At 44.6% G+C, this 72,089-nt stretch overlaps 1 protein-coding gene across 1 annotated transcript; it reads right to left on the bottom strand.

The window, feature by feature from the left end:
* Positions 1-16,621: 16,621 nt before the first annotated feature.
* Positions 16,622-53,856, bottom strand: LOC147136016 (uncharacterized). Its single transcript, XM_086052587.1, has 3 exons — positions 53,752-53,856; positions 53,044-53,604; positions 16,622-18,560 (listed from the first exon to the last, which is right to left on the bottom strand). The coding sequence occupies exons 2-3, from the start codon at positions 53,156-53,158 to the stop codon at positions 17,113-17,115; spliced, it is 1,563 nt and encodes a 520-aa protein (XP_085908713.1). The 5' UTR covers positions 53,159-53,604; positions 53,752-53,856; the 3' UTR covers positions 16,622-17,112.
* Positions 53,857-72,089: the final 18,233 nt, after the last annotated feature.

Genomic DNA, 72,089 nt, shown 5'->3' with positions numbered 1-72,089 from the left:
GGGGTCGCTGATCCTGCTCGGGCCGGGCCGGCTGGCTCATTCGGCCGACGCCGAGCCATAGAATGATGCGTTGCGGCTCATGATCCAAAGTCATTAAGTACGTCTAATGGCAACATTGAACCTCAAGTTCAAAACTCAAATGCACATATCCAGCTAATATTTAGTTTATAGCATAGCAGCTGCAGCATATACAGAACCACTGTACATACATATGCATCATATGTTTACATAGACTGCTTAGATTAGATAGACTTCCTTGCTTGCCCATAAAATGCAGCGTTGTGTTTGTCATATATATTTTCTTTCTAAAGCAAGATAAGGTTAGCCAAGTGTTCAGTAGTATGTTTTCAGTAACAGCTGCATTATTGTATTGTCTTGAACTTCTCAAAAATAAAGCTCTTGTGAAAAATAATACTAGATAAAAATGCAAAAAAATGCATGTAAAAAATGTAATTTATTTTAATAAATACTGGTTAGAAACAGCCCTTTGAGTAATCCATGGTAAGGTTCACAAATAGTAAAAAGTTCATGAAATTGAAGAACAGAGAAGTTCATGTGATTTGTCCAAAAATAAATCCTTCTATTTTTTTTTAAGAATCGGAATTCTGAATCGTTAGGAACCAGAATCGAATCAAAACATCGGAACCGGAATCGTCTAAATTTAAACGATGCCCAACCCTACCTGCTACTGTTCTGAATTGCCTATAACTGAAAGTATTTTAATTTATGTTATTTTTTTATTATTACTATTATTATTATCTGTGACTTGTTGTTAAAAGATAAACATGTGGGTCTAGATACTCAGACAACTTGCAGATTTTGTTGTCAATTTATGTTACTGTAAGTGGTGGGTGTTATTCTTTTTCACTACCTCAAACAACTTGAAAATGATGTGCCATTGATGTTGCACAGTATGGTTATTTCTTTGCACTAGTTCAGACAATTTACAGATTATTAATTGTTTTTTTTGTGTGTTTTGTTCTTTGCACTACTTCTTCCTTTGTTTTGCACTACCCCAGGCTCAGACAATTTAAGATGTGCCATTGGTTCCAGGCATTGACGGTACAGAGGGTTGTCGAAGTTAAATACTGAGTTGTACTATTTTTTTGCACTACCTCTTAAAAAACTATTGTATTAATGATAATTTAAGTTTTTGGCGATAAAAATGTTTTACAGTAAAAAAAAAAAAAAAAAAAGCCTGTGCTTTAATTTGTTCCGTGTGGTATCGAAATGGTATCTTGGGTATCGGTATCGAAGTTGAAATTCTAGTATGGTGACAAGCCGAGTAAACAGAGAGCTATTGGTTACGCATCGTGGTACATCGTACCTATAGTCAAGATGCATCTTTCATTGATGGAAAAGAAAGCCCTGGCCATGCTCATTCAGGAGGAGGAGGAGAAAGAGGAGGAGGAAACGACGAGCAGCAAGGAAAAAAAAAGGAATTGAGTTCATCTACTGCTTATGGCTCGGCGGCAACCGAGCAGTCTCGTTTGTGAGCTGAAGTTCTTCGATGACAGATTCAAAGTATATTTCAGACTGAGCAGAGAGCAGTTTGAAAGTCTCCTGCAGAGAGTTGGCCCAAGCATCGGAAAGCAAACTACCAACTTTAGGCAGCGAATTACGCCCGTCGAACCTGGCTACTTGTCTCATCACACATCAAATGCAAATCATGAGAAACATTTTTGGGGCACGCACAATGTTGGAGTGGGTTTCCCTCTCCATCACACTTGTTTCCAAAAATAAATATAAATAAATAAAAATATATATTGTAGTACCTCCAAATGGTCCTTTTTTCAGCCTCTGAACCGCTCCTCTTTTCTTTTATACCTCTCCTCTTTCATGTAGCGGTCACGAAGTTTTTTTTTTTTTACCTCCTCTTTATGTCTTCCACTGTTGCAAGTGAAATGGGAGGGAAATGGTTGCAAGTAATCTGGATTTTGTAATAACATACCAGATGTAGTTATGTGTACTGTAAATGTATATAATGGCCACATATACTGTATGTTACGTATACCAATTACATTTGTTTGTTTGTTTAGAAACTTTAAGTCACAATGTTGCCTCAATCCATTTTCAAGCAACTGGGCACATCCAGCGTTTTGGCCATCTCCGTCCATCGCTGTGTCTTCTTGAAAATGTCTCGGTAGGATTGTTTGGTTGTGTCCCAAAGCTCTGGAAATTGAGCCACGGCATTTATCATGGTTCCTTCTATTGTCTTCGTTCAATTACCTGTGTGAGTCCGCAAACATAGCGCGAGATTACCCCGCCAGCCCCCCTCCTATTGGAGGCGCTTGTCTGACGTCACGGCGATGCCGCTTTCAAATAGAACATTATTCTATTCGGAGATCGGCTCAAGATGGCGACCCATGTAGTTGCACTTGTTGAGCTCGTGAATATTGTATGTCGTACCAGTTGTTTAAAACTGTTTTTTAGGACTCTGAAGTATGTAATTCTGAAGGATACCTGTTTCAACTCTTCTTTTTTGTCCACGAGACATTGACTTGTGCTGCTAAAGGACTGTTAAAAGACTGTTTTGAAGCCTGTCTCTGGAAGTTGCTAAAGGTTAGCAGCCTAATTAGCAATTCCTGCTTTGTCATGTCGGGTGGAAATAAAACCAAAAGAGACGACCAAAAGCAGAGAGATTTCGAAACCAAGGGGGCTTATGTTTGACATGGATGTTACTGATTTTTCCAACTTATGTACACCTCTACCGCAAACGCCAAGTCCTAACCTCAAGAAGTCTTGCACTGTTTCGGTCTCAAAGAAGGAGGATGTGGTGTCCAACGCCGACATTCTGAAAGCTATCAACAACTTAAATGACCGCTTCACCGAGTTCCAAGATATGGTGACAAAGAATACAAAGGATATTGCTGACATACAAGAACATCTGAAAGGTCTAGAGATCGAACGGCAAGGCAGAGAAGTTGAGGTGAAGGCACTAAAAATCAAAGTGGCTGAAATGGAGGAAAGACATGAACAACAAGAATGGTACGGTAGACGATGGAATCTTCGCCTCTTGAATCTTGAGAAACACAGCAATGAAGATATAAGAAAAGAAGTGCTTGAAATTATAGCACAAATCGTACCAGAGGAGAAGACCAGGCTGGGATTCTTGGTGGACACTGTACATTGAGTGGGTCGTGCACGAGAGGATGAAAGTGCACGCCCTATTATCATGCAATTTATATTGCGCACTTTCAGACAAAAAACTGTGGAAATCGTCTCTCAATGCTGATGTGTTGAAACAGAGGAAATTGAAAATGGCAGAAGATCTCCCTTATCAGGAGCGTGACTACAGAACAAACTTTGGCCCCTTGTCAAGAAAGCACGGGAGGCTGGGAAGAAGACCAAATGGATGGGTGGGGAGGTCATCATAGACGGAGAGAAATTCACTGTACAAGATGGACAGCCAACGTGTGTTCCGAAGAACAACCGAGTCCGACGAATTAAGGATTGACAATTATCATCTAATATGTTGAATACCGGTCCGTTTGTGTAGACGGATGGTTGGTGAGTCTGAATACTATACTATACTATGCTAATACTGCTATGTAATTTATAGGAAAATAAATAATCCAGTATTGAATACCTCAGTTTATTTTTTTTGTAACGTCTGTTAACAAGTAATTCATATGTCCTAAGGCTCACTAAGGTACTAAATGTTCAGAGTTCTATTTAAAGAGTATCTACCGCTTCTAAGTTAGTGTGTATTTTACTTAGTATTTTATAGTTATTACAGACACTCAGTTTTCTTTTCTTATACACTTTTTAAATGACAGACTCTAACCTTAGTTCTTTGAAATTGATATCTCTCAATTTTAGAGGTATTGGTGATAATACAAAGAGAAAATCCATTTTCATGTTTTGTAGACGGAAGAGTTCACACTTAATTTTTTTGCAAGAGACTCACTCAGAAAGTGGTGATGTGAAATTTTGGAAAGCTCAGTGAGGAGACCAATGTTACTTCAGCCATAGCTCAACTCAGTCAGCAGGTGTCAGTATTTTATTTAATAAGTTCAGAGGTGGCACAATTGAATCTTTTCTTTCATTAGATGGTTGGTGGATTATTTTGGTAATTAAAATAGACAACTCTTTCTTTATAACCTGTAATCTTTATAGTCACAACACTGTTGCTCAATCAAGAAGAATGTTTCCACATATTTGTAAGAAACTTACCGGTCTTAAAACCAAATATAATGAAGCACATATAATAATTGGAGACGACCTTAATGATCCCCTTGATGATTTAGTGGATAGAGTACCTCCGAGGTTAAATCAACACTCAAGTTTCAAAAACACTTCCTTTACTTGCCAACAATTGTCAGTAATTGATATATGGAGGTTTTTATACCCCGATAAAGAGTTCACTTGGTGTAGTGCAAGCAGATCTGCTCAATCCAGAATTGACCTTTGGCTGACATCTCCATCATGTTTACATTTTGTTTCAGATTGCTCACACAGTTATGCTCCTTTATCTGATCATCAATTAATTTCTATCCAAATGGCAGGCAATAAACAACAACAAAATAATTTACGAGGCTATTGGAAATTCATGTCATGTCATGTCATCTTCCAAACCGCTTATCCTATACAGGGTCGCGGGGAGTTGCTGGAGCCTATCCCAGCCGTCAATGGGCGAAGGCAGACTACACCCCGAACTGGTTGCCAGCCAGTTGCAGGGCACACATAGACACTGTCACTGAGCAGGAATCGATCCCACGCTGCCCGCACACAACTCAGGCGTGTGTACCACTACACTATCAGGGACCTATTGGAAATTCAATAACACTCTATTAAAAGATAACATTTTTTGTGAATTGGTCAAAGGCATGGCGAGAGAAATATTTAATGACATCCATTTGAGCAATACATTAAAGTGGGAATTCTTCAAGTTCAAAATAAGAGGACTAGCTATTAAACGTAGTAAAGAAATAAAGAAGAAGAATATCAATAAAGAGTTGAGTATTATGAACGAATTAAATGTCTTAATAGGCAAAGACAATCTTTCAAATGAAGAAAAAAATTGAATTTAACAGATTAAAAGAGGAAATTGATCATTTATATATTGATTTAGCCAAAGGAGCTTTGTAAGGTCTCAAGCCAAATGGTTGGAGATGGGAGAGAAAAATTCAAATTATTCTTTTGCCTAATAGCAAAAGGAACAATATTTCTTCCCTAGAAATAAATTATATTGTAATTTCGGACTCGTTAGATATTTCTAGACATGTTTATTCCTTTTTTAGGAATATATATCAATCAGAAATTTGCAGAAGTTATTCAAATTCATTTATGGCTCAGAACAATTTAAGATAGATTGTGAAAAGGCTATTACAAAACCGAGATTTCAGAAGCGCTCCACTCAATGAAAAGAGGCAGATTCCCAGGCATCGACGGGATCTCTGTGGGGTTCTATATTCATTTTTGGGAGAATATAGAAAGCCAATTATTTGAAATGTTTAAGAAATGCATAATGCCCGCGAACCATGTGAGGACAAGCGGTATAGATAATGGATGGATGGAAGAAATGCATAGAAGGAAGAGAAATGTCCACAACCATGGAACAGGGTTTAATTACTTTAATACCCAAACCAAATGAAGATCATTTGTTGATAGAAAACTGGAGACCAATTACATTATCAAACGTAGATTATAAAATTATTTCTTTAGTTTTTGCTAATCGTTTAAAAAAATATTGAAATCATAGGAGAAACTCAAACTGGTTTTATGTCTAATCGACATATATATCTAATATAAGACTAATCCTTGACCTGATGGATTTCTCTGAACATCTTGAATCAGAGGCTTTTATATTATTTTTAGACTTTTATAAAGCATTTGATGCTGTAGAACATCACTTTTTATTTGATTTGATTTGATTTGACACTTCATAGCTTTGGTTTTGGTCAAAATTTCATTTCGGTTATTCAAATACTTTATAAAAATATTGATAGCTGTGTGATGCTCTATCCCAATACAACTAAAAGGTTTCCTGTTTTAAGGTCAGTTCGTCAAGGATGCCCAATCTCTCCTTTTTTGTTTTTGATTGTCGCAGAGTTGCTATCAATACACCTTTTGAATAATCCAACTCTTAAAGGGATATTTATTTTTGATAAAGAAATTAAAGTTACTCAACTAGCAGATGACACAGTTATTTTTTTACGAGATAAACATCAGGTTGATAATGCTTTGTCAACAATTTTTTTTGACATAATATTCAACAATTTTCTAAGGATTAAAATTAAATAAATCAAAATGTGACATTTTGGCTATAACTCAGATCAAGGAATCAAGTCTATGTAATATTTCTGTAAAGAAAGAAGTTAAATATCTTGGTATTCATATTTGTAAGAATGTTAAAGAACGCCAACATAATTTTTCTCCAAAACTGAAAAAGACTATTTTGGATTTATGGCTTCAAAGGGATATTTCAATATTGGGTAGAGTGCTCTTAAGCAAAACTGAAGGGGTGTCACAGTTTGTTTATCCTGCTCTATCTCTTGATGTGCAAGACTCTACAGCTAAAGATATTGATGGCATGTTGACAAACTTTGTGTGGAAGAACAAGCACCACCGCTTGAAAAAGCTCTAGAGCTGAAGGTGGACTTGAATTATCTTTCATGGAATCGAACCGTATGTTTAAAGTGAATTGGCTGAAGAAATGTTTAAAAGCACAGGTGACTGGTAGTGTAGTAGTACACACGCCTGAGTTGTGTGCGGGCAGTGCGGAATCGATTCCCGCTCATTGATGGTGTCTGTGTGTACCCTGCGACTGGCTGGCGACCAGTTCGGTGTGTAGTCTGCCTTCGCCCGTTGATGGCTGGGATAGGCTCCAGCACCTCCCCTAGACCCCTGTATAGGATAAGCGAGATATATATATATATATATATATATATATATATATATATATATATATATATATATATATATATATATATATATATATATATATATATATATATATATATATATATATATATATATATATATATATATATATATATATATATATATATATATATATATATATATATATATATATATATATATATATATATATATATATACATATATATTTATTTATTTTTTCATTTATTGTTCATTGTTAAATTGACAAAGAAAATGTTATGGAATTGTTAAATTGAATATTATGTCAAAAAAATTTGTTCTATTCGAGCCACCTTGGCGTCGTGGCAGAAGTCCTCTTGCAACACCGCGCCGCCCAGCACCGCAATGTTCCGTGGTCCCCGCCCCTCACCACGCACACAATGAATGGGTTTGACGACGGCCCTGCTCAATGCGATGTGAAAAGAACAAAAAAAAAGTGTTTCACCACGCCAAATTCCAACCGAGCCACTCGCCAAAGGCTGTTCCCATTCTCTTTTCTGCTGATCTGTCTGTCTACTTCTTCCTCTTCCTTTAATGAGCATGGATAGGGCGTTCTTCTGCAACAGTGATAAATACATCTTGTGGAGATGCGGTTCACTTATCATCTGAACCAGTGACAAGCATCTCGGTGTTTACTTCATAGCAGGCTGCTACTTTAGCACTTCCTAATATGGGCATGCTGGCCACTCAGGTGCCGTCGTCGGTCCCGGCAGCGCGGCACTTTCATACTGGGCGAGTGCAGTGAAAAGGGCTTTAAGCAGCAAAAGCCACCTGTTTTTATTCATCTCAGGTAGCTGCCATTTTGTTACTTGCTGTCAACTGAAAATGGCATCACAGTAACAACCAATCACGGCTCACCTTTTTTTTTTTTTTTAAGATGAGCTGTGATTGGTTGTTACCTGAGCCCTGAGCATTTAGACGAGCGAGGGCACATACAACATACTATTGTAAAGAAAAATCTGGGGTTGACTTCCTTCTTTAAAGGAGACTCCGTGGCAACACAGTGATTCTCTTGGAGCCAACCAGCACAGACTCCAGTCACCATCGGGTCGCCAACTCGTCTCCAGGCCTGCCAGACGTTCAAAAACCATTGAGAGATGCTGGAACTACTTGCTTTTCTCTTTCTTGTTCTTCTTATAATTCACCTTCGCCAGGTGAGCAAAGTGGAACAAGTGATTTTATTGATGATTGTGGAAAAAGGCTGCGATTTCATAAGCAGTTTCTTCTCACTCCTTTTCCATTAAAAACACAATCAAAAAGCATAATGTTCACAAATGTTACAAGCAAAGACAATGACATCTGATTTCATATACATATTTGATATAAACACTTTAAAAAAAACTTACAATCACTAAGACACAATGGTTCTTCTGGCTGATAAAAGTGGCTTCGTGTCTTCAATTCAATATATCACATTTCATTAAAAAAAAAAATCATTTACACTTTTACACAGTCAGTTCATTCAGTTTCTTTTTTTTTTAAACTTCAAATATCGCTGCTTTTCTCACCAGCACACTTGTGTTTCTCAACATGCTGTTTAGTGGAGAATCTTGTAGCACACACACTGAACGGTCTCTTCCCAGTGTGTGTTCTTGAGTGCTTTATTAAAGCTGATGTATCAGAGAAACTTCTTCCACAATCTAAGCAGGAAAAACGTTTTTTCTCCACTGTGTGTTCTTGTGTAAAATGTGACTTTTGAGAGACGTTTTTGTCACAATCTAAGTAGGAAAAGTTTTTTTTCTCCACTTTGTCCTCTTGTGTGCTGAGTTAAAGTTGTTATTTATTTTGAGAATCTTTTGCCACAAATTGAGCAAAAAGGTTTTTCACCACTGTGTGTTCTTGTGTGTTGTGTTAAATGTGACTTTTGAGAGAAGCTTTTGTCACGGTCTAAGCAGGAAAATGTTTTTTCTCCACTGTGTGTTATTGTGTGTTGTGCTAAATTTGACTTTACAGAGAAGCCTTTGCCATAAACTGAGCAGGAAAAAGGTTTTTCTCCAGCGTGTGTTCTTGTGTACTTCATTAAATCAGATTTATGAGAGGTGCTTTTCCCACAAACTGAGCAGGAAAATGGTTTTTCTCCACTGTGTGTTCTTGTGTGTTTTGCTAAACTTGACTTTACAGAGAAACTTTTGCCACAAACTAAGCAGGAAAAGGGGTTTTCCCCACTGTGTATTCTTGTGTGCTTTATTAGAGACGCTTTTGCCACAAACTGAGCAGGAAACATGTTTTTCTCCACTATGTGTTCTTGTGTGTCCTTTTAAATGTGACTTTTGAGAGAAGCTTTGGCCACAAACTGAGCAGGAAAACGTTTTTTCTCCACTGTGTGTTATCGTGTGTACGTTTAAAGACCACTTTGAATTTAATGTTTTTCCACATTGAGAACATTCCCAACATTTGTTGTCAGTTTTACATGCCCTATCACCTTTCGCTTGTTCATCATCATCTACATCAGGAGAGTGTGATGTGTCATCACTCTGTGCTTGTGATGGTCCCCAGTGTTCTGCATCACCTTCTGTTGTCATGTATTGACTTGAGCTGCTGCTTGGAGGCTCCGCCCCTCTGTCCTCCTCACCCTTGTCTTCATTTTCACTCTTTAAAGGGACAAAGGTCAGTGGTGATTTGATCTCCTCCTCCTTTTTAATGTGAAAGGGCTTTTCCTCCTCCTCCTCCTTTTTAATGTGTTGCCCAGGGCGAAAATATTTTTCACTGACGTCTGCAGGACACAAATAGAAAAACCCAGGCTTGAATTAACTTTTTTCTTTGATGGGCAATTTTTCCAATCAATGACTTCATTTGAGGAGCACATTATGAATTTGAAGGAGCAATTTTTCCTAGTTAATCCCAGGGACCTGAAGCAAGGGTTTTATTAACCAATTAAAGCCCGAAGCCCCTCATGAGACATCTCTCTAAAGGCCTAGATAGACCAAGCCAACATTGGCTAACAGTGACAGACGCTCACCCCGTGGCGTCGGGCAAACTGTCGGCACGTCATGCTGGAAAAATACTAGGGGTGTAACGGTACGCTAAATCACATTTCGGTTCGTTTTTTTGTAAACTTCGGTTCGGTAGATTTTCGGCACAAAAAAAACAAACTGTTTTTATTTTTTTAATTTTTTTTTTAAATATGTATTTTTGAAAAGATGACAAGTAAATGGTACATTTTTTAGAAAAAATCAGTAATAGCGAACCATTTGGGTGATATTCTAAGAAATTACACCAGAATAAAAAATACACTAACAATATAGATCTCTTAATTTTGTAAATTAAGACAATGAAATCTTTAAACACTCAGCAGCAATAGCCTATGACACACTTAATTCAAGTTAAACACAAGTTGTCATTACAGTAGCTGTATACACTTTTTGTGATTAAAAAAAATGCATACAATAACAGTTACAATTGTTGCTAACTATATTAAAATTCTTTTTATAATGAAAAAATACAGTAACTTTAAAACGTTTTTATGAAATTGTATAAACTTTTTAGGCATTGAAATCTTGTGTTGTTCAACAGCATATTGCAACGAATTGGGTTATCTGTGTTGTGGTCGGATTTGTGTGTTGCTGAGTTGTGATGTTTCCGAGGTTCATGAATGCACCGTACGGCAAGCGAGTGGGGCAGGGGGGAAAGAAGAGCGCGAGCAGTTGTACTTGGATTAATAAAAACGTGATTATTAAACTACGTCAGACGGCGTGTTCTTGGAAGATGCTACAATATGATAAATCTCGCCGTTTAAGTTTGACGTTTTTGCTCCCTCGTCTAAGAAACATTCACAGTCGGATGATGCCGTGCATGTTAGACGTGCTACAGTATCTGCAACAGAGCCGCCAATCTCATGTAGCAATGTCGGCACCCAACTTTGCGACTCCTCCACGTACCTTTTCCCATCGGCGATTTTAACAGGAAAGCCAGAATGTTCCAAAACAGAAGACCGCAGTGTACGCAGGGACCTTTGAGCTCTAGCTCTTTTCTGGCTATCTCTTTTGTGCCGCCACTCTCGTCTCCCGCACGCAACAGTCAGCGTCCGTGCGTAAGGTTGCGCTAATAAGTCGACCGAACCGAACGCAAGTGGACTGAACCGAACATGCCATACCGAAACGTATTAATACACACGAGTGTACCGTTACAGCCCTAAAAAAATACACCACAACGACAGACAGACCATTAAAGTACCTTCTGCGCGTGCATGCGATATAATACCCTTCCATACCATCGGCGGCGGTAGTCATTATTTGTCGTTGTTAGAAAAATTCAACCGGAAAGCTATTGGCCGGGGCGGATTATAAAAACGTAAATAAGGCATGCAGCTATATTCTTTGCTCACGAACTCCCATGCGAAGTAAACCGTCACGTTCTTGACATGGTATTTTGAAATCCCAGCTGTCTTTGGGCAGTAGGCAGGGGACACCCTGAATTGGTTGCCAGCCAATCGCAGGGCACATAGACACAAACATCCGCACTCACAATCACACATAGGGGCAATTTAGAGAGTCCAATCAACTTACCATGCATGTTTTTGGAATGTGGGAGGAAACCGGAGTACCTGGAGAAAACCCACGCAGGCACGGGGAGAACATGCAAACTCCACACAGGGAGGCCGGAGCCGGGATCGAACCCACGACCTCTGAACTGTGAGGCGGACGTGCTAACCAGTCGACCACCGTGCTGCCAAATATGTCATCTTTCAAACCGCTTATCCTGTACAGGGTCGCGGGGAGTTGCTGGAGCCTATCCCAGCTGACAATGGGCGAAAGGCAGACTACACCCCGAACTGGTCGCCAGCCAGTCGCAAGGGACACACACAGACATTGAGCGGGAACCGATCCCACGCTGCCCGCACACAACTCAGGCGTGTGTTCGCACCAGCCATAAAATGCAAAATAAAGAAGAAAAAACACAAGTCGCACTGGAGTATAAGTCGCATTTTTGGAGGAAATTTATTTGATAAAATCCAACACCAAGAACAGACATGTCATTTAAAATTAAAATGATGAACAATTTAAAATAAAAATAGAATAGAGGCAACAACAGGCTGAATGGTATGCTTACGTTACATTACAAACCCCGCCCCGCACATCCCCTGGAAGCCAAGTTGTCTCTGTCGCGTAACGCTAATGAATGTGTCCATATAAATCAAAATAATAAAATCGTGCGTTTAGTACACATAATTTCCACCGAGCTACGATGGTGACATTCAGCTAGCATTCACACATGTAGAATTCCAAGAAGGTTACGGTAATGTTGTGGAGAGTTAGGACTGTATGTGAATTTGTGGGGATTCACCGGAGCGCCTCATCCAAACAGTCACTCGAATCAAATAGTGTGACCGGACACAGTGACAGGGAACAACGTGGCTTTAATAGCACTCCAATCCATCCCACAGAGCTCAACAACTCGCTCAATCCCGGGGTGTACACGACGACGAAAACGGCGCGCATCTGCCGCTAATGGCTAACAGACTCGAAACGTCTTTCGTTAGGACCCCTTAGATGTCCAACAATATGCCCAACATAAATCAACGTAAAAAAAGGACCCATTAGCTGCCCGAAAACATGCCTGGTGTAAAACACACAAATTCAACAGTAAACTAATGCCTGTATAAACAAAGCACTGAGTAATTTACAACAGGTAAAATAACTTTAAACTCACCAAAACGGTCGTAGATCAATTGAATAAGTATTTTATTTATCGCCGACCATGTAGAATGTTTCCAAGTCTCCAAAGGTATTTATGTATTCGGTCGTAATTATATCTTTGTTCGTCTCCTCCCTCTCTGTGTGACCACAGCCAGGCACGGCGTCTTAAAGGAAGAGTACACTATTTTGTATAGATAAATTGATAGACAGTCAAATTGTCTTTTAATACTATTTTAATTACTTATTTAACTAAATATGAGATTTAACTGTTTAAATTATTCATGCATTTTAATAGCTTTAAGGATTTCTTTATATTTCTTTATGTGGGTTACAATAACATGTGAAATGATATAAAGGTAATAATGTGTTGATTTCACATAATTTCACAAGTCGCTCCAGAGTATAAGTCGCACCCCAAACAAAACTATGACAAAAAAAAACGTGACTTATAGTTCAGAAAATACGGTACTTAAATTGTCATCCCTCGCTCTTGCACTTGAAAAGGCCTAGATAGACCAAACTGATGTCGTAGTTCGTGAAGCGTCGTAGCGTCCTAATGCGCCGTCTGATTGGTGTTGTGACCAATAGTGTAGTGTCGTGACTCCTCTCTAAGCATCTGGGGGGCGTTTATGCATGTTGAATAGGTGTCGTGAGTCGTGACATTTGGTCACCTGATTGGCTGTTAGCTAGCAAATTAACACTCTGAGCACCAACAGGAAGTGACAAATGCGGATAAACAGTGAGTACTTGGCTAAGTACATGAGCGAGGGCTGACAATTTAAGTATTTCACAATACTGTGTCAAGAACGCGAGGGTTTACTTCGAGTGGGTGTTCATCGTGAGCGAAGAATATAGCTGTATACATTGTTTAGGTTTTCATAATCCATCCCCCGGCCAATAGCCTGCCAGTTGGATTTTTCTACCAATAAGAAATAGTGACTACCGCTGCCGCTGGTATGGAAGGGTATTCATCTCACGAATGCGCAGAAGGTACTTTAATGATCAGCGTCGCTGTCTGTGGTTGCGATGTATTTTTTTAGCCTGACGTGCCGACAGCCGGCCGGACACCACAGGGGGTAAGCGTCAAACGGCAGACGACACATTCTGAATTGTATTTAGTGATTATACTGCTGTCTACCAACGATCTAATCATATTTTAATGACAGTTATGCATTGTAAAGGGGGTTCTAGAGTGCTCAAGAAAAGTTTTCAATGTTTGCACCCTGACCTTTAAGGCTGAAAGGAATCCCACGCCTGCACACGCCACAACTGACGCTGCGTCATCAGTAGGTAAATGACTCAGTGGGAAACGCTTTGAGTAGAGAAGCGCGATACAAGAAACAGCCCATTTACCATTCCCCCCCCCACTGTCTGTTATTCTTTGGCACACATTTTATAAACTGATTTCATTTGGCATGAACAATTGATCAAAAGACCTGCATGTAGAAGCAATGAATAAAAATAAAAGGCGCATTTTCCCCTAACAACTTTATCTGACATCATTATCATACACCAGTAAAGAGATGACAATGAAAAACAATTACATGTGACGTGCATATTTTTAACGATAGAAAGTCGTTCTTTACCGAGCAAATGAGAGTAAGAAGTGTACAAACCTGCTCCGTCTATCACAACACGAGGCTGCTTGCAAACTTCAGCCGGCAGTTGAAGATGTAGCTCGTTCTCTTCTTTTATTCCACAGAGTTCCTCCTCGTACTTTGATGTCGTCGTTTCACACATGTGCACACAACCATCCCACCAAATTCGCACTTCTTGGTCGCTGTTTGCCGATGAGTCGTGTGCTTCTCTTTGTTATCAGCTAGCGGGCTAAGCTAAGCTAAAATAAGATACCAAGGCGGAGAAGCGTCAACGCCCTGTTGCCACTCAGCATCCATTGCAGCCTGGTCATCCTGGAAGGGGGATCTCCCCTATTTGTGGCCTCTTCTCAAGGTTTCTCAATTTTTCTCAATTGTGTTTGGAGTTTTTTCTTGACCTCCTGGGGGTTAAGATGAGGGGATGTCCTCGTGGTCTTTTTAAAGCCCCGTGACTTTTTATATTGAATAAATTTGACCTCACTAAACTTTTTGAATGTGTCTTTTCGAACAGTCAATTGTACACAGAGTTGAGTACAAACAGAATTCAGTTATTGTAATCATTAATCATGGCAAATGATGTTGAACCTATAAGGTAAAGTATCAAAGACAAGAACAGACTATCTTAAACTAATGATTGTGTCCATCTCATCTTTCATATTCAGTTATTTCATTAATGCGCAGCATAATGTAGGAAGTAGCGGTTCAGTCTTGTGTCAGTGATAATTACATTATAAGACACATAAGACAAGCGCCGCAGTGCAAAATGCATCTAGCAGACGGTTGACTCATACATTCCGATTTTATATGCAATGGTTTTTATCTTTTATGTAGCAGCCACTATTGATTGATTGTCTTTATTTCGTACATTAATAAAATAATGTCATGTCTCAAATTAAAATTGAAATACAAATACACATTTTTCTATAGGTCAAAAAAAGAAGAAAAAAATTCAAATATGGCAGGGCAAATCAGACTATACTTGCTCAAAAGGAGGTATGAGGAGGTTAGTTTATACTTATAAACTAATATCTAGTCCTACCCCCTACATAAGATCCTAATTTTCCTCTGATATTCTGTACAGTATTGAAAATATACATAAATAGAAAGAAATAAACTATGATTACTACAATTATACAATACTTTCTAAATATGTAGATATTGAACAACTATAACATGAATATTACAAACAGCTACTGGTCATAACATTCTGATACAGGTATATAAATATTATAGGACATTTTATATAAATATTATTACGAGTTTCTTCTTATAATGCAACATCATGACATGACAAGTGGAAATATTGAGTATTATAAGTAGAAACAGTACAATGTGCACACGTCGATGTTGCAAAGGCTTTTCTAAATTTCTATACTATAGTTAAAAATAGCATACATAAACGTGATTATGTTGGATTGTTTTGTATTGTATATGGTTATATACAATACAAAACAATACAACATAATCACGTTACTGTCACGCTTATACGCTGCCTGATCTTCTCATAAGGGTGGGGGGGGGGGGGGGCTGTTGCCAATAGTAAGCGGCATTAATGCGCGTTTTAGTTGTTGTGAAAATGTAATCTTTTTTATTTTCATCACTTTATTTTCAAATCTTTATTACCATCACTTCATGTTGAAAATGTAAACGCTTTATTTGCAAAATTTAAAAGCTTTTATTTGCCAATCTTTACGACCACAAATCTTTACCACCACTACCACTTCCTTTCTGAGAATACCCTTTCCGGTCTGACAATACCCCTGTCTGAGATTACCCCTCCTCCGGCCAGATCCCCTTGCAAAAATCAGTGAATGATGTGATGTAGGGTGGACTCATCGTTAAAATGTATTTGAAAGTTCATGCTCATATTTTCCTTTGAAGTGGAATAAAATAATGGATGATATTTGCTTATTTGGTTTAATCATTGAATATTTAATTGAATATAATGTAAACTAGAAACATATGTTCAATTTCCTTAACTTTTCCAGGATGACTGGACAAGCCCTGATTTCACAATCACTGTCCAGTGAGAAATGATCACGTAAAAACCAGAAGATAAATAGCCTTTGACTAACAAAATGTATTAATGCATTTAAACTAAAAAAATGATCATATAGAACACACACATCCCTAAAACAACATTTATCAAGAAAACAATTTAGAAGAACAAACATATATGAAAAGAGAAACAATATAAAATGAACTCTGGTTACTCTGATTAGCTTCAACAAACCTCCAACGTCAACATAAACAGCCTATTTCATTGATTAAAAAAACAAAGACTCAGTTTGATTTTTTTTGTATTGAATGCAGAATTGTATGGACACTTCCCCACCTTCCTATCAAAAGTCAAAGTTTCTTCACAGTCCATGTGATCAATCAAGAAGTTACTTTTTTTTAAAAATATATAAATTAGTTGTTGTTTTGTCTATGTTACAGGATGCCGCCCATATTGATTGGATGCAAGATTCCAGTTCCTTTTAGAGATGTTTATTCGTCAGCAAAACACACCGTAGAATTAAAAGTTTAGACATACAACATAAAACAACATATTACATTTATGACAAAGATAGCTTTGCTTAGTGTCAAAGCTAATCATGATCGACAATGCAAAATAGTACTGACCACCTGCTTTCAACCAACAGCAGTCTTCTCCCAGAGATAATCATTAATGTCAAAAATGTGATGCTTCAACGAACTTGTTATATCAATTTGGTATATTTTCTCGGTTTTGGGAAAACAACGAGGAAAAAGTAAGCAACACGCATGGTGAATGCCGCTAAGTCTCTGCGTAAAGCGGACGGAGATTCTGTAAGATGCAACTTCCGGTATGACATTTTCAAAATAAAGGCATCATATTTCAAAATACAGATGGCTGCCATTACAAATGTCATGCGATCTACCAATATTACCTTTGCGATCGACGGGTAGATCGTGAACAACGTATTGAGCACCTCTGCTTTAGCTGTTAAATATTAACATTTTCATGTTCATGTTCATGTCGTCTGATTATTGCGGTTGCCACCAGCACACTTGTGTCTCTTGACAGAAACCTTCCATGAGAAGCGTTGGCCACAAACTGAGCAGGCAAAAGGTTTCTCACCAGTGTGGGTTCTGGTGTGACCTATTAAGTTTCCCTTCAAAGAGAATCTTTGGCCACAAACTGAACAGGCAAAAGGTTTCTCACCAGTGTGGGTTCTGGTATGACCTATCAAGCTTCCCTTCTGAGAAAATGTTTGGCCACAAACTGAACAGGCAAAAGGTTTCTCACCAGTGTGGGTTCTGGTGTGACCTATTAAGTGTCCCTTCTGAGAGAATCTTTGGCCACAAACTGAGCAGACAAAAGGTTTCTCATTAGTGTGTGTTCTTCTGTGATAAGTTAAGCTTCCCTTCTGAGAGAATCTTTGGCCACAAACTGAGCAGACAAAAGGTTTCTCATTAGTGTGTGTTCTGGTGTGACTTACTAAGCTTCCCTTCAGAGAGAATCTTTGGCCACAAACTGAACAGGCAAAAGGTTTCTCATCAGTGTGGGTTTTTCTGTGATAAGTTAAGCTTCCCTTCTGAGAGAACCTTTGACCACAAACTGAGCAGGCAAAAGGTTTCTCACCGGTGTGTGTTCTGGTGTGACTTATTAAGTGTTCCTTCTGAGAGAATCTTTGGCTACAAACTGAGCATGCAAAAGGTTTCTCACCAGTGTGGGTTCTGGTGTGACTTATTAAGTTTTCCTTCCGAGAGAATCTTTGGCCACAAACTGAACAGCCAAAAGGTTTCTCACCAGTGTGTGTTCTGGTGTGACCTATTAAGCTTCCCTTCTGAGAAAATGTTTGGCCACAAACTGAACAGGCAAAAGGTTTCTCACCAGTGTGTGTTCTGGTGTGACCTCTTAAGATTTCCTTCCGAGAGAATCTTTTGCCACAAACTGAGCAGGAAAAAGGTTTCTCTTCAGAGTGTATTCTCATGTGTGCTAAACGTCTCTTGAAAGCGTAAGTTTTCCCACACTTAGAACATTTCGAGCATTTGTTGTCATTGTTCCATGGCATATCACCTCCACATTCTTCTTCATCATCATCATCACCATCACCATTTGATGACATCTCATCACTATCAGATAGTGGAGGACGGAGGCCGTCTCCTTGTGATCCTCCCCAGTAGTCCCCATCACCACATGAACTGCTGCTTGGAGACTCGGCCCCTCTGTCCACCTCACTTTGACCTTCATCTTTACTCTTCAAAGATACATGAGTCGATGGCAACTTGCAGATATCCTGGTCCTCCTCGTCTTTGATGTAGGGGGGATCTTCTCCCTCCTCTTTTATGCAGGGGCACACTTGTTCATCCTCCTGTTTAACATAAGGGGACAGCTGCTGCTCTTCCTCTTTAAATTGGGGGATCTCTTCGTCCTCCTCTTCCTCTTTAATGTGAGGAGGAACATATTCACTGATGTCTGCAAGACACCAAAAGACATGGCATTATAGTTCATATTTATAATGAAGGTTATTATGAGAGCCAGATAAGTTAAGATTACTACTTACTGTTCAGCATTTGCAAATTCACTTCCTGATGCATTTTTGTGACGTTGCACCTTTTTGAGCGGTGACAAAAGCGGCACATGAGCCCCTTGAAGAAATGATTAGCACGACTGCATCTATGAGCATTTGTTAACCTAACCAACAGGTGCACACGTCGATGTAACATTTGTTAACACTAACCTCACTAACATTTAAGCACTGCAAAAGCAAAAGTTAACATGAAAGCTTCAAAGAATACGGCACCCAATCATCCATTTTCTGAACCGTTAAGGCACAAACGCCTTCTAAATAATACATGAACATCAAAGCCTTATTTTGAAGCCCTTGCAGGCAGGGCTGCCCTCACGCACTCATAAGCCCCGGAGCTAACCAGCAAATATTTATTGATTTAAATGTCACTAGTAGACAATGTGCACAGAGGTGTATAGAGCCATTCGTGTGACATCTACTGTAATGCAGTATTGAGCAGGTTATGTTAATTTTCATGGCCAGATATGCAGCTGGTTAACCTCGATGCTTGGACACAGAATTAGCCAGTTCAGATTTTAATTAAGAACAGTTTTTTTAAAATAATGAGATCAATGTCTGCATGTTTGTATAAGCATCATGTATGTCAATGTATGTACATACTTATTCGCGATACGTTTTTACATCACATGCCATATTCTTGACCTATTTGACTGCATTTCATGTCATCCATTGTTGATATTGACAATACATTTGCACCGTTACGGTCAAGCAAATATGTTCATTTAATTGATAATGACTCAACGTAATGTTGCTTGTGGGTGTGTACATGCGGGTGCGTCTACTCTTCTCTAATCCGCTCCCAGCTAGTTGAATGTCTCGTGAAATTGTGACCAAATAATTCTCACCCTACTTATTTTTGAGGTATTAGGAATGCATCGCAACCTGTCGCTGTGGTATAACTCTCTGGACGCCGGTCAGCGAGGTGCTCAGCCAGATTGGACGAGTTCCCACCTCGAGCCACGGTAGTTTGAAAACAAGCCTTATGTACTGTCATGTCGGTCGGCTTGCCATGGCTGTTGGCGAACAAAAAAGCTCCACTCCGCGCGTCATACTTTTCGATGAGGAGCGCAGGTGCAGCCAGCGCTTCAATGCTTTGAGGCCATCTTCACATGCGGGAGGCGTGCCACTTTAAGGCATTTCACACACGTTGGTAGACTGGTGGCTATGCGCGTATGTATACTTGCCTTTTAGACAGTGTTGGTGAGCTACGTGTGCTTTTTATTTTTTAAATACCGGTACTAAAAAAAAAAAAAAAAATGCTAACAAGCCTTTGTCGAAATTGATATGTATTGAATTGTTGTTGGTTCTTTTTTGTCCTTTTCTTTTTTAACTATTGAACCTAGGCGGAAAAAACATTGAATTTAGGTAATTTTATTTTAGCAAAATAGTATTTAAAAAGTAATACCTAAACTAGAGAAATGTACATCAAAGTGAGATGTGAATTCACTTGGACAGAACGTTGACAGAAAAACGCTAATTTTATCACTGCTCTCCATTGTAGATCATTCGCCCAACCTGCCTGCATGAGTGCGTAAACAAACACGCTGGGATCAGTGAGGGGACGTCCGGAGCTCTCTAATGAGAACTTTCTCGATGTCGGAATTGGTTGAAAATTGTCACAGTCTATCATACAAGTGTGTGATTTGTTTGTGGATCCCCCAATAATTGACTGATAAATGAACAAATAGCAGAACAATGTGGAATTGCCTTCGGCATTAAGCTAGGCCGCCTAGAGCGGACTTCTTCATGAATTGATGCAGCAGCAAAGTGACTGAAAGTTCCATAAGTGGCAGAATAATATGAAACTATTAAGGCTTCTGATAGGCCCTCTCTTGGCAGACACTACCATTTCGGCCACGGCTCTACATAGAATCGCCTGCGGGTTGGTCAACTCGAATTTAAAGTCATTGACAGAAAAATCAAGAGCGCTCGCCCTTCACCACACAAGTACAAATCCCTTTTTGCACCATATTTCACAAGATATTTAGCACACAACTCACATGTGTCCACACGGTACCACTACAATTAAAGCTGCAAGTGTGCCATGTATTGATGGGGAAAAAAAAAAAAAAGGTGAGAAATTTACTTTTCTGGTGGCATATATCCATCCATCCATCAATTGTTACATCAATAGAATTTAAATTAACAAAATGTCTTGAATGTTTGGGCTAAAATAGCCCCTAAATACACAAAGTATTTGCATTGTAAACTTTGAATTCATCCATCCATACCGCTTCTCCTCACAAGTGTAGCGGAGAGTGTTGGAGCCTATCCAATCTGTCTTCGGGCAGTAGGCGGGGGACACCCCGAATTGGTTGCCAGCCAATCAGAGGGGCCACAGAGACAAACAAACATCTGCACTCACAATCACAGCTAGGGGCAATTTAGAGTGTCCAATTATGGTGGCATATATCCATCCATCCATTATCTCCCGCTTATCTGAAGTCGGGTCGCGGAGGCAGCAGCTTCAGGAGGGAAGCCCAGACTTGCCTCTCCCCAGCAACATCTTCCAGCTCTTCCGGAGGGATCCCAAGGCGTTCCCAGGCAAGCCGGGAGACATAGTCTCTCCAGCGTGTTCTGGGTTGTCCTCGGGGTCCCCTGCCGGTGGGACATGCCCGGAACACCTCACCAGGGAGGCGTCCAGGAGGCATCCTAATCAGATGCCACGAGCCACCTCAACTGGCTCCTCTCAACGCGGAGGAGCCGCGGCTCGACTCTGAGTCCCTCCCGGATGGCCGAACTTCTCACCCTATCTCTAAGGGAGAGCCCGGACACTCTGCAAAGGAAACCGATTTCGGCTGCTCGTATCCGACATCTTGTTCTTTCAGTCATGACCCACAGCTCATGACCATAGGTGAGAGTAGGAACGTAGATTGACCGGTAAATTCAGAGCTTCGCCTTTCGGCTGAACTCCTTCTTCACCACGACAGACCGATACAGGGTCCGCATCACAGCAGACGCTGCACCGATCCGCCTGTCGATCTCCCGTTCCATCCTCCGCCGGCTTCAGCCTCACTCGTGAACAAGACCCCAAGATATTTGAACTCCTCCACTTGGGGCAGAATCCCATCCCCGACCTGGAGAGGGCACGCCACCCTTTTCCGACTGAGGACCATGGTCTCATATTTGGAGGTGCTGATTTTCATTCCGACCGCTTCACACTTGGCTGTGAACCGCTCCAGCGAGAGTTTGAGATCGCGGCTTGAAGAAGCCAACAGTACCACGTCATCTGCAAAAAGCAGGCAAAATACTGAGGCCACCTAACCGGACCTCCTCCACATCTCGGCTGTGCCTAGAAATTCTGTCCATAAAAGTGATGAACAGAATCGTGACTTGGCGGAGTCCAACCCTCACTGGAAACAAATCCGACTTACTGCCGGAAATGCGGACCAAACTCTGACATCGGTGGTACAGCCCTTATCAGGGGGCTCAGCACCCCGTACTACCGAAGCACCCCCCACAGAACTCCCAGAGGGACATGGTCGAACGCCAAGTCTAACTCCAAGTCCACAAAACACATGTAGACTGGTTGGGCGAACTCCCATACACCCTCGAGAACCATGCTGAGGTCCATATGGTGGCATATATTCATTCATTCATTCATTATCCATACCGCTTATCCTCAAAAGGGTCGCGGGCATGCTGGAGCCTATCCCAGCTGTCTTTGGGCAGTAGGCGGGGGACACCCTGAACTGGTTGCCAGCCAATCGCAGGGCACACAGAGACAAACATCCGCACTCACAATCACACCTAGGGGCAATTTAGACAGTCCAATCAACTTACCATGCATGTTTTTGGAATGTGGGAGGAAACTGGAGTACCCGGAGGAAACCCACACAGGCACGGGGAGAACATGCAAACTCCACACAGGGAGGCCGGAGCCGGGATCGAGCCCACGACCTCTGAACTGTGAGGCGGACGTGCTAACCAGTCGACCACCGTGCCGCTGGTGGCATGTAATTTTGCCTAAATTAAGTGATATTGATATCGTCTTCATTTTATTGCTTTTCGTCTTTAGTTTTTTTGCAGCGCATAACGTCCAGACAACGGTCACTGGCCCAATTAAACCTTTTGCAATTGGTACTTTTCATATTATTTTGACATTTTTGGAGTATTACTTTGACTATTTAAAAAAAATAAAAAAGATTTATTACTGCCCTTGGTGCAAAACATGTACAGATATGAGATCAAGTCACACATGACTGGCCTTCTAATGTTAATAATGTCATATTCATACACTGCTCGGATAAAAGTCTCACCATTAAAAGTTAACAGAAGTGACAAAATGGCTGCCTCCACAGATGTTTAAAAATGAGTGATTTTTGCTGCTTAACTCAAACGCAATATTAATCAGAATGCCATGTGTGCCGGAGCTTAGAGGACTGTATGTGAGAATTTCACCTTTGGGGTTTGGCGGATGCCTTAACTACTTGCCTAACTAACCAAAATAAATTAAATTCAACTGAGGTGTAGAGAAAGCTAGAGGGAACCAAATCAACAGTTAGAATTTATTGCACTTAAACAATTACAGTTACTGGCCTAGGGAAACCTGAAACATAATCAAAGTAAATGCTCCCATCATCCTCCCACTCCTAAGCAGGCCAGTGTGCACAAAAACGATATCTTTTAGTGGTTTATTGGTATGACTTCAGAGGTAGAAATATGCCAACACAACAAACAAAATAAATCTAAGGACCCTAACTCTGTCTCCAAAATAAAACAAATCAAAGACAAGCTCTTAACCTAACTCCTACTAATAAACATGAGAAAACTCACCTGTCACGTCACGCCCCCAATCCAAGATGGCTGCCAGCATAGTCTTTGTTTGTCTTCTTGTCAGTGTGCCCTGAATTCACGTCTGTTTTATAGAGTTTCTTATTTGTTTCAAACTAAAAGGTTGGCGAAGGAAGGCTTACTCTCACATCTTTTCCATAAGGAGCATTGATGGTTGTTTGATGGACTTTTATGGACTTCAAAACCTACATGCTATCTCATCTGCTACAGCCAGTGCCTCTGCTGGCCTTAGCCTGGCTAGCCACCTGTCACAGCCTAGATCACTACTAGCTTCAGCCAGGTCATCTAACCACTACAGCCTGGGCCTTTGCTTGCTTTAGCCTGCTAGCTTTAGCCTGGCCCTCCACCTGCAACAGCCCTGGCCTCTGCTAGCCTCACAGCCCAGTTTTGAATTTACTACAGCCTGGTCTTCTGCTAGCTTTAGCCGGCCTTCCACCCGCTTGCTACTTCTTGGACCTGTGCTAGCCTCACCCTGGCCCTCTGCTAGCTTCAGCCTGGACACATGCTAGCTTCAGCCTGCCTGGCCTTCCACCTGCTACAGCCTGGCCCTCTGCTAGCTTCAGCCTGGCCTTCTGATAGTTTCAGCCTGGCCTTCTGATAGTTTCAGCCTGGCCTTCCATCTGCTTCATCCTGGACCTCTGCCAACTTCAGCCTGGTCCTCTACCGGCTTCAGCCTGGACCTCTGCCGGCTTCAGCCTGGACCTGTGCTAGCCTCAGCCTGGACCTTCGCTAGCTTCAGCCTGGACCTTTGCTAGCTTCAGCCTGGACCTGTGCTAGCCTCAGCCTGGACCTCTGCTTGCTTCAGCCTGGCCTTCCGCCTGCTACAGCCTGGCCCTCTGTTAGCTTCAGCCTGGCCTTCTAGCTGATACAGCCTGGACCTCTGCCAGCTTCATCCTCGACCTCTGCCGGCTGCAGCCTGGACCTCTGCCGGCTTCAGCCTGGACCTCTGCCGGCTTCAGCCTGGACCTCTGCCGGCTTCAGCCTGGACCTCTGCCGGCTTCAGCCTGGACCTCTGCCGGCTTCAGCCTGGACCTCTGCCGGCTTCTGCCTGGACCTCTGCCGGCTTCAGCCTGGACCTCTGCGGGCTTCAGCCTGGACCTCTGCGGGCTTCAGCCTGGACCTCTGCCGGCTTCAGCCTGGACCTCTGCTAGCTTCAGCCTAGCCTTCCACCTGCTACAGCCTAGCCTTCTGATACCTTCAGCCTGGCCTTCCATCTGCTTCATCCTGGACCTCCGCCGGCTTCAGCCTGGACCTCTGCCGGCTTCAGCCTGGACCTCTGCCGGCTTCAGCCTGGACCTCTGCTAGCTTCAGCCTGGCCTTCTATCTGCTACAGCCTGGACCTCTGACTGCTTCATTCTGGACCTCTGACAGCGTCAGCCTGGACCTCTGCCAGCTTCAGCCTGGACCTCTGCCAGCTTCAACCTGGACCTGTGCTAGCCTCAGCCAGTGCCTCTCCTAGCCTTAGCCTGGCCAGCCACCTGTCACAGCCTGGATCACTACTAGCTTCAGCCAGGCCATCTAACCACTACAGCCTGGGCCTTTGCTTGCTTGAGCCTGCTAGCTTTAGCCTGGCCTCTGATAGCCTCAGCCCAGTTATGAATTTACTACAGCCTGGTCTTCTGCTAGCTTTAGCCGGCCTTCCACATACCTGCTACAGCTTGGTCCTGTGCTAGCCTCAACCTGGCCCTCTGCTAGCTTCAGCCTGGACGTATGCTAGCCTCACCCTTGCCCTCTGCTAGCTTCAGCCTGGATCCATGGTAACTGCAGCCTGGCCTTCCACCTGCTACAGCCTGGCCCTCTGCTAGCTTCAGCCTAGCCTTCCACCTGCTATAGTCTGGCCTTCTGATAGCTTCAACCTGGCCTTCCATCTGCTTCATCCTGGACCTCTGACAACTTCATCCTGGACCTCTAGCGGCTTCAGCCTGGACCTCTAGCGGCTTCAGCCTGGACCTCTAGCGGCTTCAGCCTGGACCTCTGCCGGCTTCAGCCTGGATCTCTGCCGGCTTCAGCCTGGACCTCTGCCGGCTTCAGCCTGGACCTCTGCCGGCTTCAGCCTGGACCTTCGCTAGCTTCAGCCTGGACCTTTGCTAGCTTCAGCCTGGACCTGTGCTAGCCTCAGCCTGGACCTCTGCTTGCTTCAGCCTGGCCTTCCGCCTGCTACAGCCTGGCCCTCTGTTAGCTTCAGCCTGGCCTTCTAGCTGATACAGCCTGGACCTCTGCCAGCTTCAGCCTGGACCTCTGCCGGCTTCAGCCTGGACCTCTGCCGGCTTCAGCCTGGACCTCTGCCGGCTTCAGCCTGGACCTCTGCCGGCTTCAGCCTGGACCTCTGCCGGCTTCAGCCTGGACCTCTGCCGGCTTCAGCCTGGACCTCTGCGGGCTTCAGCCTGGACCTCTGCGGGCTTCAGCCTGGACCTCTGCCGGCTTCAGCCTGGACCTCTGCTAGCTTCAGCCTAGCCTTCCACCTGCTACAGCCTAGCCTTCTGATACCTTCAGCCTGGCCTTCCATCTGCTTCATCCTGGACCTCCGCCGGCTTCAGCCTGGACCTCTGCCGGCTTCAGCCTGGACCTCTGCTAGCTTCAGCCTGGCCTTCTATCTGCTACAGCCTGGACCTCTGACTGCTTCATTCTGGACCTCTGACAGCGTCAGCCTGGATCTCTGCCAGCTTCAGCCTGGACCTGTGCTAGCCTCAGCCAGTGCCTCTCCTAGCCTTAGCCTGGCCAGCCACCTGTCACAGCCTGGATCACTACTAGCTTCAGCCAGGCCATCTAACCACTACAGCCTGGGCCTTTGCTTGCTTGAGCCTGCTAGCTTTAGCCTGGCCTCTGATAGCCTCAGCCCAGTTATGAATTTACTACAGCCTGGTCTTCTGCTAGCTTTAGCCGGCCTTCCACATACCTGCTACAGCTTGGTCCTGTGCTAGCCTCAACCTGGCCCTCTGCTAGCTTCAGCCTGGACGTATGCTAGCCTCACCCTTGCCCTCTGCTAGCTTCAGCCTGGATCCATGGTAACTTCAGCCTGGCCTTCCACCTGCTACAGCCTGGCCCTCTGCTAGCTTCAGCCTAGCCTTCCACCTGCTATAGTCTGGCCTTCTGATAGCTTCAGCCTGGCCTTCCATCTGCTTCATCCTGGACCTCTGACAACTTCATCCTGGACCTCTGACAACTTCATCCTGGACCTCTACCGGCTTCATCTTGGACCTCTAGCGGCTTCAGCCTGGACCTCTAGCGGCTTCAGCCTGGACCTCTAGCGGCTTCAGCCTGGACCTCTGCCGGCTTCAGCCTGGATCTCTGCCGGCTTCAGCCTGGACCTCTGCCGGCTTCAGCCTGGACCTCTGCCGGCTTCAGCCTGGACCTTCGCTAGCTTCAGCCTGGACCTTTGCTAGCTTCAGCCTGGACCTGTGCTAGCCTCAGCCTGGACCTCTGCTTGCTTCAGCCTGGCCTTCCGCCTGCTACAGCCTGGCCCTCTGTTAGCTTCAGCCTGGCCTTCTAGCTGATACAGCCTGGACCTCTGCCAGCTTCATCCTCGACCTCTGCCAGCTTCAGCCTGGACCTCTGCCGGCTTCAGCCTGGACCTCTGCGGGCTTCAGCCTGGACCTCTGCCGGCTTCAGCCTGGACCTCTGCCAGCTTCAGCCTGGACCTTTGCTAGCTTCAGCCTGGACCTGTGCTAGCCTCAGCCTGGACCTCTGCTTGCTTCAGCCTGGCCTTCCGCCTGCTACAGCCTGGCCCTCTACTAGCTTGAGCCTGGCCCCCTGTGCTAGCCTCAGCCTGGCCCTTATAGGCTTCAGCCTGGACCTCTGCTAGCTTCAGCCTGGCCTTCCACCTGCTACAGCCTGGCCCTCTGTTAGCTTCAGCCTGGCCTTCCACCTGCTACAGCCTGGCCCTCTGCTAGCTTCAGCCTGGACCTGTGCTAGCCTCAGCCTGGACCTCTGCTTGCTTCAGCCTGGCCTTCCGCCTGCTACAGCCTGGCCCTCTACTAGCTTGAGCCTGGCCCCCTGTGCTAGCCTCAGCCTGGCCCTTATAGGCTTCAGCCTGGACCTCTGATAGCTTCAGCCTGGCCTTCCACCTGCTACAGCCTGGCCCTTTGCTAGCTTCAGCCTGGACCTGTGCTAGCTTAGCCTGGCCTTCCACCTGCTACAGCCTGGCCTTCCACCTGCTACAGCCTTGCCCTCTGCTAGCTTCAGCCTGGACCTGTGCTAGCCTCAGCCTGACCCTCTGCCAGCCTTAGCCTGGCCCTCCACCTGCTACCGCCTGGCTCTCTGCTAACGTCAGCCTGACTTTTTACTTGCCACAGGCTGGACTGGTAAAACAATCTTAGTAATTTTGTTAACACTTGTACTGTCCCTGGTTGTCTTGCTTACCCATGGTCCAGTTTTCCCCGTAAGATGCTTTACGCTTACTGAAATCAGACTTATCGACAATATGAGCCACATCGGCAATGTACAACCTAATCCAGGCCCCGCTTTAAATAACATTTCTACTCCTGGTGAATTTAGAGCCAGGTTTGGCCTGTGATTAATTCATATAAATATTAGGAGTCTGCTCCCCAAATTTGATTTTGCCAAAATCTGGATTCAAGCAACCAATGCTGATATCCTTATTTTATCAGAAACATGGCTAAGTAAATCAGTGTCTGACAAGGACGTCACTATAGATGGGTATAATATCTTTCGGTGTGATCGCCCTCGGAAAGGTGGAAGAGTGGCTACATATATAAAACACTAATTTCCGGTTAACATGCTAGCTTTACTTTCCATCACTAAACAATTTGAACTCCTCGCCCTGAAGCTTGATTTCTCCGATGGCCAGTCCCTTACACTCAGAGTGCTATAGACCTCCTTCTGCCTCCCCTGAAGCCCTCACCTCTCTTGCATCTTATGTGAGTGGTTTAAATTTCAGTGAGCTTATTTTGGCTGGTGACTTAAATCTTGACTAGTTGGCTAAAGCCCCATTCACACCGCATTGAGCAGGGCGCAGCGCGCCGTCGTCAAATCAATTCATTGTGTATGTGGTGAGGGGCAGGGACCACGGAATGCTGCGGTGCCGGGCGGCGCGGTGCTGCGCGGCAAGAGTACTCCTGCCGCGGCGGCAAGGTGCCTTGTATTGATGTTCTACTCGAGAGCGTCGTCACCGTGACGCCAGACAAACACCTCCAATAGGAGAAGCTGTCAGAATAATCTAATGAGTTCTTGGCGGACTCACACAGAAAACGTTTCCAAATACCTTCCAAATATTAAAATATGCCTTGTAAAATTCAATCTATACACAAATACTTCGAAATTAACAAATAATAATATTATGTGTATGTTGAAATATCCTATTCAGTTATCACACTGAATAAATTTCGCCCGTCGAACGCCTGGCTATTTGTCTCTCATCACACATCAAATGCGAACCATGAGTAACATTTTGGGGGTACGCACAATATTGGAGCGGGTTTCCCTCTCCATCACTCTTGTTTCCAAAAATAAATATGAATAAAAATATATATTATAGTACCTCCAAATTGTCCTTTTTTCAGCCTCTGAACCGCTCCTCTTTTCTTCTGTACCTCTCCTCTCTTTTATGTAGCGGTCACGACATGTAGCGGTCACGAAGGTTTTTTTTCCTTTACCTCTTCTTTATGTCTTCCACTGTTGCATGCACAGTGAAGGTGGGGGGGGGGGGCGTGGGGTTGCAAGTACTTTGGATTTTGTAATAACATACCAGATATGTGTACTGTAAATTAATGGCCACATGTACTGTATGTATAGACATATACCAATTACGTTTGTTTGTTTGTTTATCAACTTTGAGTCACATTTTGCCTCGATCCATTTTCAAGCAACCTGGCACATCCAGCATTTTGGCCACCTCCATCCATCGCTGTGTCTTCTGGAAAATGTCACGGTAGGATTGTTTGGTTGTGTCCCAAAGCTCGAAAAATTGAGCCACGGCATTTATCAAGGTTCCTTCCATTGTCTTCGTTCAATTACCTATGTGAGTCCGCAAACATAGCGCGAGATTACTCCGCCAGCCCCTCTCCTATTGGAGGCGCTTGTCTGACGTCATGGCGATGCCGCTTTCAAATAGAACATTGTTCTATTCAAGGCACCTTGCCGTCGCGGCAGAAGTCCTCTTGCAATACCGCGCCGCCTAGCACCGCAAGGTTCCGTGGTCCCCGCCCCTCACCACGTACACAATGATTGGGTTTGACGACGGCGCGCTGCGCCCTGCTCAATGTGATGTGAGAAGAGCTAAAAAAAGTGTTTCACCACGCCAAATTCCAACCGAGCCACTCGCCAAAGGATGCTCCCATTCTCTTTTCTGCTGATCTGTCTACTTCTTCCACTTCTTGTAATGAGCATGGATAGGGCATTCTTCTGCAACAGTGATATATACATCTTGGGGAGATGCGGTTTACTTATCATCTGAACCGTTTACTTCCTAGCAGGCTGCTACTCCAGCACTTCCTAATATGGGCATGCTGGCCACTTCGGTGCCGTCGTCGCTCCGTCCGGCAGCGCGGCCCTTTCATACTGGCCGAGTGCAGTGTGAAAAGGGCTTGACTATTCTGATCATTTCAAAATTGTCTGTAACTCTCTTAATTCAACTCAACTATCAATTCCCCAACCCGCCCAAATACTAAAAACACTTCAAAATCTTACTTGATCTCATTCTAACAAATGCTCCCCACGAGTACACTGATACAGGTGTGTTCGCAGATGACCTGAGCGATCATTGTACCATTGCAGCTATAAGGAACTCCAAGCTTCCAAAGTCAAAGCCCAAGATTATATGCAAACGAGATGTTAAAAACTTTTGCATCCCAGGTTTTATGCATGATGTAGCTGCCATTGAGTGGAGTAAACTTGCTCTATTTGGTGATGTAGACTTAGCTCTGGATTACTTTTCTGATGAATTCCACTGTATTGTTAATAAGCATGCTCCTTTTCGGAAGTTTAGGGTGAAGGGGCGAAATAATTCTTGGTTTACACTGGAAATTGGAAACCTTCTCAAAGAGCGAGACATCGCTTGGGCTGCGGCTCGGAAAACAAAGACAGAATTGGACTGGCTCAGCTTTCGTCATCTTAGAAATAAATGTACTTCCCTTATTAAGAGAGCTAAATCTGACTTTTTTTTAACGTATCCATAAAAAATATAAACAATCCACAAATAATTCTGGCATAAAATCTTCAGGTAAAGTGATGACCACTAGATTTACCAAGTTTCTTAATCACTCGGTCTGGTATACTGTCTGACAAGACAGCTATATTAAACTGTTTTAATGATCATCTTATTTCTGATGGGTCATTGTTTAAGTCATTAAATCCTGAAGTGAAAAATGATGAACTGACCAGTGTTAACCCAACTTTGACACAGGGAGTAGACCAATCACTTGTCCATTTGAGTTTGAGCCTGTATCTGTCTCTGAGGTTAATAATGTACTGAAGAGGCTGGACACAAGTAAAGCGGCAGGGCCTGATAAAATTGAACCATTTTTCTTAAAGTTAGCTGCCGATTTTATTGCTGAGCCTCTCTCACATGTTTATAACCTGAGTCTCAGTAGCAACAAAATCCCTAAAATCTGGAAGTCATCATTTGTTCTCCCCATGTTAAAAATGGGATGAACCCACAAATGTCAATAACTATGGACCAATCTCTAAATTGTATATTTTAGCGAAAGTGTTTGAAAGGATTGTTAGTGATCAAAATCATCAAATCATTACAAGGATAGATCTAAAAATTGAGTTTCTCTAGCTTTAGGGTAGTGTTATAAATTCCTCATTACTGCTTTGTTTGCACATGCATTGTTTGCTGTTTAGTTTGTGTGCTTAGCACCAGGCACGTTTTCGGGCAGCTAATGGGTCCTCTTTGTTTACATTAATTTAGGTCGGGCATATTGTTGGACAGCTAAAGGGTCCTATCGAGTCTGTGGTCTGTTAGCCGTTAGCGATTAGCGGCAGATTGGCGCGTTTTTTTGCGGTCATGTGTATGCGCCGCGATGAGCGAGCTGTTGTGTTCTGTGAAATGGATTGAAGTGCGATTAAAGCCAATTGTTCACCGACAGTCCTAGCTCTCCGCAACATTGGTCCTTCGAGCTGGATTGCCTCACCCATATCAGCAAAATGGACGCGATGAGAACAACAGTGACTGATGACAAAGCAACAGTAAGGCCACGGCAGCTACCATCTTATCTTCAGGATTATCAGGTCAGCCTTCCTCATTCTCTTATTCCTCATACTGCTTCTCTACATGACAATATAAATGCCAGTGCACAGCGGCTGCAGTCACTCAGCCTTCAGACCAGGTCTGTTAGTCAAGATGGCCAGCTATTCCCAGCACTCGGGCGCCCATTTTGTCATTCTCCAACAGCAGCCAATAAGATGAATGAGTGGAATACAGCTCCACAAGTTAGCACACCTCCTAACTTGCCGACGATGTATGCAAGGCCCCCCATCTCCTGCTCAAAGTGAATGCGACCTGCAAAGTCACTGCTTCACAGATTACTCTCTCGGTGAGTCCGACTTTCACGCTTCACAGCGACTAGGACAAGTTCACTCAAGCCGTTTCCGTGACCAAATTACCATGCTGACTCAGTCCCTTCCAGAAACATTAACATCCACAATGCAAGTTAGTGCAGCTCCCAAGCAGCCACTTCCCACAATAACAAGCATATTACAGCCACCAGTGTCTACGTTATACCAACCCACCTATCAAATAATGTATCCAACGGTGACAGCCGCAAGCATCCAGTATAGCAGCCCAGCTCCACAGATATCAATTCAATACCAGCCTAGGCAGGCAGTCCCCACCTATCCAGTATATCAGCCGTCTTCAGCTGTGATAACGCCAACTTGTCGACCCCTGGCTCTATCTGCACCATACTACCAGATTTCACACCCCCCTCCTGTACTGCCACAACCTCTGTACCAGTCTTCACCAGCTGTAACTGTGCAGCCGGCGTTCCAGCAGCAAAGTCACCAGTCAGGTCCACCTCTACAACCTGTCTACCACCCGATGCACATTATGGCCAATCCAGCTCCGCAAGTGCACAATGCCTCTCTGCCACAGCACACCAAGCCGCAATCCTCAAGCAGTTTCTTCCTGCCGAAGCAGCCTGTTCCTGTACCCGAATTGCCAAAGTTGGTTCATGACAGCGAGAGGGAGTTAACCGAACTCAAGATGGCGCTAGATCACCTCCTTGAGCCCCATACAGAGCTTTCAGAGCACTACAAGTACCGTGTACTAATGGAGCACTTGGTCCTGGATGAAGCCAAGCTAATAGCTCAGTCCTGCCGGCATTATGCCCAACCTTACACTGCTGCGATGGAGGCATTACAGCGTCAGTATGGACAACCTCATCAACTCGCATCGTGAGATTGCTGCAATTTTAAATTCCCCTGTTGTTAAATCAGGAGATGTAACGGGCTTCCAAAACTTGTCCCTCAGTGTTAACTTGCTAGTCGGAATGCTGACATCATTGGAGGGACCGGATGGGACAGAAACAAAATCGACTGGTCATGTTGACAGACTGCTTAGTAAGCTGCCAAAACACATGAGAGACAGTTTTGTAGAGCACCTCCAATCACAAGGCCGTCTCAACACAAACCAACTCGACCCTTACAACCTCAGGGACCTCGCTAACTGGCTGAAAGTCAAGGCAGAAGCGCAAAGGCCCTCGGCTAAAATGGCACAGCGCCACCGTCCCGGAGAGCCCGGTGCATCCAAAAAGGAAAGACAAGATCCCGCTTCCAAGCATCGAGTAAAATCTGTGCTTGTGTACCATGGCTCCGATACCACCAAACCTGATGACAGTCATCCTACAGAGGCAAACCGTTCTGCTACCAGTTCACCAAAGTCCAAGAAGTTTTGCCTCTTCTGCAAGAGTACTGAACACTATTTGTCACAGTGCACAGACATCGTACAGTGCCCAAGAGTTGGCTCGAACATAGTAAGCGCTGTTTTAAGTGTGGAAGGACTAATCATCTACCTGAAGCTTGTACCTTGAAGAAACCATGTAGAGAGTGCCAAGAGATTCATCTAAGTGTTCTTCACGATGTGGCCAAGTCGGACTCACGTGTTGACCTCATTTCTCCACGCGGCCAAGCAGCATTCGGCGACGGCAAGCAGGGAAGGAAGGTGTACCTTAAGGTGGTCCCCATCACAATAAGTAATGGACGCAGATCGGTGCGGACCCATGCCATTCTGGATGATGGGGCTGAACAAACGAGAATCCTACAGGCTGCTGCTCAGAGGGTAGGCCTCAAGGGTCAAACAGAGACCCTCACTTTAAGGACAGTTCGCCAAGACGTCGTCCACCTTACTGGTGAGTCTGTCTCGTTCCATGTAGCCCCACTACCACATTCAAAAGAGCGCTACCTCATTGAAGATGCCTATACAGCAGGCCAATTAGCTTTAGCAGATCAGTCCTATCCCAAAGTTCTTCTACAGAAACGGTACCGCCATCTTCGTGGTCTCCCCCTCCCAGACTTTAGCGGGCCGCAACCACTGCTACTGATTGGTGCGGACTATACACATTTGATCACCGCTAAAGAGCCGGTGAGATTTGGTCCAAAGGGCAGCCCGACAGCAATCCATACTGCCCTCGGGTGGGCACTACAAGGTCCGGACACTCTGGCGTCTACTAATGTTGCTTCGTGGTATCTCACCTCGCTCATGCCAGCATCAGATGACCTCTACCAACATGTTGAACGCCTTTGGCAGCTAACGTCCTCCCATTCTTGTCTTGTCTTGACTGTGATGTCTTGACTGCAGCAGTGAGCAGGCTACAAACACAGCACCTAAATGCCCTGGTACTCATCTCTGGTGACTTCAATCATGCCTCCCCTTCCTCCTCTCTGCCTTCATTCACACAGTATGTCACCTGCCACACCAGAGACAATAAAACACTGGACCTTTTCTATGCCAACACCAAGGAGGCATACACATCACTGCCCCTCCCCCCGCTGGGCAAAGCTGATCACAACCTGGTGGCTCTCCAGTCTGTGTACAAACCTCTGGTCCGCAGGCAGCCAGCTGTGACCCGCACGGTTCAGAGATGGTCTGGAGAGGCCGAGGAGGCCTTAAAGGACTGCTTCAGCACAACTGTGTGGGAAGTATTCAGCGATGCTCACGGGGAAGACATTAGTAGTCTAACGGACACTGTTACAGACTATATAAATTTCTGCATGGAGAACACCATACCCATCAGGACAGTAAGGTGTTTCTCCAACAACAAACCCTGGATCACACCAGACATAAAAGCTCTCCTGAAGGAGAAGAGGAGGGCTTTTGCGTCAGGCAACATAGAGGAGCGGAGGACTGTGCAGCGCCAGCTGAGGAGGAGGATCAGAGAAGGGAAAAGGTCCTACAGGAAGAGGATGGAGGAGCAGCTGCTGCAGAATAACGCCAGGGGAATCTGGAGGGGCCTGAAGACCATCTCAGGCCACGGACAACCCAAGACCCGGACTGAGGGGGACCTGCAGTGGGCAAATGAGCTGAATCTCTTTTTCAATAGGTTCGATCAGATGCCTGCCTCCACTCAGTCTCTCCTGCTGCAGTCTCCACCTACTCCTCCTGCTGGGCGTGTCACCCCCTCCCCTCTTTTCTCCACAGACTCCAGCTCCCAGCTACACCAGATAGCCACCACTCCTTCCTGTCCAGCCTTGGCCTTCACAACATCTCAGGTGAGGAACCAGCTGAAGAAGATGAAGGCGAGGAAGGCAGCGGGTCCAGATGGCATCAGCCCCCAGCTCCTCAAATCCTGCGCAGACCAGCTGTGTGGAATTGTCCAGCACATGTTCAACCTGAGCCTGAAGCTGGGCAGGGTCCCCCAGCTATGGAAAACATCCTGCCTGGTCCCGGTGCCAAAGACCCCCCACCCGAAGGAGCTCAACAGCTTCAGACCAGTGGCGCTGACGTCTCACCTGATGAAGACCCTGGAGAGACTGGTCCTTGTCCACCTGCGCCCCCTGGTGAGCTCCTCAATGGACCCACTCCAGTTCGCATACCAGCCTGGCATCAGTGTGGATGATGCCATCATCTACCTCCTCCACACTTCACTCTCCCACCTGGAGAAGGCGGGGAGCACTGTGAGGATCATGTTCTTTGATTTCTCCAGTGCTTTCAACACCATCCAGCCCACCCTACTGGGAGACAAGCTGGAGCGGGCGGGGGTGGCGCACCACCTCACCACATGGATCCAGGACTACCTCACAAACCGGCCACAGTATGTGAGGACACAGGACTGTGTGTCTGACGTGCTCCTCTGCAGCACGGGGGCCCCACAGGGAACTGTCTTGGCTCCCTTCCTGTTCACCCTCTACACCTCGGACTTCAACTACAACACCCCTACCTGTCACCTGCAGAAGTTCTCTGACGACTCTGCGATTGTCGGCCTCATCACAGGCGGAGATGATCGGGAGTACAGAGAACTTACTCAGGGTTTTGTGGACTGGTGCCAGCAGAACCGCCTCCTGATCAATGCGGGGAAATCCAAAGAAATGGTGGTGGATTTCGGTAGGCGCCAGCACTCTTCACCTGCACCAGTGAATATCCGGGGAACAGATGTTGAGAGAGTCTCAACTTACAAGTACCTGGGTGTTCATCTGAACAATAAACTGGACTGGTGCGACAACACAGACGCCCTCTATAGGAAGAGTCAGAGCAGACTCTTCCTACTCAGGAGACTGAGGTCTTTTGGGGTTCAGGGGACACTCCTCAGGAACTTTTATGACTCGGTGGTTGCATCGGTCATCTTCCAGGGAGTGGTCACCTGGGCAGGTGGCGTCTCGGCCCGGGACAAGAAGCGGCTGGACAAACTGGTCAAGAGGGCTGTCCTGGGCTGCTCCCTGGACTCTGTGGACTCGGTGGGGGACAGGAGGATGTTGGCCAAGCTGTCATCAATGCTGGGCAACCCGGACCACCCCCTCCAGGGCACCCTAACAGAACTCCACAGCACCTTCAGTGACAGACTGTTACACCCTCGCTGTGCAAAGGAGAGATTCCGCCGTTCCTTCTTGCCTGCTGCTGTCAGACTCTTTAACAAGAACATTGTGTAGTCTCTACAAACTGGCGGTCATTAGTGCAATTGTGCAGTCCTGCACCTGAGCTCATATCGTGCAATACCCAATATTCCCCACTACTGTAATACCGTGCAATACTCAACATTCCCCACTACTGTTAGTCTAGTTTTATTTTTATCCAATGCTGTTCCTTACATTTCACTACAGCACTGCAGCACTGTCACTTAGAGTATTTTTTCCTCTGTACTATGTACAGGCCGAAATGAGTGTTCCTCATATTTTTTATGTAGATGTAGGTTGGTGTGTATACACATGTGTATATACACATGTTACTGCGTATATCTACATAGGTTTGATTATAAATGTTTGCCGTCAATGTTATACATTAATGGCCACATTATGCCGCCGCCCCTGTGTGACCTATATCTTTGCTACTGTAACAATGAAAATTTCCCCACTGTGGGATCAATAAAGGCATTCTTATCTTATCTTATCTTATTCCATAACGAGAAGCTAGCAGCACGATCCCGTATGGACCAGGAAGCCCTAAACATCCTTGAAACCCGCACCGAACTGGTCAAGGTGGGTGACATGCTTCGCTACGCCGCAACACTACTTCGTGTCAAAGGTGCCCCGTCACTCAACACCACCCTCGAAGCAGTATTGCCCCTCCTTCGGAGAACTGAGCGGCGCCTACAAAGAAACCCATCTCTAGCTACTCAATATGAGGCAGAGATTCAAAGACTCAGAAGTGGAGCATATGTTGTCAAGCTCAGTGAAGATGAGATTCAGCGATCTGGTGAGTCATGGTTCATACCTCATCATCTAGTACACCTCAATGGCAAGGCCCATCTGGTGTGGGACTGCTCCTTCATCCATAATGGCCTCTCACTCAATGAACAGCTCCTGGCAGGTCCCACCCTCGGTCCATCTCTCATCGGTGTCCTCCTGAGATTTCGTCAGTATGCGGTGGCCATCAGCGGGGATATTCGAGCAATGTTCCACCAGGTCCGCCTCCTGCCTGATGATCAGCCACTTCTGAGATTTGTTTGGAGGAATCTGCAACGTGACCGGCAACCTGATGTCTACCAGTGGAATGTCCTGCCATTTGGGACGACTAGCAGCCCCTGCTGCGCCACCTTTGCACTACAAAGACATGCTAAAGACCACATAGAAAGTAATGAAGACATTCTGCAGTCCATCGAACAGTGCTTCTATGTGGACAACTGCCTGCAGAGTCTCTCAACACCTGAGGCAGCAAAGCTCCTCATTGACAAGTTACGGCAGGTCCTCTCTTCAGGCGGGTTCGAGATTCGGCAATGGGCGAGTAACATTTCAGCAGTTGTGGCTCATTTACCATCTTCGGCCCGCTCAAAGAGCACAGAGCGGTGGCTTGCAGAGAAGAGCCCTGAGTCTCAAGAGCCAGCACTCGGCTTACGGTGGCATTGTCCAACTGACCAACTGGGGTTCCGAGCCAAACCTTCCGAGAGCCACCCACTCACTATGCGACACGTTTATAAAGTGCTAGCCCGCCAATACGACCCCCTTGGCATCATCATTCCCTACACAACAAGGGCAAAGGTTCTTGTTCAGAAATTGTGGTCGAAAAAGAGGAGCTGGGATGATCCAAACCTACCTTCTGAGATCATTGAAGCCTGGTCGAACTGGGAGAGTGAGCTTCCTGAACTGGCAAAAGTGTGCATTCCCCGAACATACGCTCCATTGGAAGTCGCCACTGATGCCACGGATTATACACTCCACGTTTTCTGTGATGCCTCAGAGCAGGCATATGGCTCAGTCGCCTATCTTGCCACAACAATTAACGACGCAAACCATGTCTCCTTTGTCATGGCCAGGTCTAGAGTAGCTGGCTGCCTGCAGACCAGTGGTTTGTACACAGACCACCAAGTTGTGATCAGCTTTGCCCAGCGGGGGGAGGGGCAGTGATGTGTATGCGTCCTTGGTGTTGGCATAGAAAAGGTCCAGTGTTTTATTGTCTCTGGTGTGGCAGGTGACATACTGTGTGAATGAAGGCAGAGAGGAGGAAGGGGAGGCATGATTGAAGTCACCAGAGATGAGTATCAGGGCATTTGGGTGCTGTGTTTGTAGCCTGCTCACTGCTGCAGTCAAGACATCACAGGCTGTGTTGCCGCTGGCAGCTGGTGGGACGTAGACGGTCACCGCGATCACATGACTAAACTCTCGCGGGATGTAGAATGGCCTCATGCCAACAGCTAGCAGCTAAATATCCCTGCTGCAAAGCTGCTCCTTAATCGTGATGTGCCCAGGATTACACCATCTATCGTTCACAAACACAGCCAGCCCTCCTCCTTTCCTCTTTCCACTCTCCAGCGTCCTGTCCGCGCGTATGATTTGGAAGCCGTCCAATTCTACGACCGCGCTCGGCGTTAGCGCTGTTAGCCACGACTCCGTGAATAGCATCAGGCTAGCCTCCCGGAAGTCCCTCTCGTGCCGGGTAAGCGCCGCTAGCTCGTCCATCTTGTTGGGGAGCGATCTAACATTCACCATGATAACAGACGGGAGGACGGGATGGTATCGTCTCCTCCTTTCCCGGCGTTTAACCCCCGCACGAGATCCCCGTCTCTTCCTCCTCAGCTCACGGGGGATATCAGGTCTCGCCTCGGGAGCCGGCGCAGGGTTAGCACGGAGTGCTAACAGCTGATTCCGGCTGGAAACAATGGGGGCGCGGCTCCGAGCCAAGTCGCCGGACACGATCGCGCAAAAAATAGCCACCAGCAGCAGCAAGAATACCGCAGTTTGGGTGTCCATTGCTACGCAGGTTACGACTATCAACTATATGAAAAAGGTATGAGGTAGAGTAATATTAAGGAACAAAAACACACGAAAAGGCTCACCGATGAGCCGGAGCTACTGTAGCGGGCTGCCACTCGCGCGGCACCAGAAGTGGTTTTCTGTGGCTTTGTGCAGATCTGCCCTCCAGATATGGTTCCTGACATTTCACAGTTCAGCACCTGGGTTGACTTGTTGGAAGCCACAACAGTTGTTTCACGGGGCGGCTGCAGATTCGTCAGCCCCTTTTTCTGATACACGCCAGGCAGAGGTCCACCTATTCAAGTCCAGCCTAGCCGAGAGCTCCCCTGATGACGTCAAGCGCCTCACAACGGGTAAGCCTGTCTCTCCCAGCAGCAAGTTGAGCTCACTAGCACCAGAGTTGGACCCAGAGTCCGGTCTTATTCGAGTTGGAGGACGACTCAGGCATATCGAGTCCGGTCCAACTGACATTCACCCAGTCGTGCTTGATCCCAGCCATGCTGTTACAAGACTCCTCATCAAAGACACGGATGCTCGTTTGCTCCACCCAGGTACAGGCAGAGTCTTCGCCGAACTCAGGCGGCAGTACTGGATTTTACGTGGGAGACAGGCTGTGAGAAAATATCAACGGACCTGCCCAGAGTGCACCAAATGGAGGGGAAAACCGTCAGTCCCAATGATGGCAGACTTTCCTCCAGCCCGCCTTAAGGTCTTGAAGCCCCATTTCTACTCGACAGGAGTTGACTGTTTTGGCCCTTACCTGGTCAGAGTTGGTCGCCGACGTGAAAAGCAATGGGGAGTGATCTTCAAGTGCCGACAACACGTTGTGTTCACCTAGATCTGCTGGTGGGCCTTGACACAGACAGTTTCCTTCTGGCACTGAGGAGGTTCATAGCTCGAAGAGGAACTCCTGCTGAGATGCTCTCAGACCGAGGAACAAATTTCCGAGGGGCCGAGAGAGAAATCAAAGAGGCGTTCGCATCTATGGTCCCAGAGCTTCAGGAGAGACTGTCTAAGAACCAGATTCAGTTCCACTTTAATCCGCCAGCAGCACCCCATTTTGGTGGTGTCTGGGAACGTGAAGTACAATCAGTCAAGAGGGCCCTTGTGGTCGTTGTTGGCTCACAGTCCCTTCAGGAAGATGTCCTTCTCACCCTTCTAATTGAAGTTGAGAGTATCCTTAATGCCAAGCCCTTAGGCTATGTTTCATCAGACGTCGCCGACCTGGACCCAGTGACGCCGAACATGCTGCTCATGGGGCGGCGGGACGCCTCCTTACCTCAAGTATCCTACGCTCCGGACACACTCACGAAGAGATGATGGCGCCACTGTCAGATGATGGTGGACCACTTTTGGACCCAATTCATACGTCACTACCTACCCTCGATGCAAGCCAAGCAGAAGTGGCAGTGCCCCACTGATGACATCGTTCAGGACGCAGTTGTGATGATCGTCGATCCCCAGTTTCCACGAGCGCAGTGGCTGATCGGGAGAGTCGTTAAGTTGGTGGAGAGTGCTGATGGACGTGTTCAGTCTGCTGAGGTTCGAATCGGCCAGTGGCACGGCTGGTTCAGTTACCAGCGATTCCAGATGTGGACAATGTTGTTCCAGGGACTCCCGCAGCACCTTTGGACATTTAGTATCCTTTACATCATAGCTGAGCTATTCTGGGGGCGGCTGTTATAAATTCCTCATTACTGCTTTGTTTGCACATGCATTGTTTTCTGTTTGTGTGCTTAGCACCAGGCACCCGGGCAGCTAATGGGTCCTCTTTGTTTACGTTAATTTAGGTCGGGCATATTGTTGGACAGCTACAGGGTCCTATCGAGTCTGTGGTCTGTTAGCTGTTAGCGGTTAGCGGCAGATTGGCGCGTTTTTTTGCGGTCGTGTGTATGCGCCGCGATGAGCGAGCTGTTGTGTTCTGTGAAATGGATTGAAGTGCGATTAAGCCAATTGTTCTCTGCCATCGTGTCCGGCCACGCTTTTGAATCGAGTGACTGTTTGGATGATGTGCTCCGGCAAATCTCCCTATATTCACCGACAGTCCTAGCTCTCCGCAACAGGTAGATTTGTGTATTTTGTCCTAATTCCAACTCAAATTTATTTAGCGCACTGTTTTAATAGAACACCATTATTTAAAAGATGTCAAAATGTATTAGACGTTTCTTATGGTATACTTTATTATCTTTTTACGAATGCGCACGGCAGATTGTGTGTAGACATTACAAACACATTTTGACCACGTGGTTGCAGAAGAAGGCAATCAAAGATGGCCGACCTTCTGTGAGTGCACGACTCTTCACAATCGAGAGTTAAACCTAAGTGAACAAACCTGTTCTGCGTGAGCCAACAGGGGACTTCTTAATGACAGCGTCGTTGTCCTCTTTTGCTCTCGTTTCCCCTCGTACTCTGCTTTCTCGTACTCTGCTGTCGTTCTTGCGCACATTTTCACTCAACAATCACTACACTTGACGCTCACACTGGATTTCTGCTGAGCGATGTGTTGATCCCAAACGCATCTCTTTGTTACCAGCTGGCATGCTAAGATAAGATACGCTAGGTCAGGCCCCGAGACGACTGACAGCGATGACGAGCGTGGGACATGAATTTAACACATTTTAATATGTTGTATTAAACAATAAAATATTCATCTCGCAGTGAACGCTTTTTCGTGGTAAGTATTAACAGAGTATTTAATGGATGTAGCGTTACACTTTCAAACACTTCCGGGTTTCAACGTCTTCACTCCGAAGACGAGGGGCGGTGTTTATGACGTATCGGATAGACATGTCTTGTTGACTTACTGGCTAGCGGCTGTGAAGTTTGCTCGTCGTGTTATCTTCTGATTCGTTTCGTTTTTTGTTTCACTTGGATTATGCACAAAGCATCACAGCGCAACTCAACTCAGCTGTATTTTTTAAGCAATTTGACAACCATCGATCAAAAGCCATTCAGAAAAGAGGTAACAACTTATATCCAGTAACATACACACACACACAGAGTCGTCCACTCACAGAGAGAACATATACAGTGCATGTAAGCAAATGTCTGACAGTCAATGAAAACGAACCAGTTAACGCTACTGAAGTGTACCAAACTGTTTTCATTAACTGTGAGTATTTCTGTATTGAAGGTTTTAACGGATTTGCGAAAAAGAATTAGTTTACAGTATTAGTACACCTGTATAGGGGCTGTATTTTATTTTTTTTAAATATTACTGCATTTCAACATCTTTGGTTTTTGAAATATGTTTTATTTTCAACTATAAAACAACAAAACACTAATTGAGTTCCTTTTCTCAGCGTATTTGCAGCCAACAATACTTATGATTTTTTATATTCAGAACTACATTTATAAATGTTATTATTTAGTTATTTTAATAATCTAATTATAAGATTATAAATTATATGTTATATGTTACCATAATCTCAAACAATATACTTATGGTAATATGTTTTTTTTTTCTCCAGGTAATTGTATTTTCAGGAGTGGGCACAGACTCTGAGACAGAGGTGGCGATACAATTCTGACCGCCATGGACGATGTGTACATGCCCTCAGCTGGACCGTCGACTGGGGTGCAGATAGGCCACCACCGGAACAGAGCTGCGAAAAAAGTCTAATCACAACATCCAATGAAAGTACTTGACAAAATCATCAGTACCGGTAGTCAATTGCACATATGTATGATACACTATTTGTAGTATTTGTATTTTAAAAATGAAATTGTATTTATTTACATCAGTTTTAATTGTGACCTTTGTAATCAATCAGCGAAAACGTCTTATCCCTACTTTTGCACCCCTCTGTATATTTACAGTAGACTATTACAATCATTACAAGAGAAAGAAATGTCATGGAGTATGCTGAGCGGTAAGTTGATTTGCTCTGAGAATGTAGACGCTACAAAAATAACATGACAATAGTTGGTTAGACAAGTGTTATATGACACACATCACAATTATGCATTGGAAATGACTGCTGGCACAGACAAAAGTATTGATGTCATGATGAAAATTACAATAAAACATGTTAGAGATGGTTTACCTCTCTCCACAAGATGGCAGTATGACACAATACTATGTCTGGCTATTGTGTGCGTTGAGTCTCCTTTGATTAAAATGAAAACTGAGCGACCAATACTGTACTTTCCGAGAGCTCGCCATTGCTTTGAGCTGACCACAGTGCTCCCCGTGACGTCAGCATGCACTGGGTCAAACTCGCCGGCGCGGCCAGTGGGCGTTCCCAGCTCACGGAAATATCGAGTTTTTTTTGCTTTTTATTTATAGGTATTTTCAATGCTTTTGAGCCAAAATATCATAGGAATCTTATTATTTGTAGTTATTCTCCTTCTTAAAAAGTTTTTAGGGTAACTTTTTTACATGTCCCACGCACTTTAATTTAAATTTCTTGTGTAGTCTATAATATGAAGTCACATTTTTTGTATTTATTTTTGTTTCAAGTTACTTCAACTGCAATTTGCAAACATATTATTGGTCATTATATTGCAATACAGTTTATATATGGCCTACTGTAATTTAGAAGTATTGTATAGATTACTAGTATGTAACAGTCAACATTTAAATTAGTTTGACTAAATCAGCATATTAAATGTATAATTTATCAGAAGCAAACTACTTTAACATTGTTTACTATGTGTAAGTATTACTTTAAAAACGAAACAAAAAAGCTCCAGACAAAGGTCTAAATGTATAGATGTCTGTTATTCTGTCAAAATTGGCATTTTACTCCAAGTAGTTTACTACTTCGGCAATCTCTAAGTGCATAGCAAGTTAACTCCAATGCACTGTTTGTTTATTCAAGAAAACCATACTTTAATTTATACATTTGCACTTTTCACGTTTTTAAAAATAATTTAATAAATGTTGTTGGGTCCAAAAGGAACTTAAATTATTATAGCGTTTTCATATAGCTTTTTACATGTTTAAACCTGTTCTTGTTTTGTGGCAAAACATAATCGTTTGAATGATTTCAATTATTTGCAAAATAATCGTGATTAATATTTTTTCATAATCGAGCAGCCCTACGTTATGTTACCTTTTATGTTTACATTCACTGCACATTTTGATAAAAAATTGGCACTATTCAGATTAAAATGTCATTTTTTTTCTCTTTTAGGGTTTTATATACATATTAAATGTATTATGTTTAACATGAGGAAAATGGTAAAAAAAAAAAAGTGCAAATAAGTCTAAAAAAAACATGATAAAATGAATGTGATTTTATTTTTAGGAAAATTGTGATATGATATTTCTGCCATATCGCCCACCACTAGGAGGAACGTTTTTATACATTTTGTTAGTACTACAACATAGTATATTGCAACACACTTAATTATGTGTTTTACTGTTTTGTGATGCCAATGAGTGCTTGTGGCAAATACTGTATGTCATGTTTTGTTACTTTGAGTACTGGAATTTCCCAGTTCGTGAACTCATCACTCCGTTTGCGAGATATCTTTCTGCTTCGATGTCAAATATGGCATACGCATGCTGTTTTGGTTGATAAAAATGTGAATTCGCTGACTAATGCCACCTTAATCCATATTAAATGTGACAGTACGTTAGCGGAGTAAAAAGGACATTGTGTCCATGTACAACACACACCTAACTACAGCTAGCTTTCAGACACAACTAAACGTGTCAAAAATGAAAAAAGGCATCAGCCACAACATGCTCCTTTCTCGATTATCGAGAATCCCTGTCTTGCTCCCAGGGATGGTAGGTTTGATTAGGGATGGGAACTTTGACTAATTTGCCCGCCGACTAGTCTCAAATTTGATTTGCGACTAGTCTATAAGCAAGAAAACTTGTAATTTAATACATATTGAATTCAAAGTTGGTGGCACAGTGGTCGACTGGTTAGCACGTCCGCCTCACAGTTCAGAGGTCGTGGGTTCGATCCCGGCCCTGGCCTCCCTGTGTGGAGTTTGCATGTTCTCCCCGTGCCTGTGTGGGTTTTCTCCGGGTACTCCGGTTTCTTCCCACATTCCCAAAACATGCATGGTAAGTTGATTGGACTCTCTAAATTGCCCCTAGGTGTGATTGTCTTTGTGTGCCCTGCGATTGGCTGGCAACCAATTCAGGGTGTCCCCCGCCTACTGCCCGAAGACAGCTGGGATAGGCACCAGCACACCCCGCGACCCTTGTGAGGATAAGCGGTATAGATAATGGATGGATGGATGAATTCAAAGCTTACAATGCAAATGCTTTGTGTATTTAGGGGCTATTTTAGCCCAAACATTCAAGACATTTTGTTAATTTAAATTCTATTGATGTAACAACTGACTGAATAAAGGTGAATTGAAAGAGAAATGTCATGTCATGTCATCTTCCAAACCGCTTATCCTGTACAGGGTCGCAGGGAATTGCTGGAGCCTATCCCAGCCGACAATGGGCAAAAGGCAGACTACACCCCGAACTGGTCGGCAGCCAGTCGCAGGGCACACACAGACTGACACTGAGCGGGAATCGATCCCACGCTGCCCGCACACAACTCAGGCGTGTGTACCACTACACTATCAGTGACCTGAAAGAGAAATACATTTCTGATACATTTGCCAAGGCAATGCATGGCATTTATTATGAATAATGTAATGAGTAATGGTACTGACTCCCAGTCCAGCAGGGTCTCATTCGCCAGCACCATGTTAGCGGCATTATCATGCACACAGGCGACGACTTTCCCCACAATAAAGGCCTTCTTATCTTACTTTATTTTCTAGTGCCCACGTACCCATCACACTCTACAGGTGAGCAGCCATGTTTTCAGCTGTGTATCTTTCCTCAAAGGCGCATGTCTGAAGCACACAGCAGCGGAGATGTCCTTCGTCCACATATGACATGTTATAGTTATCCAAGATTCTGTGGCTATGGACGTCCATCCGTCTGTAGTCGCGGTCACATAGTTGACCCACTCAAACGCTCGTAGCATCTCCTCTTTTATTTGGTTATGGTTACTCTCGAGTTGGGCCGTGATTGTTTTGCGACTTAGCACCGTGTACACAGGCATTAATTTTTCGAACCCTTTGCCCTCAACAAAAGAAAGCGGGCAGTCATTTCACAAATTAGTTGGGTAATCTTTGCTGTGCAGTGAGCATCACAGCGCCTGGAACAAACGCTCTCATGCTCATCTGCTTGGCCCCGGCGCCATGCCGACCTGTAGCATAAACTCACTTGCAACTACTCTACCGGAGCGATGAGAAACCAAATCCAAAGGAAACACCTCGATGTGCCAAACGGTGCTGTTTTTTTTTTTTTTGTGGTAGCTTCGACATCTTCAGAATTTACTTTTCTAAATATTATTCCCCAAACTTAGTGTCCCCGCCCCCTACTATGTGTGTGTGGGGGGGTGGGGGTGGAGCAATTCTCTCTCTTGGTGCTCAGCTTGTTAAGAGGCAGAGGCGTGAGGAACAAGATACTAAATGCAGTGTTTAACCGACTAATAAAATACTAAAAGTTTAATAAATCGTAGACGGTTAAACGACTAGTCGCGCACATCCCTAGTTTGCATCATAAGTATTTGTGGGTGAAATACTCTGTTGCTAACATCGGGTAGCCATGACACCCACTCACTCACTCACTACCCACAATGCTTCTGTGATCACGGATGACCCAGATCACCGCGACTGCGCATGTGCGCCCTATACAGGCAAACAGCCAGCGGGGAAAAGCGTGAGACAAGGTTGTTTCAAGAGAAAACCAATGCACCAAATAAATAAATATATGTATAAACAACTCGTCAATGACTTAAATTAATTGTCGACGATATGGATCGTCGACGTCGTCGTGATTAGTCAACTAATCTTGGCAGCCCGACTGAAAATGACATCACAACTACCCAGGGCTCAGGTAACGACCAATCACAGCTCGCCTGTTTTCTAAAGCTGAGCCGTGATTGGTCGTTTTCTTAGCCCTGGATAGTTGTGATGTCATTTTCAGTCGACAGGAGTGACAAAATGGCCACCCCCAGAGATGGCTAAAAACGAGTAGATTAACTCTTTTCCACAAACAGTATTTATCACAATGCCTTGTTGAAAACTACTGGGCCTGCATAGAACATATTCTGGAAACAAATATGTTTGGGTTGACTTTCACTTTAACTCATATTCCACAAACACAACATTAATCAGAATGCCATGTTTCAACTAGTGGGCCTGCTGGGAACACATTCTTGAAAAAAATGTGATTGGGTTGATTTCTCCTTTAAAACCAAATGTGATCCTACACTGACAACATTTCCGTCTTTTGTCGTCATCACCCACAAACTCCTTATTGTCATCATCATTGTGAGGAGCATTGTGAGGAGCATGAAATGACATGTCGTCACTCTCTGATAGTGTAGCTAAGAGGCCATCACCTTCTGTTGTCATGTGTTGACATGAGCTGCTGCTTGGAGGCATGCTCTCTGCTCACCTCATTTATCTTAGCTTTATCTTTACTCTTCCAAGGGACACCAGTCAATGGCAGCTTGCACATATCTTCCTCCTCCTCTTTAGTGTAATGGGGGTTTCCTTTCTCCTCATGCTCTGACTCCTCCACTTTTTGGATGTAACTAGACATTTGCTGCTCTTCCTCTTTGAAAAGGCGGACTTCCTCATTCTCCTCTTCCTCTGCAATGTGAGCGCACTAGGAGTGTGACAAAATCTCGATATGGTGATACATCACGATGTTTTGTTTTCAGATCGATTATCAATGCGCCTCCGCCAAGTATCGATATTTTAAATTACTATACGGCCGCTGTAAAGACTTCTTTATTGTTCATTGCTTATTGGGCAATAACTTGGCGGTCCACTAGGGGCGCGCTGCAGAGGAGCGGCGGGGAAGCGGGCGGAAGTCGTCAGGCGAAGAAGACATCCAAACAATGGGAGAGAACATGGCTGAAGCAAGCGAAAGACTTAATTTAAAAAGATGCGTTGGCATCATACAAAAGGTGTGGCTGCATTTTGGACTTCCAGACAGTAGTACGGATGTAACTAAGCTGGAAAAAGAATTGGCATATTTCCGGAAAAAGGGAAGACGCCAGAGAAGTGCATGAACTCCACCTTGATGTGTCTGAGTCATCCTTGAGTCAGTGCTGCGCGTAGCTTGAATATACTCCCAAAAAAAAAATAATAATAATAATGATATATATATACTCGTGTACATGTTGTTTTGAAACAAGTCGGGGGGCGTCGCTTCAAAAAGACAGTGACCACAATGGATATCGTGCCTGCTACAATCATAAAGGGACCAAGATGACTAGACGATGCATTTAATTTTATGGGATAAACGATCTGGAAGGTGGTGGCTAAGGGGGAACGTGGGTGAGTAAATTCTTTCCACACACAACGCTGCTAAACTAGTTGCTTTACAGCAGCTGCGTGGGGCATCCTCTACGTGTGGGCCAGACTAAAATCGACTTCCGGCCATGCTTAGACCAGCCATTTTTTTCAAATTTTTTGAAACCCGTGAATTGCATGAAATCCACAATGATGCTCACATTGCACATGTTTGTTGGATTTTACATTCCTTATTAAAGTTATTCTTTGATTTTCTTTTTTCCCTGTAAATCTGCAGGTAGAGGCTATGCAGTAGATTTGCATTTTACAGCAATGTTACATAACAACTGTCACTGTTTATAAATAGAACAGAATGGGAATGTTCCTGACATGTTGCACTACTGTACAATAGTGTAACTCATTCAGTACCAGACTTTTTCAGACCCACTGTGAAATGAAATATACATATGTCATTGGGATAGAATGAGTTAAGACACTCATTTTGTTTGCAAACTGTTGCAATAATAAAGTGTCTCTCTATGGAAGATTTGTTTATAAAAAAAAAAATTTGCACTTGAATTGAATACTATTATTCAGTAATGGTACAAAAAAGATTATTTCTTTGAAAAACATCAATTTTTGAATAGTAGTATCGTATATTATCGTGGACTGATTTCCTGACCAGGCGGCACGGTGGTCGACTGTTCCGCCTCACAGCGCAGAGGTCGTGGGTTAGATCCCGGCTCCGGCCTCCTTGTGTGGAGTTTGCATGTTCTCCCCATGCCTACGTGGGTTTTCTCCGGGTACTCCGATTTCCTCCCACATTCCAAAAACATGCTTGGTAGGTTGATTGGACACTCTAAATTGCCCCTTGGTGTGATTGTGAGAGCGGATGTTTGTTTGTCTCTGTGTGCCCTGCGATTGACTGGCAACCCCGCCTACTGCCCGAAGACAGCTGGGATAGGCTCCAGCACGCCCGCGACCCTTGTGAGGAGAAGCGGTATAGATAATGGATGGATGGATGAATTTCCTGACCAATATATCGATAATCGCTGTATCGTCATATTGTGAGACTTGTATCGCAAATCGTATTGTATCGTGAGGTTCCCAGCCCTAGAGCGCACTCTGGCTCAGCACAAACTTCTTCGCTGATGTCTGCGAGACAAGAAGTCAAATACTGATCTGTGGAATGAAAGTGATTCGGACAGCCAGACGATACTGTACAACATACTGTTTGGCATTATCAAACTTGACTTACTGATGCATTTTGGGGGAGACCATCTTTGCACAGGGTCTGCCATTACACCTTATTTAGTGGTGGCCCTATCAAAAGCGGTATTGGCCTCGTATATTCATGAGATAATGCAGAAGTTTAAGTGATTATTTGTGTCTTTATTATTATTTAAGATCCTTTATTGAATTGTTGTTGTGAATGCATTTATTGCTATGGCGATGAACTAAACTCACTAAAAATAGAAGCACAACAATTGAAAAAAATAATTAAATATGCGGCATGGTGGTCGACTGGTTAGCATGTCCGCCTCAAGGTGCAGAGGTCGTGGGTTCGAATACGGCCCCGCCCTTCCTGTGTGGAGTTTGAATGTTCTCCGAGTGGTTGGGTGGGTTTTCTCTGGGTACTCCGGTTTCCTCCCACATTCCAAAAACATGCGTAGTAGGTTCATTGGACACTCCAAATTGCCCCGAGGTATGAGTGAGTGAGTGCGAAAGTTTGTTTGTCTCTGTGTGCCCTGCGATTGGCTGGCAACAGGTTCAGGGCGTACCCCGCCTACTGCCCGAAGACAGCTGGGAAAGCCTCTAGCTCACCTGCGACCATTGTGACGATAACCGGATTGGATAATGGATGGATGAATAAATATTAAGGGCCAATGTGTAGAATTTAGTGCCATCTTGTGGTGAACTGATGAATGCAACGACCGAATCAGGACAGATGTTTGGCATTTTGGCTATTATTGGCATCAGCCTTTTTTAATGGTATGGAGAACTTCTCTCATGGCAGCAAGAGTCACGGTGTTCCGGCCCAACTTCTCACCGAGAAAACAAAAGACACCTGGTGATGCCTCTCCCACTGGCTCCATTTTTTGGGTTAGATCGTTCTGTCACGAAATGCGTAGAGGAGGACCAAAAAAGCAGGAGACAAAAATCTAAAGTCTAAAGTATTTCCTTAAAAGAAAACAAAAAAGACCAACAAGGCACTGGAAGAACTCTAAATCTACAAGGATCAAAAGGAAACTAAACAAACACTAGGACTTCACTTTGACAACAGACAATTGACAAATAACAACAAACTGACAAGGACTGAAAGAAAGTGGGGAACTAAATACAGACAAGTTGCTGAAACAACAAGGAACACCTGGACACAACACAGAGAGTAGGTACACTGTAAAAACAAAAATTCAAATTAATAGAAAATTATTCGTGAACCTAACTCAAAAATCATTGACTTGATATTAACACTAATTTTAAATAAGTAAGTAGAACTTTTGGGTTGGAGAACATGCTTAACTTAATGTAACCGAGTCCAGTTAAATTAGATTGAACAAGTTATTGTCCCAGTGTCCTTTGCGGGTTCTTCCAGACATGCGCAGACCTGCACCATTTTGTATGGACGTACATGCGCCTCTCTCAACTCATTGGAAAAACCACGGTGGAATTTAATGGAACCTGTAAACTGGAAGCAGACCTGAACCAGTGTTACTTGGTAAGTAAACTATTTTATGAACCGCCAAGCTGTTGTTGCTCTTGTTGTTGTTGTTGAGGTTTCACGTTAGTGCGCGTCACCGCCATGGGCTTAAGTGGCATAAATACATGATGTACTCAGCAATAATGGCGCCGGACTCCACAAAAGTCACTTTGTCACATACACTGTATGGACAGGCACACAAAAGCTACAGTTAATGTTTTCTCATTGTGAAAAAAATTGCGAAATTCCAATTAACCGTTGGAGTATTCATTTAACTTGATAGCTTGGTTTCTCCAAACTAGGACTGCTCAATGCTTGTCCATCCCTTTAACCCCCAAAAGCCGCACTATTTTGCGACGTGTACGTCGCTGAATTAAACGCTGTTTTAGTTGTAAATCTTTTTGCTTTTCCCTTATTAGAGCAGCGTCGGTTACTCTGGTTGGTTTTGTGTGGGAGATGGGACAGATTGAATCTGACGCTTAAATTTGTCGGCTATTAACAGGCACCTAACATTGTCTGAGCTCGCTGATTTCCTGTATTTCTTGCACAGTAGGGTGAATTGTGGAGCCTCGTCACAAATCAACCAAATGTGCCCACAAAATCTTAGAAAGTGATCAACCAATATCCATCTCCAGATTTATGGAATAGTTTTATCTGTCACCACTTTAAAGTTTCAAAAGTTGCGCTTGAAGGGTTGACAAACAAACACACTATACATTGTAATTTGGGATCTAAAATTCATTCATTGTATTTTGGGGGGGGGTCTGTTGAAAAAAGGATTGCACATCATGTCATGTGTGTCATCTTCCACACCGCTTATCCTGTACAGGGTCACGGGGAGGAGCTGGAGCCTATCCCAGCTGACAATGGGCGAAAGGCAGAGTACACCCTAAACTGGTCGCCAGCCAGTCACGAGGCACACACAGACACAGTCACTGTGGGAACCGATCCCACCCTGCCGGCACACAACTCGGGTAAGTGTACCACTACACCATCAGCGACCTCATGATTGCACATATTGATTAAAAATATGCACCTAAAACAAATGTACTTATTTACTTTGACATTACTTGTGTAGTATAAATCTCAATCTTAAAGCGGAAGTTTACCCATTTTTTTTTCAAGAATATGTTCTATGCAGAGCCACTAGTTGAAACAAGGCATTCTGATTAATTTTGTGTATGTGGAAGATTCATTACCATAGGCCTTTCTCACGTACTTTGCATACCACTCAAGTGTTGGGACCTAATACAGGACACAACGCATATTCTCCTAAATTCGCAAAATGCTACTAAGTTCTTGACTTGTATTTGTTCTCTTTGAAATTTCAGTCACCTAACGTGACAGCAATGTTACGAAAATGTTCAATATTCAGTTACATTTTCAACTGGGGGGGGGGGGAATAAAATGGGCTTTAGATATTGAACCCCCAGTTGCTCCTGATGCTGCGTCATCAGTCGGTAAATGAGGAGACAGTGTGAAGCGCTTTGAGTAGAGAAGCGCGTTACAAGAAACAGCCCATTTACCATTCCCCCCACTAACGGTTATTCTTTGGCACACATTTTCTGTACTGATTTCATTTGGCATGAACAAATGTTCAGCAGATCTGCATGTTAAAGGCAATGAATAAAAATAAAGTGGCAAAAACCTTGAACGCAATTTCCCAAACAACTTCATCTGACCTTCATTACCATACACTAGTAAAGACATTGAAATACAAACACATGTGACGTGCATATTTTCAACGATAGAAAGTCGTTCTTTACAAAGCAAATCAGAGTAAGAAGTGTACAAACCTCCTCCGTGTAGCACAACACGAGGTTGCTTGCAAACTTCGCCCAGCAGTTGAAGATGTTGCTCGTTCTCTTCTTTTATTCCACAAAGTTCCTCCTCGTACTTTGTTGTCGTCATTGCACACAATTCCACACGACAATCGCAACAAATGCGCACTTCTTGGTCGCTGTTTGACGATGAGTCGTGTGCTTTTCTTTGTTAGCGGGCTAAAATAAGATAACTAAACAAAAATAAGATAAAATAAGACAACAAGGCGGAGAAGCATCAACGCGCGCCGAGACTAGTTAATCCGGACACAAAAACCTCATAAATGATAGGTCGTTGTCCTTTAAAGAAGTGATAGGTGTCCTGTGTGGAAGCTGCAGTGGGTTCAGCATTAAATCGGGAGGAAAGATATAGCGGAACGTGTTTTGTTACGAGACGTGCACAGGAGACGTGCTGCGGAAGTCCGTCCTACAGTACACTCCCTGCTGCGATATGATTGGGTGCTGAGAAATTAGGCCCAGGCGGCGAAGCGTGTGTGGAGCACTTTCATCAAGTCACCGACAGATGTCGCCATTGACCTGAAAATTGAACCACGCCATGGTGCATTTTATTAGGAAACACAATTTGATACACTGTTAGTATCCTTTTTTAAAAAGGAAAACACATCTCGTGTTGCTGGTTGTAATAGAATTGTTGAAACATTTGCTGCTGCTTGAATGACATACTTGGATGGGGAGCTGCGAGGCTCCGGTGCCCCAAAGGAGTCCACTATGGACAGCACGACCTGCTGCTGCGTCGCTCCACCCCGAAAGTCCACCCCAGACTAAAAGAGGTCCGCGCCAAACCGGTGGCAGGAGGAGGGGCGCAAAAATAATAAAACTAAATAAATAAAATAAGATAAACTCTCTTGGTAGCAAGATTTTAGCCGCTAACATCCAACATGTCGTAACCAATTCCACTCCCAGCTGACTCTTGTTTACCAATCATATTTCTTCTTCTACTCATAAACGCTGCAATGACAATGTCACTACCATCACTTACAGGCCAATACCAGCTGCTCACAGTACCACCACCCTCACTAGCTCCCCCTGCAGGCCCTCATTATCATTACCACTATCGGACAATTTTCCCATTGAAACCATCACCGGCAGACGCTTCCCTTGCACACACAAACAACGTGGTTTTAACAGTGGTAATCTAGTATATGTTAATACTGCTCATTCGTACCACCATGAGCGCACGTCCAGCACAATAATTAATCTGGCCGTGCTGAACGTGCGCTCCCTTTTAAACAAAACTTTTATCATAAACGACCTGATTTTAAACAATAATTTACATGGTATACTTTTGTCTGAGACATGGCTTGGTACAGATGCTCCAGTTGCTCTCAACGAGGCTTGCCCACCGAATTTTAACTTTTTATTTTCTACAAGGGATGGCAAAAGAGGAGGCGGGACTGCATCAATTTTTATTAATACTCTTTTATCAAAGGAGATCATTTTTAGCAGCTATTTATCGTTTGAACACCATGCCTTTGTTTTTAGCAGTCCCCCTATTCTCTGCATTACCGTCTATAGACCTCCCCATCATTCCACTTCTTTTATTACAGAATTTTCAGAATTCTTATCCATTTTATATTCCAGTTATAACAGGATATTAATAACTGGCGATTTTAATATACACATGGACAACATCTCGGACCCACTATCCAGAGATTTTTCAAACCTTTTAAACTGCTTGGATTTTAAACAGCACGTCTTGCAGCCAACTCACAACAGAGGACACACCCTGGATTTGGTTATAACCTATGGCTTGTCTGCTGGTGTGTCCTCTGTTGTTGACTTGGCAGTGTCAGACCACTACTGTGTCTATTTTAACATCGCCAGTTTTAACCATCTAGCAGTCCCGGTCAGAACAGTGAAGAAACGCTACCTATCTTCTGAGGTGGCAGCAAATTTTATCGAGATCTTAAAAAACACTCCTGCTGACATTTTACCTGCACCCTGTGATCTTATTGTTGACAATTTTAACCTACATCTTAAATCATCATTAGATTCAGTAGCTCCACTTTTAATTAAAACAACAAAAACAAAGACTGTACCCCCGTGGAGAAACAATGCTATCAAAATATCAAAGAGAAAATGCAGGAGTGCAGAGAGGAGGTGGAGAAAAAGTAAACTTACAGTACACTATGAAATTTTATGCGAACAACTGAAATCTTACAATAAAACAGTAAAACTGGCAAGATCTTCCTATTTCTCAAACCTCATTACAGTCAATAAAAACAACCCCAGGGTTCTCTTCTCCACCTTTGAACTTTTAACTAGTTCTGATTTTAATAAGTCCCCACAGAGACCAACAGATGCTCTCTGTGAGGACTTTGCAGACCACTTCAGAAGTAAAATCGATGACATAAGATCCAGTCTTTTAGCCCGTCAAAACACAAGTTTTAATAAACCCGGACAATCATATTTACATGAGGAAACACTGGAAAGTTTTGCCCTGGTTGATGCAAGGACACTTGTTCGAGTTTTCTCCCAGGTAAACCCAACAACCTGCCTTTTGGATCCAATTCCCACATTTCTTTTTAAGACATTTTATGGATTTTTTGAAGAACAAATTTTAAATATAGTCAATTGCTCTCTTCAGACAGGCGTCTTCCCCGCTGCCTTTAAAACGGCGGTGGTGAAGCCCCTTCTGAAGAAGAACGGTTCTGACCCGAGCGTTTTTAATAACTACAGACCCGTATCCAACTTACCGTTTTTAAGTAAGATTTTAGAAAAACTGGTTTTCATCCAGTTGAATCATTTTTTAAATACAAATAATATTTTGGAGAAATATCAATCTTGTTTTAGGATGAACCACAGTACGGAGACTGCTCTTTTAAGGATCTTAAATGATATTAGGTGCACTGCAGACGTGAGAAAACTCACAGTCTTGGTGCTACTGGATCTAAGCGCTGCTTTTGATACAGTAGATCACCAAATTTTATTAAATAGACTTAAAAATCTAGTGGGCATCTCTGGTACTGTTTTTGACTGGTTTTATTCCTATCTCACAGACCGATATTTCTTTGTAAGTATGGATACTTGTTCCTCTAAAACTCATGAAATTAAATGTGGGGTTCCTCAAGGTTCGATTTTAGGCCCCTTACTTTTTAATCTTTATATGCTTCCCCCCGGGGATGTCATCAGGGGACACGGCATCAGCTTTCACAGCTATGCTGATGACACGCAGCTGTATATTGCCGTGTCTCCTGATGACACAGGACCCATTGATACCCTTTTAAATTGCATTTTAGATATCAAGTCATGGATGGCAGATAATTTCCTACAGCTCAATGAGGACAAGACTGAGGTTTTAGTTATCAGTCCCGAAGGTCAGAGAGAGAAGCTTTTACCAAAACTACACATTTTTAATCCCTCACACTGTGTGAAGAACCTTGGCGTCATTTTTGACTCTGAGCTCAGTTTTATTCCTCATATTAAAAATGTAACCAAGATTGGTTTTTATCACCTTAAGAATATTGCCAGAGTCCGCCCGTTTCTCTCTCAGGCTAACACGGAAGTGCTGATGCATGCCTTTATTTCCTGTCGTTTAGATTACTGTAATGCCCTGCTCTCTGGCCTCCCGAAAAAGAGCATTTCACCACTGCAACTACTGCAGAATTCAGCCGCTGGGGTGCTGACGAGAACCAGAGGGCGGGAGCACATTACGCCAGTTTTGAAATTGCTGCATTGGCTCCCTGTGTGTTTCAGGATCGATTTTAAAGTACTTTTATTAGTTTATAAATGTGTTAATGGTCTTGAGCCATCTTATTTATCTGATTTGCTTTTATCATACCAGCCCTCGCGGATCCTGAGGTCCTCTGGCGCCGGCCTTTTATTTATTCCAAGGGTGAGGACCAAAATGCATGGCGAGGCTGCATTCAGCCATTTTGGTCCTCACCTTTGGAATAGCCTGCCAGAGGATGTCAGGTCTGCAGAGACTGTTGATATTTTTAAGAGGAAGCTCAAGACACACCTTTTTAGTTTGGCTTTCAACAACTTTTAAATAATTTATCTTTTCTTTTGATTGAAGATAATTCTATGTTTTGCTTTGAATGTTTTAAAGCACTTTGAGTTGCATTTTTATGTATGAAAAGTGCTATATAAATAAAATGTGATTGATTGATTGATTGATAAAATAAAATAACCTCCAGCACAATAGCATATACTTAAATACATAACAATATACATAGGCAACATATTGTGCATTCTAGTGAATTTTCAGAGTAAAAATTGTTACCACATTACTCAGTGACATTACTCAGTTGTGTGTATGAAAATCATTTTCAACCCCAAAATTTTGTGCTAATGTACATGTTCTTTGTACATAAGTCCATATTTTCCCCATATTTTTGCTAGAGACTTAACTGCTTCAAACAGAGACTGGGGGCTTAGCGGTATGGCTTGAAATACATATCATGGTATTATTTGAATATTTTAGTCCTAACAGTAATGGTGAGTGTAAAAATCACAACGAGAATATTTGTAATTGGGTTATTTATGCCGTTGGCGAGTTCCGGCCGGTGTTAGAACGTGTGCTAAATTGCTTGTGTAGCCCTCGCCTTATTTTTTTGTCTAGATACGTGTTGTTTGTAATACAACATTTCTGTTTATAACTGCTGGATCTCCACCCTTACACGGTTCTAGTCAGGCTTCGGTAAAGAAAAAAGTCTATTGTACACCTAAGCACTTATTTTGCTATTCTCGACTCACTTACCACATTTCAGTTTAGCGATTAGCACAATTAGCGACCCCTCGTTCGCCTCCGCGGTGAAAACGCTACTTGTTAGTGGGTGTTAGAAAGGTTCCGGAGATTGATTTGATATTATGTTTTGTATTTGTGTTATTATTATATTTCGTCATTGTGTCTAACGCTCGCAAGAAGTGCAATACGCGCGAAAGGACTCACACTTCCTTGTTGCGCACCAGAGATTAGTCTGTATCATCATGCTTGCATTTTGAAGACGTGTTGTTGTTGTCGCAGTGTTGGTGTATTTTGCACTGAAAGGTAATAAACTGATGAAACCATAGCTTCACTCCTTGTTTTCTGGCTAACACCCGGGTCCGAAAAGAGCACATTACGTTCGAGCCACATCGCCTATACAGTCAATAAGAAACTATCGAACATTGTGGTCCTTCGAGCCGGATGCTCTCTTTATCCTTGGACAATATGGACTTTGGAGCACGACCGACGCGTGAGACACGTCTCCGACCCGTCTCAACGACTACCGTGTCGAACATATCGAACGCCGGCTGCGAGACATGCGCGTGCGCGAGGCGGAGTGGTCATCTTACGACGAGGGAGCGGCCGAGATGACCCCCTCTTGCCTCACCCCCTCTCCCTATATCGATCAGCACGGGCTGACCTCCCGGAGGTGGACTTGTCCTACGTCGAGCGCAAGAGGTACACTGCGAATCACCAGCTAGCCCACCTGCCGTATATAGAGAGAGAGCCCAGCGACGGAGTACGCATCCCGCGCCGCACGAACGCGCATTGAGTGAAATAATAAGGGACATACACCAAGAGAAGGTGGCGTTACAACAATCACAACACACTGTTCTTGCCGATATAAATGCATTCCGTGAAGTTCAGGCTGACATGAGGAGGCTAACTAACACAGTAATCGACCTCCAGCGAGCTATAACACACTCCGTCGGCCATTATGATCCCCAGTCTGTCTGCATGGTGGATGAGGAGGACTGGCCTGAACCACCGCCATGGCCTGACACAGCAGAGTGTGACACCCGGCCGGCTCCAACAATGACTGACCAAATAGAAAAGCTGATTTCAGAGTTACACCGAATGAAAAGCCAAGCATCAAGTCACTGTGAAGTGTCGCCAGCGAAGGACAGCAGCCAAGTTCTGCACCACCAATCCCAACAGTTAAGCGGTGGGCCCTACCCCCCGCACATGGCTTCCTCATCTCCTGCGCTACAACACCGTGAATGGAGTCTTAGCCTTCCGCCTCCACAGCACCTCCAGCCCCACGCACGAACGCTACCTCAGAGGTTGAAGTACCCAGCTGCTATTACAACACTGCCACAATAGCAATACCAGCCTGTGTGCCAGCCTCCATCAATAGGCTGCAGCTTACGTACCTCAGCGGCCTCCAATCCTCCACCAGCCTGCACACGCACAGCATCTACCTCCCAGATTCCCATCCTATGCAGCAACTAGTACTCCTCAGCAGCTAACGTGCCTGCCAGCTTCCACACAGCAAGCTTCATGGATGCCAAGACAAGGTTGGCAGACTTCAGCTTCACTGCACCGTGATTCAGCTGTTAGGAGTGAACAAACCTAGAAAGGGCCACGCCCCTCCTATCCCCTATTTCAGCCACCGTGATCCATGTGAGTTTGCACGTTTGAGGCACTGGAGAACCTCTTGCCAGAGGACGGGACTCCATCCATCCATTACCTATACCGCTTATCCTCACAAGGGTCGCGGGGCGTGCCGGAGCCTATCCCAGCTGTCTTCGGGCAGTAGGCAGGGGACACGCTGAATTGGTTGCCAGCCAATCGCAGGGCACACAGAGACAAACATCCTCACTCACAATCACACCTAGGGGCAATTTAGAGTGTCCAATCAACTTACCATGCATGTTCTTTGGAATGGGAGGAAACCGGAGTACCCGGAGGAAACCCACGCAGGCACGGGGAGAACATGCAAACTCCACACAGGGAGGCCGGAGCCGAGATCAAACCCACGACCTCTGAACTGTGAGGCGGACTTGCTTACCAGTCGACCACCGTGCCGCCTGAGGACGGGACTGAACTCTTCAATTACCAAATCCTAGTTGACCATCTTGAGTAGAAGAAGCAAAGTTGATAGCAGATTCCTACCTCAACTCACCTATGCCTTACACAGACAATATGTCAGCCCTCAACGAAAAATGTGGTCAGCCACACCAAATAGCCCTTAAGAAAATTGCAAGCGTCCTCGACTCACCTGATGTTCACCGCGGTGACACCTCATCCTTCGAGCGGTTCGCCCTTCACGTACAGTCGTTAGTCGGCCTTCTGAAGAAATTGGGCACTGACGGCGACATCGAACTTCGCTGTGGGTCTCATGTGGTGAGACTGCTCAGCAAACTGCCCCCAGAGCACCGAGCACCATCGGTGCACCTTCAGGCAAGCAGGCAATGTTTCCACTCTGCTTGATTTGGCCCAGTGGCTTAAAAATATGAATCGTGGTGCCAAGACTTTGATGGGCTAGCAGCATCCAGAGGGCACAGGAGAGGCACGCATTCAAGTCAGATAGTCGTCGAGGACGTCGGATTGTTACTGTCCTCCACGGGGCCAAGAGCCCTGAGAACAACGGCGCACAAGTGAATAACTCCAAGAAGAAGAAGGGTAGGAGCAAACCTAACTGCCCTTTCTGTGAAAATGAGGAACACTTCCTCAGTCAGTCTGCCGAAGTAACCAAGCTGAGCAGAGAAGAGCTCGTGGACTGGATAAAGACCAACAAGAGGTGCTGGCGCTGTGCAAGGCACCACCAAGCAGCTCAGTGTGACCTGAAGAAGCCCTGTAACCTGTGCCAAGGAAAACATTTACAGGTCCTTCATGAAGTCAACAACAGACAACATAGACCTTTGAACAGTGCGACCAGTGAAGACAGTCCCCAAGTGAGCCCCACTACTGAGGTCCTATATGTCGATCGCCCACCAGAGGGCAACAGAGTTTTATTGAAAGTCGTGCTTCTTCATCACGGCAACCGCAGCATATCCACCTATGCCGCCCTGGACGACAGATCTGAAAGGACAATGCTGCTCTAAGCAGCTGCCCGAGAGTTTGGCATACGAGGCAAGAGGGAGGCCCTCCCCTTACGAACCATCCGACAGCACATTCAGATGCTCCGTGGTTCTACAGTGTCCTTCCGCATCAAAAACAGTAATATTCCGCTTTCGTCAAACTTTTTTGACAGATTTGTAGTACGGAAGTAAAAAATTGTGATGTCATTTTGTAGTCCATAAGCCCTGCCCCTTTATGGCGCGATATCCGGTTTAAATCCCGCCCCTTTAATGATGTCATTTTGTAGTCTGGAAGTAGAGCCCCTCCCCTAGCCACACCCCTTTGTAGTCCATAAGTCCAACCCCTAACCACGCCCCCATGTAGTCCATAAGTCCCGCCCCTAACCGCGCGCTTTGATGACGTCCTGTTGTAGTCCATAAGCCCCATCCCTGGCCTCGCTTGGTTTCCTGTCCGCCATTTTGGCACTTCCTAGTCCACGCCCCTACGTCATTTATGATTAACGCCCCCTTCTGGCATGACCAAATATGGACATTATGCTTCCGCCACGTTCAAGACATGTTCAGACATGTTTTGAACGGTGATGTCACCCTGGGCAAGTACAGACATGTTTAGGCAGCCGCCAACTTTTCCGGCATGCCCAAATAAGGACTTCCTCTGACATCATGCTTCCGCCTCATTCAAGGCATGTACAAACATGTTTTTAGGCTGCCGCCATCTTTTCCGGCATGCCCAAATATAGATGGATGACCCCATACCTCCGCCTTGTTCAAAGTAACAGAGGCACATGTACAGACATGCTTTTAGGCTGCCGCCATCTTTTCCGGCATGCCCAAATATGGATGGACGAGATCATAATTCCGCCTTGTCCAATGTAACAGAGGCAGATGTAAAGACATGTCCTGGCAGCCGCCATCTTTTCCGGCATGTCCAAATAAGGACATTATGCTTCCGCCTCATTCAAGACATGTACAGACATGTCCTGGCTGCCGCCATCTTTTCCGGTATGACCAAATATGGATGGATGAGATCATACTTCCGCCTATAACATGAAACTCATTGGGCCTGGGGTAGGCTTGTTCACACATGTTTTTAGACCCCTCCCCTCATCTATGGGGCGCTACCATACCCAAGTGTATCTAAACAGAAAGTAAAACAGATCTTCATGAAGGCATGATGATTGAGGGGACGTGTATTTCTATTCATAAAGGCTGTGGATCAAACTCTCATCAAAAATCAAGGATTTATTCGGAAATAAGACAACACCCGCCCACTGAATCATTGACTCAAACCTGGTGTTTTTCCACCCCTGCCGCTGGAATATGGGGTTACACATTTGCATATGAAACAGCAGAACTACACCTGTCAAGTCAAGTGAAGTCAAATTTATTTATCCACCTGTACATCATTTTGCATGCTTGGTTATGTTTTTCTTAAATTGACTGAGAATCGCAACCCTTATTGTTCTACTACACTTTGTTAGGACGTTTCCCATACAATTATGAAGTGCCTACTTGATTGAATTCATCTTAGTGCAATACCACGTAATCTACACATGTGCCTATGAAACACCTGAACTACACTTGTAGACCATTTAGCATGCTTGGTTATGTTTCTTTAATGAGAATAGCAACCCTTATTGTTCTAATACAACATGTTTAGGACGTTTCCCATACAATAGTGAAGTGCCCACCTGATTGAATTCATCTTAGCGTAAGACCACGTCATCTACACATGTACCTATGAAACACCTGAACTACACCTGTGCACCATTGTGCATGCTTGGTTATGTTTTTTAATGGCTGAGAATAGCAACCCTTATTGTTCTAATACAGCTTGTTAGGGCATCTTTCATACAATCATCAGGTTAGTGTACAATTAAGGCAACATTATTGTGAAAAGTCTAAGTGCAGGCCTCAGAAAAAAGAAGGCCTCTTCACAAACCACGACACAAAAATGTAGCCCCCACCTATGCTAGGATGCTGTCTCTGTGTGTTAGGAGCAAAAGCAGTCAGACCATCTTGTGTGCGTGTGGGAGTGTGTGTGTGTGTGTGTGGGGGGGGTATTTGTGTGTGTGTGTGTGCGTGGGCGGGGGTGGGGGTGTGTGTAGGTGTGTGGGGGTGTGTGGGTGTGTGCGGGTGTGTGTGCGTGCGTGTGTGTGTGTGTGTGAATATCCGAATGGAAGGCTAAGGCCGTCGGGAATAAGACGTCGCTTGTCGCACACCACACGCATTTTTTTCATGAATGACGCGTTTTTCAGATGGAACCAACCCTCTTTTGTCACGAACAATGTTGTGTTGAGGCGCCTCGATCACAGTTGATTGGGCACCCATTGTGCTGACATAATCTCCAACCATCTCCTTAACGCTGGTGTAATTGATGTGCTCAGCGCTCTGGTGGGATTGTATGATGCCCTTGACTAACATCATTGTTTTCTCTCCGATTGTTGTAACGTACGCGTAGCTTTTGGGACCTGCTGAGACAAATTCTTGAATACAGGACACGTTCTTGGAGTAACTCCAGAAAGTCATACATTTTTAGACGCGCGTAAGCTGTTGTGAAACACGCGGTGGGGATGTTTGATGTTTTGGATGGAGGGGGTTCTGTTATGTGTGTAGCTGTACTGTATCATCGATATTTTTTCATCGATAAAATGGAAAAATGTGATATTGTACAACCTCGAAAAAAGCATCATGAAAAATTCATTTGTGTCAGTTACGATTTTGGTTTGATTCATATGATCACGCTACGCAAGCTTCCCCAGAGTCCGTTCATCGCTAATTTAGACACTTGACATTCTTACTGTGATTTAATTTAATTTTGGAGGGGTCCAATCGAATACCTTGATGAGTTAGGTAGTCATTGATGTATCGTTCACGGCCCTCCTGAACGTGCGCGGGGTACCCCGACGCTTCCTGTTTCCCTTTGAGAAATGTATTCATGTATTCTTTGAAAATATCATCGTCGGCAGTGTCGTAATGCCATACCTCGTAAATATGAGAGACGGTGTAACCTAGATCGAGAGCCTTGTTGAATTCAGAGGTCGTCCATACGCCCGATAACGCCCTCGGTTTAAGAGGCTCTGGGAATTTAGAATCTTGTAAGAAATCACGCACCTCGGGAATTGTTTTTTTCATACGAAGCCATTGATGTTGCCAGATAACTTCGACTCGCAGTCCGTGTTTGTCTCTCAGCTCCTGTATTTTTCTTTTAATAGCATCGTACTTTTCCTGAAAGAGTCGTTTTGTTGTGGGGCATATTTCACTCGGGTCAAAACATTAGGACAGCCGTGGTGATAACATCCCATATACTCGTAAACAACACCCTCCCCGTCTACAGTTGTGAAACCATCCGCACTGTACCTCCCGATTCTGACCTCGCCGGTGTTCAGAGCATGCTGAATATGTATATTACGGCTATGCATCACCCATAATAGATACTGGATAGAGTTGTGTGAAAACGCTCTGTTTCGACCCCTGTAGTTATCAGCCAGGGTTATGCCTCATGTTTTAGGCGTTAAAAATCTACTGCGAAAAATGTTCATACATGCAGAAGCTATGGTGATGAAGTTGAACGGATCTATACCCGTCGCGTTGATGAATTCCTCTCCAAATTTCTCACAACCCTGCATTAAGAGATCGACGTAGTTTCTGCAATAACGCATCCTTTGCAAAATCAAAGACTGCCTCGCCAGCTTTAGCGTACCGATTGTAAAACTCTGCGCGTTGGGGCGGTGCCATGCATTCAACATCGTAGTATTGAGAATCAGGGTATGGGCCTACGTAGTTTAGATGTTCCGGCGAGCTGAATTTGTGAGGAAAATACCCCTTAGACATATCCGCGAATCCTAACGCTTTTGGCATAGCGCTTAGCGGCATGGTTGGGAATGACAGTGAGTTGATATACCTCATCCTCCGATCAAGGTCTGTGAGACACAAGACTTTGCTACCTTGAATTAAAATACCCACTTTAACATCCATGTCTATCATTTTGTTTAACAGAATGCAGGAATCAAATCCTCTCGCATTATGCACAATAAAGGTTGCCTTTTGAAATCGGGGCTTTCTGTAATAGTTGATAAATCCTTCTATGCAGTCAGTGCCGAACCAGTATTTAGCCTCCTTCTTAGATTTTGCGCACACCAGGTACGGTTTGAGTTTACCATCGACGTCTACATATGTTTCGAAATCGTAGTAGATTATCTGTTTGCACTGCGGTTCAGCTTTTATGGGCTCTATGTAACACATATGCGGATTTAATAACGCCTCCCCCGCTTTGGGGAGGGTTTGGTCGCACAGCGTCATTTAGCTTTGTAGCATTTATGTTTAGCTTCATCAGCATCCGGCTTTACATAATATTGCAGATGGCATTTTACACATTTTCGTATTAGATTGAGCCATGTGCTCCAGCATATCACCCACCGCCTCTGTGATGTCATTCGACGCGTCGGTTACATCAATTTGTTGATGAACACGTCCACCTTCACCCACTATTTCGGCTTGAACCCTATCGCCACGTTGCACTACTCTGCTTACCTCAGCCGCCAGTGTTATTTTCTATGTGCGTGTAGAATGTTGCAAAATCTGGGTTAGCTGCCCCCATTAGTGTGTTTAGACGCCTCCTAAATTCGATATTGTTGAAATGAGGTCGCCGCGTTATTATAACCCCATCCCCCCTGTCTGCGGTCTGATGTTGTAAACATCTTGCGCGTTCATATCACGCGAATGATGGGGTTGTACATCCTTATGCATCGCCGTATTATCGCTCTGTATGGACGTGTTATGAACACCCCATCCCGTGAATGGTGGAGTTGTGCATTAGTGCTCTGTACATGTGTGTTATGAGCACCCTTTGTTTCGTCTGCGTCGTTAGAAGGAGGAATAGCCCCTTCATTTATTTCATGAATCGTGTTTTTTAGAGGGCGGGTGGTCGACTGGTTTGCACGTCCGCCTCACAGTTCAGAGGTTGTGGGTTTGATCCCAGCTCCGGCCTCCCTGTGTGGGGTTTGCATGTTCTCCCCGTGCCTGCGTGGGTTTTCTCCGGGTACTCCGGTTTCCTCCCACATTCCAAAAACATGCATGGCAGGTTAATTGATCACTCTAAATTGGCCCTAGGTGTGATTGTGAGTGCGAATGTTTGTCTCTGTGTGCCCTGCGATTGGCTGGCAACCAATTCAGCGTGTCCCCTGCCTACTGCCCGAAGACAGCTGGGATAGGCTCCAGCACGCCCCGCGCCCCTTGTGAGGATAAGCTGTATCGATAATGGATGGATGGATGTTTTTTAGAGGGGTTGGTATTTTTTACGAATTGTAACCATCATTAAAACAACCCTTGTTTATAGCTGGAATCATGTTTTTTAATGGCGGCGTTACTCGAGGGGAATTGATTTTCAATTATTTCCATATTTATTGGCGGTGGTGTATTAACGCCTCGTAGTCTTCCATTACAACGATTAAGGTGTAAAATATCTACAAGAATGATAAAGAATCTTAATGTGTGTGTGGGGGGGGGTGCGTGCGTGTGTGTGTGTGTGCATGTGTGTGTGCGTGTGTGTGAAAAAAAATGCTATCCTAAGATAAGATAAGATAAGAATGCCTTTATTGATCCCACAGTGGGGAAATTTTCATTGTTACAGCAGCAAAGATATAGGTCACACAGGGACGGCGGCATAATGTGGCCATTAATGTATAACATTGACGGCAAACATTTAGGATCAAACCTATGTAAATATACGCAGTAACATGTGTATATACAAATGTATATACACACCAACCTACATCTACATAAAAAGTATGAGGAATACTCATTTCGGCCTGTACATAGTACAGAGGAAAAAATACTCTAAGTAAGTGACAGTGCTGCAGTGCTGTAGTGAAATGTAAGGGACAGCATTGGATAAAAATAAAACTAGACTAACAGTAGTGGGGAATGTTGAGTATTGCACAGTATTACAGTAGTGGGGAATATTGGGTATTGCACGATATGAGCTCAGGTGCAGGACTGCACAATTGCACTAATGTCCGCCAGTTTGTAGAGACTACACAATGTTCTTGTTAAAGAGTCTGACAGCAGCAGGCAAGAAGGAACGGCGGAATCTCTCCTTTGCACAACGAGGGTGTAACAGTCTGTCACTGAAGGTGCTGTGGAGTGCTGTTAGGGTGCCCTGGAGGGGGTGGTCCGGGTTGCCCAGCATTGATGACAGCTTTGCCAACATCCTCCTGTCCCCCACCGAGTCCACAGAGTCCAGGGAGCAGCCCAGGACAGAGCTGGCCCTCCTGACCAGTTTGTCCAGCCGCTTCTTGTCCCGGGCCGAGACGCCGCCTGCTCAGGTGACCACTCCCTGGAAGATGACCGATGCAACCACCGAGTCATAAAAGTTCCTGAGGAGTGTCCCCTGAACCCCAAAAGACCTCAGTCTCCTGAGTAGGAAGAGTCTGCTCTGACTCTTCCTATAGAGGGCGTCTGTGTTGTCGCACCAGTCCAGTTTATTGTTCAGATGAACACCCAGGTACTTGTAAGTTGAGACTCTCTCAACATCTGTTCCCCAGATATTCACTGGTGCAGGTGAAGAGTGCTGACGCCTACCGAAATCCACCAGCATTTCTTTGGATTTCCCCGCATTGATCAGGAGGCGGTTCTGCTGGCACCAGTCCACAAAACCCTGAGTAAGTTCTCTGTACTCCCGATCATCTCTGCCTGTGATGAGGCCGACAATCGCAGAGTCGTCAGAGAACTTCTGCAGGTGACAGGTAGGGGTGTTGTAGTTGAAGTCTGAGGTGTAGAGGGTGAACAGGAAGGGAGCCAAGACAGTTCCCTGTGGGGCCCCCGTGCTGCAGAGGAGCACGTCAGACACACAGTCTTGTATCCTCACATACTGTGGCCGGTTTGTGAGGTAGTCCTGGATCCATGTGGTGAGGTGGTGCGCCACCCCCGCCCGCTCCAGCTTGTCTCCCAGTAGGGTGGGCTGGATGGTGTTATAAGCACTGGAGAAATCAAAGAACATGATCCTCACAGTGCTCCCCGCCTTCTCCAGGTGGGAGAGTGAAGTGTGGAGGAGGTAGATGATGGCATCATCCACAAGGCTGGTATGCGAACTGGAGTGGGTCCATTGAGGAGCTCACCAGGGGGCGCAGGTGGACAAGGACCAGTCACTCCAGGGTCTTCATCAGGTGAGACATCATCGCCACTGATCTGAAGCTGTTGAGCTCCTTCGGGTGGGGGATCTTTGGCACCGGGACCAGGCAGGATGTTTTCCATAGCTGGGGGACCCTGCCCAGCTTCAGGCTCAGGTTGAACATGTGCTGGACAATTCCACACAGCTGGTCTGCGCAGGATTTGAGGAGCTGGGGGCTGATGCCATCTGGACCCGCTGCCTTCCGCGCCTTCATCTTCTTCAGCTGGTTCCTCACCTGAGATGTTGTGAAGGCCAAGGCTGGACAGGAGGGAGTGGTGGCTATCTGGTTTAGCTGGGAGCTGGAGACTGTGGAGAAAAGAGGGGAGGGGGTGACACGCCCTTATTGAAACCCAGCCATTTTAAATTGTAAGCGCATCATACGCAAACAACCGCAAAGTCGCAAACTTTCTGTATACAGAGGACAGATTGTCGGGTGTTTGCGGCACCTAATGCCGCCTCGCCTGTAGGTGGCTCCCTGGTGTCGTCTTTGACAGTTTGTTCCGCGTCTCGGGTGACTGAGATCTCTGACGTAACTTCCGCAGCGCCGTTTCCGGGTTCCCGTGTTCTATGTGAGGCCTCTGGTCATGCTGGCTTGAGCGGCTGCATGGATGAAATAACAGTTGGTATTATTTCCTTTATTTCCTGTCGTTTAGATTACTGTAATGCCCTGCTCTCTGGCCTCCCGAAAAAGAGCATTTCACCACTGCAACTACTGCAGAATTCAGCCGCTCGGGTGCTGACGAGAACCAGAGGGCGGGAGCACATTACGCCAGTTTTGAAATTGCTGCATTGGCTCCCTGTGTGTTTCAGGATCGATTTTAAAGTACTTTTATTAGTTTATAAATGTGTTAATGGTCTTGGGCCATCTTATTTATCTGATTTGCTTTTATCATACCAGCCCTCGCGGATCCTGAGGTCCTCTGGCGCCGGCCTTTTATTTATTCCAAGGGTGAGGACCAAAATGCATGGCGAGGCTGCATTCAGCCGTTTTGGTCCTCACCTTTGGAATAGCCTGCCAGAGGATGTCAGGTCTGCAGAGACTGTTGATATTTTTAAGAGGAAGCTCAAGACACACCTTTTTAGTTCGGCTTTCAACAACTTTTAAATAATTTATCTTTTCTTTTGATTGAAGATAATTCTATGTTTTGCTTTGAATGTTTTAAAGCACTTTGAGTTGCATTTTCATGTATGAAAAGTGCTATATAAATAAAATGTGATTGATTGATTGATTGATATTAACATTCTTCTTGTTTTGACGATGATAGTAATAGTGTATTTTACGATGTTGCCCACCCCATGCACTTCATAGGAAGAGTTTAGAACAGAAAAAATACTCATACACACGCGAGCACATGTATGCTAGCTAGCCAGCCATATGTATCGATAGCATTAGCTGGGCTATTGATTTGAATAGAAATGTTCTCACCATTGTTTGTGTGACGTTGCTCGTATTCTTCCCCAACAAGCATCAGAGCGTGGTCAGATATGTCATCTGGGCCTGATCCAAACGCTTCGACGTTACGCGCTGGCGAATGTTGGTTAACCTGTGCTGCTGCAGTTGATGTTAGAGACGAGTCTCCTCCATCATTCCTCGGGGGCGTGACACACTCTTCCTTCGGAGCCAGGGTTGCATAAGAGCCGCTCATTGATCAGCGTGCCGATGGAGTCGTCATCAATATGAGGCGGCCCGGTTGTAGACTCCTCGTCATCAGCATGCGCTATAGGATCATATGTCGGTAACCCGCTCCTGTCAATCTCGCGATTTGTCGGCTCTTCGAAATCTACATGATGCATAAAAGATAAAAATGTTTAATAAGATAATAATACTAAAGGATATATTGTAGAAAAGAATATACCTCCGTAGTCTGTATGTGTAAAATATACGTGGCTGTAATCATCAGTCAGTGGCGCTGTTTTTTTAGATAAAACAACAACTGTACTAGAGGCTGTAAAAAATTATTGGCAAAATATATTAGAAAGTTATAAAATAACTAACTGCGTTCATACGCCGCCATGCTTCCATACATGTCTGTAAGATATATTAAACAATTTAGTTATAACGTTGACATGTAGAATGTCATTACATAAAAACAATAACTACCTTCAGCCATCTCAGATGTACTCCTTTCATGTTCTTTTTTCAGGAATGAGGAGGGCCTATACAAACTTTCGCGCAGTTGGTAACCCCGCCTCTCTCTCTCTCTCTCTCTCTCTCTCTCTCTCTCTCTCTCTCTCTCTCTCTCACCCACCCTCTACCACGATGATCATGTTAATCAAACCAATCTAACATTTTAGTTTTTCCTCAAACCAATCTAACATTTTAGTTTAGTCCCTTCGCACATTCACACTAGTCAGAATTTTATTCCTAATGTTTTTAAAGTTCATACAAACACGCTTCTCACAGTTTTTTCTCCAGCGCGCTTTAGACACAGAGTATTCTTCCATCTCATCATCACATCCCACAACAGCAGAATCACAGGTATGCTTTTTAAATTATTTTATAGATTGCTCACACAAACTATACATACAATTATTCAAGACTTTGTACCTGATTAAAAACAATGTACCAGTTTCTCATTTTTCCCCTTCCAACACTCTCTCTATGACCCCTCGCTGACCCCTCTCTGACCCTCAGCATGTACATGCCCGGACATATCCCTCATGAACCTAAACCAACGTCACATTTTATGGTTAAAAAAACCTCGGGTCTCTGCTTTTTTATGACCTACTGATGTTTAGTAAGATAACCTCCCGTGCAATTGCACCTCCCATAAAAACACATTGGCCGATTTTACGTTCAAATCCTGGAGCCTGTTTTTTAATCCCTCTACAGAAAAAAAAAAAACACATGTTGTTTAATTACCTTGGGCAGACCACCGTACGTGAAAGGATGCATCTCCTCACCCTTCTTGTTTAGCATCCTGAACGTTTAAATACTTGGAGTCACCTTTTTTTATGATCCTACAGAAAAAACACTGACCGCCCACTCTTTGAGACATACCCCCACCCTTCTGGACAATGTGTGTGCGTGAAAGGAAGCCACCTTCTCACCCCCTCCTCCTTCTCCTCCTTCTCACTTCCCAAGGTAAGATGATACATTCTATCCTTTAAAACATAAAAAAACACTTAATACATATGTCAAATAATGTTAAAACACAACCTGACATATACTACTTTGACCTTTTAACTACTTCACATAAAATGATGACCCCAGGATGTACGAGAGTTAAATTGACCACTTCCAGATGTCCCGGAAACTATTAAAATCAAATATAAAATTTATGACTAACTATGACCTTTGATCCAAAATGCCATAAATCAAGGCTTAGCTCAAAGAGTTTTGACAACAAACCGCATGATATTATTTTTTTGGCGCCTACAGAAATCCACCACCATTTCTTTGGATTTCCCCGCATTGATCAGCTGGAACCAGTCCACAAAACCCTGAGTAAATTCTCTGTACTCCCGATCACCTCCGCCTGTGATGAGGCCGACAATCGCAGAGTCGTCAGAGAACTTCTGCAGGTGACAGGTAAGGGTGGTGTAGTTGGAGTCCGAGGTGTAGAGGGTGAACAGGAAGGGAGCCAAGACAGTTGACTGTGGGGCCCCCATGCTGCAGAGGAGCACGTCAGACACACAGTCCTGTGTCCTCACATACTGTGGCCGGTTTGTGAGGTAGTCCTGGATCCATGTGGTGAGGTGGTGGGCCACTCCCGCCAACTCCAGCTTGTCTCCCAAAAGGGTGGGCTGGCTGGTGTTGAAAGCACTGGAGAAATGAAAGAACATGATCCTCACAGTGCTCCTCGCCTTCTCCAGGTGGGAGAGTGAAGTGTGGAGGAGGTAGATGATGGCATCATCCACACTGATGCAAGGCTGGTATGCGAACTGGAGTGGATCCATTGAGGAGCTCACCCAGGGGCACAGGTGGACGAGGACCAGTCCCTCCAGGGTCTTCATCAGGTGAGATGTCAGCGCCACTGGTCTGAAGCTGTTGAGCTCCTACGGGTGGAGGGTCTTTGGCACCGGGAAGAGGCAGGATGTTTTGCACAGCTGGGGGACCCTGCCCAGCTTCAGGCTCAGGTTGAACATGTGCTGG

This window comes from Filicampus tigris, chromosome 14, assembly GCF_054856515.1.
Source record: "Filicampus tigris isolate MCC_2025a chromosome 14, RoL_Ftig_1.0, whole genome shotgun sequence".
Taxonomy (NCBI): Eukaryota; Metazoa; Chordata; class Actinopteri; order Syngnathiformes; family Syngnathidae; genus Filicampus; species Filicampus tigris.
The sequence above is the reverse complement of the archived record's forward strand: the minus strand, read 5'-3'. Positions and strand labels throughout refer to the sequence as shown.

What these genes read in the sequence shown, in the direction of transcription:
- LOC147136016 (XM_086052587.1), bottom strand. Translation starts at nt 53,158, where the DNA reads ATGACGACAACAAAGTACGAGGAGGAACTTTGTGGAATAAAAGAAGAG. An exon ending in TGTTGTGCTACACGGAGGAG is followed by an intron (nt 18,561 to 53,043) that starts GTTTGTACACTT and finishes GGTGTCTTGCAG; the next exon opens with ACATCAGTGAATATGTTCCT.